This window comes from Thamnophis elegans, chromosome 4, assembly GCF_009769535.1.
Source record: "Thamnophis elegans isolate rThaEle1 chromosome 4, rThaEle1.pri, whole genome shotgun sequence".
In the NCBI taxonomy this organism is placed as follows: domain Eukaryota; kingdom Metazoa; phylum Chordata; class Lepidosauria; order Squamata; family Colubridae; genus Thamnophis; species Thamnophis elegans.
In genome coordinates, this window is record NC_045544.1 from 20,231,608 (window position 1) to 20,303,696 (window position 72,089).

A 72,089-nucleotide genomic window follows, 5' to 3' on the forward strand; every position below is an offset into this window, starting at 1 on the left:
AGTGAGAGGACTGTTAAGTGAACCAGGCTTTCCCATTGACTTTGCTTGTCAGAAGGTGATCAAATGCCCCCGGAATACTGCAACCATCATAAATATGAGTCAGTTGCCAAACGTCTGAATTTTTTTTATTGATTTTTTTTTTAAAAAAAGACTTTTACAAATATTTACCTCCCTCCCCACCCACCCCACCTGAGCCCGAGCCCCCCTAACCTTCCCCCCCCCCCGACTTCCCAGAACAGATACAGGGTATAAATCTTTAACAAAGATATTCTAAAATAAACTTAAAGAAAGTTAGTATCTTTCATTTGAGCTTTAACTCCTCTTTTGTTAGGCTAAATCTAAACAGATTATGTCATTCCTCGCTTTTTCAATCATAAACTATCTGGAATTTCTTAGTCCCGTATTTATTTTGAATATAGTCAATCCATCTTCTCCACTCCAGTTTATATTTCTCATTTGAGTGGTCCTTAAAATATGCTGATATTTTAGCCATCTCTGCTAAGTTTGTTACTTTTAATGTCCATTCTTGGATAGTCTTCCTTCTTTCAGTATTGCGCCACCAACAGTCTTGCTGCCGTTATTAAGTACAAAATCAAATTAGTCTCTATAACAATACAATCAGTAGTTATACCTAACAAGAATAACTGAGAGGTAAACTTTATCCTTTTTTAAGAACATTTTGCATAATCCACCATATTTTTATCCAAAATGCTTTAACCTTTTTACAAGTCCACCATATATGGTAATATGTAGCATCAACACAATCACATCTCCAGCATTTAGGTTGTAAATTCAGATACATACAGGCCAGGTTTTTAGGATCTAAATGCCAAACGTCTGAATTTTGATCACATGACCATGGGGATGCTGCAATGGTCATAAGTGTGAAAAACAGTCATAAGTCACTTTTTTCAGTGCCATTGTAACTTTGAACAGTCATTAAAGGAACTGTTGTAAATAAAGGACTACCTGTATAGTCTTTAATAATCAGATTTCACTGTGTATAATTTCTATATTTTGCATGCTCTAGTTCACTGATGTAAAATTGATGATGGGGCAAGTTTGCACCTGATGTTACATCATTAAAAATCTAACAATCTCTCTATCGACATACTTAATGTCTCATCTTGATTACTGCTTGCTTTACCCCAGGAGAGCCAGAAAATAAAACATAGGAAATACTACTACATACATACAGAAAAGAGTAAACCTCAGGTTACGCCTTTATCATTTAACCATGTTTTTTTCCCTTGTAACAGTGTCACCTTTTTCCTTGTAACAGTGTCACCTTTCACCATCAGCTTCAGTACAAAAACATCACCAATTTAAAATATGAATGAAAAACATTTGCCTCACTTGAACCTCAGGTTGGTATTCAAAGTAAGAATATTGTCTCCCTTTCAGCATAAAAGCAGAAGCATTATTCCTGTGGTCAGGGGAAAAAAATACAGAATTATGTAGAATGTATTAGACAAAGAACAGACTTCTACATCTCTCTCTCTCTCTCTCTCTCTCTCTCTCTCTTATCAGTTTAGGGCAAAATTTTAAAGTAACAGACTAACCAAAAAGGGGTGGGGGGAATGTTCCATTGAAGCCTTTTCCATTTAATCCCTTAATCTTCTAAACATCTTCAAAGACCAGGATTGTCCTTTTTAGCACAGCTGGAATGTAACATCTGCACAATTACAATAGGCATTCTAGAGAAAATTCCATTAAGTTCTGAGTTTCCTTCTTTTTTTTTTAAAGTCATTCACTTTCACTGACATTTGTTAAAGCCTACAACATAAGCAGGCCCCAAATGAAATGTCACGATTCTGCCTACCTTTTCTTCCCCTTAGACAGTAATTAGAAAATGACCTGGGGGAGGCTGTGATGCATAATTGCTTATTCTTTTGCCACCATATTCTGCCAGACCAGAGACATACAGAGACGTGCACATTGTACATGGCCAAAAACCTTGAGCCTCCAAGGCTCCATAAAAGTTGCACCCATTTGTTTTTTAATTATATTTCAATGAAATATATCTAAAAGCTTGTTCCCATTCTTTTGCCTTAGGTCCATGTACTTTTTGGAGGGACACTTCATCATAATACCAAAAGCCAGGCGCATCGCCATGATATATTTTCAAGAAGGCATATTGAAGTTCTTCTTTATCATTCCTTTCAGCCTCTATCATCTTTGATACCTTAATCTTTTTTTCTGGGCAAATGTCACCTACATACACACACACACAAACACACACCGAATTGCATTTATTGCATTGATCACATCTACTCACTCTTTTATTCTCTAAGCATGCTTCTGGGGCATCTATGTACATGCATCTTTAGATCAGTGGTGGGTTTCAAAAATTGTTCGAACCTACTCTGTGGGTGTGGCCTCCTTTGTGGGAGTGGCTTGCTGCCCATGTGGCCAGATGGGAGTGGCTTGCCACCCATGTGACCGGATATGAAGATGCCAACGACACTTGTTAGAACCACCTTAAATTACCTCACACACAGCACTGGCATGCATAAGAATATGATGTAAACTTGTTTTTTAAAAGGCATCTTTGGTTTGCGTTAAAACAACTTCAACACACGCAATGTTCTGATTGCACCACAAACGCAGTAGTCATCCTTACCTTTCACAGAGGCACTGAGTTTTATAAATATGAGCATGATAGTGCAAAATAATCATATCCAAGGACCAGTGGTGGGTTTCAAAAAAATTTGGAACCTCTTCTGTAGGTGTGGCCTGCTTTCCAGGTCCACTGGTAGAACCTCTTCTAACCGGTTCGGTAGATTTGACAAACTGGTTCTACCAAATAGGTGCGAACTGGTAGGAACCCATCTCTGCTTTAGATGTAATGGTATAGCTTGAGCCTAGTATTTCTTATTTGTATCTTTCTAGAAATTAATTATTTTAAATTAAATATAGAAACTAATAAATTTTGTAGGATGAATGCAAAGAAAAAAATGTTTTTTGCTAGATAACATGGACCCATGCACTTTCTTTTATTACGGCTTGTAAATGTCAGACTGTAAGAACATAAATGGCTCACAATAGCAGAGTTATTTCCAGGCTAACATGTAACTTCTTTATCCAAATGAAAGCTTAAGGTTTACGGAAATTTCAGTTTAAGCTTATGCAACCTTTTTGGTCACTATCTTGTAATGGTGAAGAGGCTTAAGCATATCAGTGACACAGTGCATTAAACCACTGAATGTCTAACCCCAAAAGACTCACTCATGATGGTCAGGTTATAGTGGAATAGTCAGACTAAATACAGATTTACTGGAGAAGGAAATGGCAGCTCACTCTAATATTCTGCCAAGAAAACCAGATGGGCATTCACAACCAAACAATAGTTGACAACAATACACTGGATGATGAGTCCCCAGGCTGAAAGGTATCAAATAAGGTATTGTGGAAGAGCAAAAACAACAACAACAACATGTGAAATAACGTGGCTGAATTAAACCTGAAACTAAGTCCAGTTACTGAGCTATCCAGCATTTCGGTGCTACAAAGATACAGACATACACCACTGGTATATTAAATCTCAGAACCAAAAACTAAGACAAATTTTATGTTCTCAGAGAAGTGTCCAGACTGAAGACTGATATTCTCAGAATCAAACTGAAATGGACTGGTATCAGTTATTCACAATCGGATGGGCATCAGGTCTTCCATTAAGGTTTAGACCTCATGAGAATCTAATAATTTGGCATGGAACTAATTTGAAAATAGGGGGAGGTCAAATAAATCATGGGCTGAAGAAGGAATAATTACCTTTAATAAGGTAATATGTAAAGACACATTCAAGATATTAAAATTACAAAATTACAATGCAGCATATTGATTTAAAACCAGAAATTTTGTTGGGGATTTTGTCCATAATTTACAGTAAAGGAAATGCATATTTAATTATACATGTATTAACTGCAGCTAGAATTGTATTTGCACAAAACTGGAAAAGTAATGAGTGTCCTACAGATGAGAATGTGATTAGGAAAATATTAGAATGTGCAGAAATGAATAGATTAAAGGTTGCTATAAAAAAGAAAGAACAAACGGAATATTATATGGCATGGGAATTATTTTATGGATGGTTGGAGAATAAAAATAGAAGTGAGAAATAAACAGAGACTAGTGAAATAAAGAATATATGTTAAGATAGAGATGTAAACAATATGATTATTATATATGATTGTTAATATGACCATACTCCATATAATATTATGTTTTCATCAGAAGATATGTTAAGAGGGAGAAATGAATAGAGTTATTATGCTGATTATTAATATTGTAAGATTAGAGAATTATCATCAACGTAATGAATATTATAAATCTTTTTTTTTTTTTCGTATAAAATATTTTATTCAATTTTCACATTCCATTTGCAATCATTTATATACAGGGTATTTACTATAAGAAAAGAAAAAAAAAGAAAAAGGGAATAAAACGAACAAATAAAAAGGAAACACAACTCATCATTCACAACCCCACCTAACCCTTGCATCCTCCATACACCCCATCTACCCCCTCCAACTTTCCTTTCTCCCTCTAACACTCCCCTCCTACTTCCCTTTCCCCTCAAACCTTCCTTCTCCCCTTACTCCCCAGACACCCTCCTTACATTCCCCTTACTCCTTACATTCCCCTTACTCCTTCCTTACTCCTCCCTCTTCCTTCCCTCTACCTCCCTCCTTGGTGTATGCCTTTATTCGAGTATTGTTTGATCTGATAAAAGTAAAGTGAACCAAGGAAAATAATAATAATAATAATAATAATAATAATAAAAAAAAGAACCACCGTATATAAATACATTCTTGTTCTTATTAAAACTATATTAACACCCCCCCACCCCACCCCCCACAATCCCCATCCCTAATCCTCCCGACTTCCCAGGGCCCACACCTGGCACTACCTTCTATCTAAAATATCTTGTATACATATGGATTAAAAAATAAAAGTAATATATCAAAAAAAAAAAAAGAAAAGCAGAGAAAGAAAAAAAAAAAGGAAAAAAAGAAAAGAGAAAAGAGAAAAAAGAAAAAAAGAAACCACTCTTTGTGTTGATCTCAGCCCCCCATCTTTATCTATGCTTAAATAGTATAAATCATTCTATCTATATTTTATTCTCATCTCTTACTTCTTTGCTATTTACCCCGACCTTCTGTAGGCTCTCCCGTTCCCTTCCTAAACCTCATGATCCCTTCCAATAAGATTTAAGCAACGTGGTTCATGCCATATATTCAAATATAACTTTACAGACAAGTAATCAAACTTTCCCTTCTAGTAAAATTTAAACAACGTAAGTGATCTTTCTTTACCCCTTTTTCAAACAGTAATTCAAAATAATCTAACCAGATTTCCCCTTCTTAGTAAAGTTAAGCAGCGTAGATCAGATATTACTTTACACAGGAATCAATTTCTATCTTAAGATAATTCCAACCGACTTCCCCTTCTAATAGGATTTAAATAACTTAGTTCATTCCACATGTATTTTACCCTCATCCCCCACTTGTCTGATATTTACCACTATCAAATTTATACTACCATTTGTTTAAAATATAACTCAGAGCGATTTGTAGCATAAATCATTCCACATATTCCAATAATACTTTCAGCAAGAGTCAGTTAACCTTCTATTTTAAGGTAGTCGCTTCTAACAAAGTTTAAACAACATAAATCATTCCGCATTCTTTTTACAGTTATCTTAAGATAATCCCAAGCGGCTTCCTATTCTAATAAGCTTTAAACAACATAAATTTTGCCCTCTTCCCTTGCTTGTCTGGTATTTACCTCAAATAACGTAGTTCATTCCACATGCATTTTACCCTCATCTCTTGCTTGTCTAATATTTACCACTATCAAATTTATACTAGCGTTTATTTGAAATGTAACTCAAAACTATTACAACCAACTTTCCCTTCAAATAAAAGTTAAATAGCATGGATCATATTCAAATAATACTTTCAGCAGGAGTCAGTTAACCTTCTATTTTAAAATAGTCCCATCTAACAAAGTTTAAACAACATAAATCATTCCGCATTCTTTTAACCACTATCAAATTTATGCTAACGTTACTTTAGAATCTAGCTCAAAGTAGTTTCACCCAGCTTTCCCTTCTGATAAAAATTAGTCCACTTTTTCTACCGGAGAGAGGTCTCAAACCCCCATTCAGTCCTCAACTTTAGGAAGTCTTTTGAAGTATCTAAATTCTCGATCTGCGTTCTTCTGCTTCTCCGAGGGAGGAGGGGCTACCCCCTCCATCTTGCAGCCGCATGGCCAGCCGTTTGCTTTCTCCTTCCGCTTGTCTCTCCTCTCTTCCAAGCGCATCAGGAAGTCCCGCCTTCAGAATCCTACAATAGAAATCTTGAGCCTCTGAAACAGAGTTAAGACGAAATCTTTGATTCTCAAATGTAACCGTGATGCCGGCAGGGGCCTCCCATCTGTATCGAATCTGTTGACTCCTAAGCTCTTTAGTTAAAAAGGTGTAGTCCCTTCTTGCTTTCAACATCTGGGAAGGTATATCTTTGAAGACAATCACGTCCTGGTCATCAACTCGGAGACTGTTATTATGAAACTTTTGCACAATCGCGTTTCTAGATTCTTTTGTAGAGAAATGTATAATTATATCCCTCGGGAGCTGTCGCTGTTCCGCTATCAATGAGTTCTGGCGATAGATTTTCCGAATCTGCCAATCAAAGTTAAGTCCCGGGCTTCCCAGCGCATGGCTGAAGGCTTCAGCAAAGGTCTGTTTCAAATTCTCTTGCTCCTTTTCACGGAATCCTCTGACTCTTATTGAAAATGCCTTCCTATCAAAATTTAGCATCATAAGCTGTTCTTCGTTATTTCTAATTTTTTCTTGTAAAATTTGAATATTGGTAGTCAAATCAAAATTAGCCTTCTCCAGACTTTCCAATTTGTTCTCTATTTCAGCAGAGTAATCCGACAGGGCAGACACGGCTGCAAACGTATTCGCCTTCATTTGATTAACTTTAGATTTTAGATCATCATAAAGTTGCAATACAAATTCCTTAAGTTCTTGCTTAAAGGCATCAAAGATTTTAAAGAGATATTCCTGTGTTAAAACTTCTCCAGTAGAGGGCGTAGGAGACAAAGGCTGTATTTCCAAAAAAGATTCTTTAAATTCTTTAGACACATTTGTAGCAAGACGCTTCTTTGATCTGGGTGCCATAATAAATAAACAAGTAAGCAGCGCTTCGCTCCCCTCTATTTCCAAAGAAAAAGAGTTTATTTTGTTAAGGAGCGGTCTGCAGGAAGATAAGCCCGGCTAAGTACATCCAGTAATCATCCACGGAGAGAAATCGCCATTTTGAAGTCTATTTAAACAAAGAAGTCTTTAAGACGAATGGTGCTGGTATTTAAGATAGTAATAAAAGCATAAATCTCACAGGGGTGGTACCCTCCCGTATCAAATCTAGCTTGAAAAAAACTTTGTTTTGTCCTGGGGGGGGCTAGCCTGTCTGGGGCTGCCAAAAAAAAAAAAGGCAGCTGAGAAGAACTGGCCGGAGATAAAAGCTTCGCTTCGGCTGGATCTAATCTCTTCCACAGCCAAAAAAAGAAAAAGGCTGTGGCTTACGAATAGACCCTAGTCTACGGAGCTACCCTCCCTGCCCCTTTCTTAGCCAAAAAGGGGTGCTATCTATGATCTTATTTAGATATACAGACCAGATCTCTGAGGAGCTCGGTGGAGCCCTCCTCGGCAACAGGCCACGCCCCCAGGAAGTCATGAATATTATAAATCTTGATTGTAATTGCACAGAGACATTTGTACCCAGATGACACCCTGTTTAATGGAAGATGATATGAAATTTTAAAAAATAATTTTAAAAAGATATTAAAATTACAAGGTGACTAGACACCGTCACTGATGACACAAGTATATACTTATACTAAAACAAAAAAATAGTTACTTATGGTCAACCCTGGGGAAATGATGTCAGAAACTAATAAACCACAACATGGCAACCTAAAAATGTTGGGGAGCCATTGAATGGAGGATAGTAGAAGAATTACATGGCATCGGACCTGGGTACCTGAGAGACCGCCTCCTGCCAATTACCTCTCTCAGACCAATTAGATCGCACAGGTTAGGTCTCCTCCAGATTCCATCTGCCAGCCAATGTCGGCTGGCGACTCCCCGGGGGAGAGCCTTCTCTGTTGCAGCTCCGGCCCTCTGGAACGAGCTCCCTGTTGAGATCCGGACCCTTACTACCCTCCCGGCCTTCCGCAAAGCCACCAAGTCCTGGCTGTTCCAGCAGGCTGGGGGGAGCTGAGAAGCATCTACCTCCACGGAAATTGTGAATGTTGGTTTTGTTTTTAATATGTTGTCTTTGTCTCATTCTCCCCTTCCCTTGTCTTTTGTGAGCCGCCCGGAGTCCTCCGGGAATGGGCGGCATACAAGACAAACAAACAAACAAACAAATAAATAAATAAATAAATAAATAAATAAATAAATAAATAATAAATAAATAAATAAATAAATAAATAAATAAATAAATAAATAAATAAATAAATAAAAATTAGGGTAAGGAGCTAGAAGTGTAAAGAAATCCAAGACTTTGTGTTGAATAAATTCAAAATTAAAGACAGAGTGGACAGAAATTGTAAGCTATGAACATCAAACAGCATATGACTAAAAAAAAAATACAGGGAAGAAAGAACAATGACAAGAGACAGATTTAGTGGTGTTTTAAGTCACATTTTCTAGCTAGAACCAAACAAAAGCTATAATGCCAAAATATTGAAATAGAGTTTAACAAGAGGCTTTTTGCGATCAAGGTTTTTGAGTTGCTTGTGTTGAAATCACACACATGTGCCACACAGTTATTGCCTGGGAAGGATGGTGACAGAGACAGATCCTGGCCCTCAGGCCTGAGTGGACATCACGCAATGCCAGTTTATGCCAAGTACATACCAGTCAATTCTTTCAAACTGCACGTCCACCAATACCCAGTAATTATGGGGCTGTCTAAACTATAAAGCCAAGCCTAACTTACCTAGCTCAGTGAATATTAGAATGATGCAAGTTGAAATGATCTGGACATTTTCTTACCTAGAACATTGTTACTTGGCTCAGGTTGTTTCCCCATGACATCACTTTTATCCATTAACTCCCTGCCCCTCCCCGGTGCATTTTAGTCTTATTTTCTTGGAAACACCATTGCCATTTCTACTAGAAGAAAAGACTAGTTTCACAACTAGGAGAACTCTGCAACAGATCGCAGAAATGAGAAAATGTATATTGATTAAAGTTCAAGGCAATAAAATGGCCATCTAGCTACAGATCATAATTCAAATTAATACTCTGTTTTCCCCAAAATAAGACCCTCCTGGATAATAAGCCCAATCGGGCTTTTGAGTGCATGTGCTAAAATAAACCCTCCCCTGAAAATAAGCCCTCCCGGAAGTATTGCAACACAACAGCAGCCATGAGGTGACCACGCTCACTGCCTCCTACACCTCAAAAAATAATAAGACCTCCCCCCAAAAAGATCAAGCACTTATTTCAGGGGTCAAAAGAAAATAAGACCTTGTCTTATTTTCGGGGAAACACGATAATAGCTCCGCTCCGAGGTTCATATACTATGTTAATATTGTTGACATGTCTAATACATTTAATTAGAATCAAAACAATTATTTAATCACTTATAAACAGTCCCTAGGCTTTTTATAATATGTATGTATCCCAAAAGCACAAAACACGCATACATCTATTTTTCCTTCCTTCATTTCTAAAGTTCATGTGATGAAGGTAACGGAAGCTGCTATCTTGATAACTGTGTGTATGTGGAAGGGTGTATATTCACATATACCATAATCACACAGATTAGACAACAGTTTTTCATCTCCCAAATGCTGGGAGGAGTATTTGTCATGTGTCTTCAAAAGCATCTGTTGAAGTTGCAGGTTAAACTGCTGATTCTACTTCAAGGTCCCTCTCTTAGTATTATTTAAACCATGGTTCAATGCAGCTCACAAAACTTATGAGAGTGGAAATTCGCTGAGATTCTAATGGGCAGATGTGAGCCATTTTCTCAATTTCTCGTGTCATTTATGGATATGCTAGTAGAAAAGGAAGAATGTTGAATTTATATACAGTAGGATCAGATATTACTAATGGTAATTCTTAAAAAAAAAAACCAGTATAACCCTTGTTTGGGGAAAAAAGTTTTGGATCAAGCCAAATAGGCATGTTTTGCAGAAAGAAAATAACCTCTGGTTTTAATTGACCTCTATTCAGAAAGTTCAGGCTGAACCACATCATGATTGGAAGACCAATTTCTGGCCAAGCACACATGCACATTATTTGTGCCACTGAGATGTCCAGCTTGACTAGGCTGATCAAAGGAGAAGGGTTTTGAACATAGTGTCCATTTCAGCATCAGCAATAATGGAATGGTCCAGAAGATCTCTGACTTGACAGTTCTCCTGTAAGAGAACCGGATCTAATCTGACACTGCCTAAATCCCCTGTGGCCAGATGGGCTGGTTGATGCATCCTCTTCTCAAAAGTCAAGGGAAATTGTGCAAACTTTTGTTTTCTCCAAGAAAGCCTATTAATTCTACCTGTCAAATATCATTTGGGGGCCTTGCTAAAACACATGTGATATATTTTAAAACCAAAAAAAATGTAGGGAGGACCTTATGTTAACCAGAAAAGATTGAAAATAGCATAAAAGTTCTGGACATTAGTTTAACTGTTTCTCCAAGGAGAAGTACATGCCCTTGCTTCAGTCAGCTTAGTCTAATTCATTCTGGATGCAGAAAGCACCAATTTGCTTCTTCTTCTTCTTCTTCTTCTTCTTAAGTACACATAAAAGGAACCCAACGTGAGCAAGGAAGCCTCCGCAATTTGTAGAAACCAAGGACTTGCTAAGGTCACCGTGAACTTTACCTGGTGCTTTCAGAAGCCAGCTCTTGGCTTAAGAGTTCTTTCACATCTCTTGAGAGAAACTGTAACCCATTTCAAAGGAGAAAAGGGAACGCTGCAGTATTCAATATACTCCCTACCCCTCCTCCTCCCTCTAATTATAGTATAGAATCAGCTTTAGAAAGGGAACACAGATTAACTTCTGTGAAAAAGAGAGAGGCAAACACAGTACTGTGTCTGCCATCCAGGTCTCTTCCAGGAAATCAAAGATAGCAGGGCAATGGCGGAAAAGAAAATGCAGAAAGTACTTTTTTTAAACCAACAATCAGCCATCACACAGTGAAAGCTTTAATCAGCTGCTTTTCAAACTCATGAAAAAAAAACCACCCCATAGCCACAAGGAGATGAATGTGTAGCCAGTGTGTGGCCTCAGCATTATCCTCTAAAAGGCCAAATCGGTACTTTATTGAGATGGTCAGAATGAAAACCAAAACTATTATCATAGATTCTAAAGGCAACCCTACAGCGTTGTTCACAGATTCCACAAAGGATGAAGCAAAATGAACTAAATACTTAGAAGGGACAGAAAAAAGAAGGGGGAAAGTTGCAGTCATATTTTAAAATGCAGAAGTTTAGCCAGGAGGAAATAAACAAGCAGTAGTAGATTACATATATTTAGGTGTTTCAGATGATTATATTTTAGCAAAGTATATACACTATATTGCCAAAAGTATTTGCTCACCTGCCTTTACTCGCATATGAACTTACTGTAAGTGACATCCCATTCCTAATCCATAGGGTTCAATATGACGTCGGTCCACCCTTTGCAGCTATAACAGCTTCACCTCTTCTGGGAAGGCTGTCCACAAGGTTCAGGAGTGTGTTTATGGGAATTTTTGACATTCTTCCAGAAGCACATTAGTGAGGTCACACACTCATGTTGGACAAGTTTACGTGGCCTACCACTTCCTGGCTGAGTTGCTATCATTCCCAAACACTTCCACATTCTCATAATACAGCTGACAGTTGACTGTGGAATATTTAGGAGCGAGGAAATTTCACAACTGGATTTGTTGCACAGGTGGCATCCTATCACAGTTCCACACTGGAATTCACTGAGCTCCTGAGAGCAACCCATTCTTTCACAAATGTTTGTAAAAACAGTCTGTATGCCTAGGTACTTGATTTTATACACCTGTGGCCATGGAAGTGATTGGAACACCTGATTCTGATTATTTGGATGGGTGAGCGAATACTTTTGGCAATATAGTGTATTTTGGAAAAAGACATTTGGGGGCATGGGGATAGATAGATAGATAGATAGATAGATAGATAGATAGATAGATAGATAGATGATAGATAGATAGATAGATAGATAGATAGATAGATAGATAGATAGATAGATAGATTACATACATACATACATACATACATACATACATACATACATACATACATACATACATACATACATACATTTGGGTGAGTTCAGTTCCAAGTGGGGAAAAAAGACACTGGAAACATGGAGGCTGCTTAGAAAGATTATTTTAATGGTGGACAGGATCACATGGCTTGAGCTCCTGAACAGAAAAGGGGGATCATATGCTTCCAGATGTTAGATGAAGAAGAGAGTAAGATGCTAAAGGTCTCTGGTTTTATGCCTTCTCTGGCCTTTGATCTTGATCTTGTATTCTGATTGGTTGTCAGACTCCCATGGGGCCATGCAGGGACAACTCTGTAAGTTGTCTTGAGTCCAGGTTTGGTTGAGCATTGCTTCTTCCAAAGTGCCTCATGATCAGATGGGTAAAGGGCTAATATTATCATGCCTTAATCCCATCACCCTGGAGCTAAGGGGGGGATATTTGTTATGTAGAATAGATTGGCCCAGGCTTTTGAATGGCCCATTGATAAAGGTTGGGGCTATTAAGAGTGACCCTGCTTCCTGCCTAAAAACATGCTTTTCCATTTCTGATCCAGGGAAATATAATATTCTGCCTTTTCAATATTTCCCAGGATATTTCATTTTTCTAAGAGAGAGGTGGGTTTTAACTTCCTACAGTACATATATACATGCCATACATAGATACCCACCAAAGGTCCCAAAGGTAATCTGAACATTCTGTTATCAATAAGCCATGATTAGCTGTGGGTCAGGCTCTCTGCTTGTAGGACTGTAATCTGATCAATTGTAGTGGGTTATATAACTGTCAAAAGTTGGACAGCTCTTGGAAACAAGCATAAATATGTCTTTCTCTGGTGGGCACAAATGCCAATACTATTTCATTTCTGGCAACACAGTGACCAATTCTAATACTGTCACAGATCAGAGGGATTAGATGTCGGCTTCCAGTGTGATGTATGGCATCATCAATCAATCAGCAATGCCCCATTACAATTTACTTTGGGCTTTTCCTTACACACACACAAAAGTGATAAATGAAGTCATCACTTATCTATACATGTGGTCCAACAAATAACTCTTTCCAAAACTAATGGGGGAACATTTTAACTCCACACGATATTTTGTCACTGATCTTACTGCAGCCCTCCATCAATAAAAAGGGTTTATCGAGACTGATTACACTGCAGAAAAACTGAGCCACCAGGAAATTTAGCACTATATCTCTAAGTTTTCTTATCATCCTATGAGTGCCAATCAGCTCTTTTGTAAATAAATGTTTGTGTCACATCGAACAAGTGTTGTGTTAATGGCCAGATGTGATATGTGATTTAAACTGGCTGCATCTCCTTATATATTCCACTTCTGTCTGAACTTTCCTTTTCCTATTGTCTCACTCCTCCAATAAAGGTTGAACCATTTTTAAGGGTTGAACCAGGACTTTCTGTTGTACTGTATAGCTTCATCTGAAAGTCACTGCCCTGCACCAAAATAGTCATTTATAGGGCAAACTATTCTGAAAAGCTACAGGACTGTTTTGTTCCCTCTTTTTCAATTTAAGATGAATGTTTTAATTTGGACAAGTCAATGAACTAGAATACAACCATACACACCCACATGATTAGCTAAAATTAACAAAAACATCGCCACGACGTTGGAAATGTAATGCTGCACTAGGAACCTTCTACCATATGTGGTGAGCTTGCATGGAAGCTAGGGCTTTTTGGCACCAGCTAAGAAAGTATTTGGAAGAGATGCTAAATCAAAGGATTGAATTGAGGCCAGAATTATTTTTATTAGGGATCACAAAAGAAAAATATGGCAAAGGTGGACTATATTTAATGCTACATTTTTTAATGGTGGCAAGACTGGTTTTGCACAAAAATGGAAAAATAAAGAGACTCCCTCGGAACAAGAAATAATAAATAACATAGTGACATGCGCAGAAATGGAGAGACTGACTCTAGAGCTCAAAGACAAGGGTGAGACAGAATATCCTGAAATCTGGGGGAAATGGTACCGATGGTTAGAAATGTGGGGAAAAGGCTGGAACAGAAAAACACAGACAAGTTAAGAATTGGAAAATATGGTATTAAGAATGTGTGGTAGGTAGGAATTGGATATGTATTTATATGGTTAGTAATTATATAAAAGAAAGGACCGATGGACAGGTAATCTGACTGACTACCTATGTAATGGATATAAAATGTAATTGTTGTAAGATCCAAACACTATATGGAAATGTTTATGCCAGAAATGTTACACTATATCCAATGTTATAAATGTTTATCTAATAAAAATCTTTAAAAAAAACATACACCATATGTGATAGTTGTTCCCGATTCTAGGGTGTGGTGCTGATCTCCGTTTCACAGCCGAAGGGCCAGTGCTGTGCGAGGACATGTCCATGGTTATGTGGCCGGCATGACTAAATGCTGAAGGCGCATGGAATGCTGTTACCTTCGTACCATAGGTGGTTCCTCTCTACTTGCATTTTTACATGGTTTTGAACTGCTAGGTTGGCAGAAGTTGGGATAAGTAACGCGAACTCGCTCCGTTACGTGGCACTAGGGATTTAAACCGCCGAACTTTCTGATCGACAAGCTCAGTGTCACTGAGCCATTGTGTCCCTATGACACTCAATACACATCCCTAAAGGAGAACAATTTGGAAAGAAGCTCATAGATTAATGAGGATAAGCCTGGGGAATTAGGAAATAGGATGATGGGTATAGGAGCAGGAAATTGTTATTGTATTTTTCGGAGTATAAGATGCACCGGAGTATAAGATGCATCAAGATTTGGAAGAGGAAATATTTTTTTAAAAGTTTTTGCATTCTGCAGACCTGGCCTGGTTTCTTTTAAAAAAGGTATGAATAGCCTTTAGGAGGCTTGTATGGTGCTCCTGGAGGGTGCCCCCCCCCCCAAAAATGAACAAAAAACAGCCAATTTTTCACAGAAACTGGCCCGTTTTCAAAAAAGGGCATGCATAGCCTTTAGGAGGCTTATAAAGTACTCCTGGGGCTGGGGGGCAAAATTGAGTAAAAAACGGCCCGTTTTATGCTCATTTCTGCCATCCCCAGCCCACAGGAGCACTCTGGAAGCCTCCTATTCAGTCATTTTGGTGAAGGGAGTGGGATTCAGGAGGTAAAAAATGCTGTATTCAGTGTAAAAGACACACCCAGATTTTCAGCCTCTTTTTTGAGAGGAAAAAGGTGTGTCTTATACTCTGAAAAATACGGTACATTTGGAACTTTATGTTAGTAAAATGAACATTCTCCTTTTGTTAAATATTGAGCAAGAAAAGAAAAGCCTGCAAGGCCGAAATACATTCCTGCAGTGGGGCCTGTTGTACAATCCAAAAATGAACCTCTGACCACTGACAGTCACGACTGCTTTCAAAATAGAGCTGTGAGAATGTAGGCAGGGAACTACATCACTCAGCATAGCACATTTCCCTGTTGTTTCCCCGTTTGTTTTGGACTAAATGAAGGCAGCAGCCTGATGGGAAGGTGGGGGGGGACTGTGTGGGAGGAAGCACAGATGCAGCTACTGTAAGATGGAATTGGCTGCAAAGCCTGGCCAGCGATCTCAACTTTGGCCAGGAAGCAAGAAGGCCAGCAACTGTGAACAATGGGAGATAAGTGGATGGTAATGGAAGACCAAGAGGCTGCACAAAGAAGCATTCAAGAGAAAGGGAGAAAGCATTCAGAGGAGCCAGAAATGCCTGGAGCCTTGCATCCAATTTGAGAAAACATTGCTCATTGCTCTGGGCTATGAGGATTTAATTATTCAGGCACCTAAGACTACAAAACTCCAGAACCATATCTGTGATCTCCTGCATTACATAAAAATAATTTATTCTCTCCTCTTGCATTCATACATTGAATTGTCTTTAATCCATCTCTTGAATATGCTTTGATATCAGCTTCTCCTTCTTTCTGGATGCAACTGTTTTCTCTCCTTTCATCCTGGTTATCTTGTACTAGTATTGTTTCTGTAGCAGGTTGTCCTAAAGGCACAAATGTTCCTTTCAGGTTTTGTTTTTTTTTTCCCTCCTAGCTTCGGGCTCTCGGGTTTGATCAAAGGCAACCGATAGAGCCAAACTTTATCCTCTTGCAGATAAAATAACTACCATTCACTACCATCAGGATCCATTTCATATTAAACATCCCTGACATTCTGCCAGCTTCATATCTACTTCCTGCAAAAGGAATCCATATTGAATAGATTTGTAGAATTGCCTTCTAAATTGTACTATCACAAGTACAATTTTTTCCTCCAGTACCTCTACAATGCATCTCAAAACATTTTATAAAATATAAAGTACCTCATAAAAAAACAATAACTGTATTTATACACATTAAAGACAAAGAAGAGAAAAAATTAAAAAGAGGAAGAAGAAAACAAATAAGAAGAAAACAAAGAAGTGGAGGAGGAGGAGGAAGAAGTGGAAGAGGAGGAAGAAGAGGAGGAGGAGAAGGAAGAAGAAGAGGAGGAAGAGGAGAAGGGAAGAGGGGGAGAAAGAAGTGGAGGAGGAGGAGGAAGAGGAAGAGGAGGAGGAAGAGGAGGAGGAGAAGAGGAGGAGGAAGAAGAAGAAGAGGGAGAGGAGGAGGAAGAAGGAGGAAGAAGAAGAGGAGGAGGAGGAAGAAGAGCAAGAGGAAGAGCAAGAAGAAGAGGAAGAAGAAGAAGAGGAGGAGAAGGGAGGAGAGGAGGAAGAAGAGGAGGAGGAGGAGGGAGAAGGAGAAGGAGAAGGAGGAGCAGAGAAGGGAGGTGAGAGATTAGGAAGAAAGCAAGGTGAGAATAGGCAACCCAGCCCAGATGGGTAACAGATGTAGATGCAAGCATTTCAAATGGAATCTGACCATATTAACTCCCTTTAAGCCTATTAAAGATCTAGTTTAGTGCAATAATTAAAGACACCAGGTGAGAAATTGGGAGATCAGAGGTTCTAGTCCCACCTTAAATACAAAGCCATCTGGGTGATCCTGTGCCAGGCATTCTCTCCCAGTCCTAGGAAGAAGAAAAAGGTAAACCAGTTTGGAAAATATTGCCAAGAAAACTCCAAAGCCTTGTCCAGGCAGCTGTCAGGAGTTTAAAATAATTTGAGGACCACACAGACACACACGAAAACCCCCACACAGTTAGAAATTTATTTTTACAGTTTTAAAGATTATGTTTATCCTAGAGTAGTGTTAAAGTAGCTTCTGCCAACCTAGCAGTTCAAAAGCATATAAAAATGCAAGTCAAAAAATAGGGCCCACCTTTGATGGGAAGGTAACAGCATTCTGTGTGCCTTTGGCATTTAGTCATGCTAGTCACATGACCAAGGAGACATCTTCGGACAGTGCTGGCTCTTTGGGTTTGAAATAAAGATGAGCACCACTTCCTGGAGTCAGGAACTACTAGCATATATGTGCGAGGGAACTTTTACCTTTACCTAGCATTAAAGATGCCTTTCTGAATTCTATATGGTTCATGCTTTTTTGGTTTGGCAAATAACAACTGTGCATTTGAAGCCATCTCTCTTTTTAACATGGGGTTTCATCACATTTTCCATTCATCGCCTTCACTTTTTTTTTGAGCCCCACTCCGCTCCACACACATCCTTGGGGAAAGAAAACAGAAACAAAATCAATTCTTCCCTCAAACTCACATAAAAGACCTGGATGAAAAGATAGGTTCTCATCAGACCCTCATCTGGTGCCTAAAAGACTTTCCAAATTTTAGGAGGGAGCATTCCAGAGGTTAGGTGATAATGCCTACCCTGGGGGAAAAAACCATGTGGGACCTATTCAGCCTGGCAATTTTAGTGATCAAACAGGTCTTTTTGTTGTAGGCGGACTATCCACTATCCTGGGTCCTAAATAATCCAGGGCTCAAAATGTCAAAAGCAAAATCTTGAATCTACCTTGATAGGTAAGTGGTGAATGCAATTGCTTCAACAAAAATGTAACAGGTATATGGCAGAGATAACAGAAAGATACATAGTCAATCCCAGGCACGAATTCATCCAATGATTTATTTTATTATATTTTATTGAATTAACTCATACTGCCCAGTCATGAAAGCAACTCTAGGTAGCTTTAGGCAGTTTTTAGTCTTAGTTGAAATATTTTTTAAAAAATTGTCAGCCACCCAAAGGCATTAACTAAGATGAGTAGCTATAGAAAATGAATGAGTGAATGAATGTGTGTGTGTGTTTCTTATTAGATCTGCAAAAGTTTTAAGAAAATGTGTATGATAGGATGAAAAAGAAATGAATAGAATTTATATCCTACAACACTTGATGATTAAGGCTGTTAAAAGTAAAAGAAAGGAATATGGAATTGGTTTATTTGATCAAAGTTAAAATAGGAGTTTCATTTTGTTTTGCAAAGCTTTGGCAACTTTTAATAGACTTCTTGCTGACACTAGGAATGAAAAGTTACTGTTTTATGGATTTGCTTACAGGTAAGAGATGGAATTTTTGATGAAGAGATATCTTTTTGTAATCGTGGAGAGCTAGTAAATTTGTTTATACTTGTGATGAAGGTTGGAAGTTATGTATTTATAGAGTTTTCTTTTTCTTTATTATGTTCTTTATTTCCTGTACTTTAAATTCTTTTTTCCATTCTCTTTCTCTAAGTTTAGTTAGTATTAATTTTTACTGTTTTAATTAAAATTCTTAATAAAAATTATATTGAAAGCGTTAAATAATCCAAATAATCTAGACAAGAAGCACATCAATGAATACTAGCTTTATTTTTATTGAAAAGTTACATTAACAAAATCTTGCAAGTTTAAATGGTGAAAGGGTAATAAACATACTCTTAAGTTGTATGCTATGGTGGCTTTGGCCTTTTTAGAATTCTCCAACTTTATCTAAAACTCTGTTAATAAATACACACATGTGTACAATGCAAAACAATCTAGGTTGGCTGAATCGTTTGGACCCCTGAAGTAAAACAATTTTATTCTTCTATTGAACATGTGCTTGGAGACTTGAAGTCCTTCTTTGCTCAAAATCCTTCTCTATTATAAAAATATGAGCGTATATCCTGGTTTCTCCTATCCTTAGAACTCTTTTATCTATGTCCTTGACCACAAAGGAGTGTGCAAAGTGCATCTGTTTTTAATTCATTTACCATCCTAAAACAGCACACTTCTGAACTGGAGGCGTTTGACAATGACATATATAGCAGTTGACCTCTTTTGTTCAGGGATGAGCAGCTGTGGACACAAAAGCACCAATCCACAGGTCACACTCACTAAAGGGACTCTGGAAGCTGAAATCTATACTTTTAGAAGGTATGCCGGCTGATGAAAACCAGCTTAAAGTTATACTTAAATCAGCCTTGAAGCATGATATTAGCAAGCATTGAGTCCAATTTTTAATTTTTGTATCCATTTAGCAATAGCAATAACACTTAGACTTATATACCACGTCACAGTGTTTTACAGCCCTTTCTAAGCAGTTTATAGAGTCAGCATATTGCCCTCAGCAATTTGGGTGTTCATCTTATTCACCTCAGAAGGATGGAAGGCTGAGTCAACCTTGAGCCTGGTAAGATCTGAACTGCCAAATTACAGGCAGCCAGCAGTCAGCAGAAATAGCCTGCAGTACTGCATTCTAACCACTGTGCCACCACAGCTCTTTTAGGCTACTTGAATTGGTATATATTTGTTTACTTTGCCCTTATTTCTTTGCCATTCTGTCTGGTGTGGAAACAAAACTTCAAGTATATTTCAGATTACAACCATGTTATAGAACACTTCAAGTGTTTATTCAAAATACAGGTAGTCCTCAACTTAGAACAATTAGTTTAATGACTGTTCAAAGTTACCGTGGCACTGAAAAAAGTGACTTACGACTACTTTTCACCTTTACAACCACTGTAGCATCCCTATGGTCATGTGATCAAAATTCAGACGCTCACATTTATGAGGGTTGTAGCATCCCAGAGTCATGTGATCCACTTTTGTGCATTTCTGACAAGCAAAGTCAATTGGGAAGACAGATTCATTTAACAAGTTTGACTATAGTGATATAATCAACTGTAGTGATTCACTTAACAACTGCTCCATTGTAAAATGGAGCAAACTCAACAAACATCTCACTTAGCCACAGGACTATCTCTAAAAGGCCATAAGTTCAACAGAGTTCACTGTCAACATCCAGCTCAAAAATCCAAATGATCCCCAAGGTTCATTCTGTTTCCGAAAATCTTACTGTTTATTGGATACACGGCATGATAATGTCACAGCAAAACCAAATCTGAGTTTCCCAGACACCAGTTCATAGAATTAAACAATACTTTCCCCAGTCAAACCCATAACCTCTCACGTAGTTCAGGTAAACAAGTTCACTTTGTTATGGGAACCTCTGCTTCAACTCCAGAGCTGCTACAAGGTCTCTGAAAAGGTTTCAGTTTCTTTGAAAGTGGGGGTGGGGTCTACAAAATTTAAAGTGAATGAACATTTTTATTACGGTCACTGATCCAAACTGCAAACAAGCCAGCATAAATTGGTGGTTAGTTCATCAGTGGATAATCAAAGTTTGTCTAATTTTACAGGGAGTATAACAAAATGTAACTATGTTAGCAATAGCAATAGCAGTTAGACTTATATACCGCTTCATAGGGCTTTCAGCCCTCTCTAAGCAGTTTACAGAGTCAGCATATTGCCCCCAACAATCCGAGTCCTCATTTTACCCACCTCGGAAGGATGGAAGGCTGAGTCAACCCTGAGCCGGTGAGATTTGAACAGCCGAACTGCTGAACTGCAGTCAGCTGAAGTAGCCTGCAGTGCTGCATTTAACCACTGCGCCACCTCGGCTACATGCACAAAAAAAAGGTTAAATCTTTTAGTTTTAATCCCAAAGGTGGCATTTTTAAAACACTAACATTAACTTTAATATATTTACCATTTATATCACATAACATTCACCCTCAAAGATTGCCCTCTGGAAGGTGTGGCTGTGTAAACTGCTTAGAGAGGTCTATAAAGTACTGTGAAGCGTTATATATGTCTAAGTGCTATTGCTATTTAGCCCCACATATTGAAGAGATGTACACTACTTAGAACGAATTGACTGGAGTTGTCTATAAACATTTGAGAAGGGTCGGGACAGATGGACACAGGCTTTGTATAAAGCAGACTATTGATTTTGCTGTTTCATAGAATCATACGGCTAGAAAGGACCTTGGAGGTTTTCCAGTTCAACTACCCGTCTAAGACAGGAGTCCTTATACCAATCTGGACAAATGCTTGTCCAATCTTTTCTTGAAAACCTTCAGTTATGGAACACTCACAACTCTGGGAGACAAGCTGTCCTATTGATTAATTATTCTTACAATCTTGACATTCTTCTTAGTTCCAAATTGAATCTCCCCTTGATGAGCTTCCACCCATTGCTCCTTGTCCTGCATTCAGGTGCCCTGGGAGAGTTTCATTTATTGCAATGCAGAAATTATATCTTACGATCTTATGATCTTACATTACTGGCATTTGACCCCATAACAATCTTACAACTATAAGGTGTTTGAGGGATGTAACCGTAGATGGATTTTATTCTACAATTAGTGGAAATGCAATAATTTTGGAGGAAGGTCCTTAACAAAATGAAATAACTAAACAAATTGTCATCAGATTTAGACCTATTACTTGTATTTGATGGAAGGACTGAAAGTTACCAAGTAAGAAACGTATTGCTTACTTGCTTTTAGTGTCAAAGTCAATCATGCGCAACATGGAAATATCACAATAAGCTTTCACCTGGAATAATAGCTGAATAAGATTTGATTGATTGCTGTGCTTGAGGTGGTCTCTAATGAAATTCAATACTTAAAAAAAAAGGGGGGGGGAAGCACCTCAGAAATTATTTCACCAAGATTGCCAGGCTTTTTTTTTCTATCCTACAAATGACAAAATGAAAACTTATTAGCATGTGTGGAAATTTTAATTGGCCCGATAAAGGATTATTTACTGCAACAGCTGCTATGTGCTTTGTTTTGCCCTGTAAAGAAATAATATTTCTTTTAACAAACACGTTTAACAAATAAGTTTCTTACATTCACAATGAGATTAAGTCCAAGAGGCTGATGTGAATGATTCACAACGGGAGAGGGAACCCTGCCACTCAGCACTCCAGGTGGTGCGATGACTAGATAACATCCCTGCCACTGGTGTTTACGCCAAGTCAGAGGAACAGCAGATCACCCCCATAAATTCTTATTTTGTAATTTTAGACTAAATCAACTAATTTGACAATCGCTTTGAAACAGTCTCCCAGCTTCAAGGAACAGGGAATTTGGATAGTTCAGGAAGTCCGTGTCTGTGCGCTGAACAGATGTGAGCTCCAAAGGGATTCCACAGGTTCCATACAAACTCCTAATTAAAGTTGCAAATGGATTTATTCCTGTATCTAAGTAGAAATCGAGCAGCTTATCCTAGAATTCCTGGATATTGCAATTTCCCCCCAAAAAATTACTGCTCTGCAAAAAATAGATAAATGTGTCAAAAAGTATGCAACAATAAAATTAGAAGGTCAGATCTTGAAGATGAAACTCAAATACTTTTACCACCTTATGAGAAAGAAGGACTCACTGGAGAAGAGCCTAATGTGGGAAAGATTGAGGGCAGAAGAAGAAGGGGACAACAGAGAATGAGGTGGGTGGATGGAGTCACTGAAGCGGTAGGCATGAGCTTAAATGGACTCCAGAGGATGGTAGAGGACAGGAAGGCCTGGAGGAACATTGTCCATGGAGTCGTGATGTGTCGGACATGACTTCGCAACTAACAACAAAAACAGCTTTAGGCCAACAACTTATTGGAGGAAGAGTGAAGATCCTATTTTACAGTAAGAACAAAAACGTTAACTAAATGTGAAGGATGCAACTGTTGAACAAATAAAAAACATAGGGCTAGGATGCTGTATGTTGTAACTTCGTGAAAATGCTGTTGATTATGATGATGACTCTGATAATTTTTGATGCTACAAAAACCCACAATGGTGTGATAATCCTTTTGCTCTGCTTAAAAAAAAATACTTTCTAGAAAACAGTGATAAACTATAAAAACCAACGATTATGTAGTTGCTGACTACATAAGAAGATATTAGATAGCCATTTGTCTGAAATGGTATAGGGTTTCCTGCCTAAGCATGGGGTTGGACTAGATACAGTGTTTTTCAACCTTTTTTGTGCAAAGGCACACTTTTTTCATGAAAAAAATCACGAGGCACACCACCATTAGAAAATGTTAAAAAAATTTAACTCTGTGCCTATATTGACTATATATAAAGTAATTTTCCCACGGCACACCTTACACTATGTCACGGCACACTAGTGTGCCGCGGCATAGTGGTTGAAAAACACTGGACTAGAAGACCTCCAAGGTCCCTTCCAACTGTGTTATTCTGCTGATGTAACAGATGTAGTTCCAGCTGTTTTACTTTCCTTCACTGCCATTACATCACACTTGTGTCTGAGGCACCGAGTTGCTTCTACATGGAAAGGATTAGCCGGTGACATCATCATTGCCCAGTGGACACCCAGTTGAGGGTGGTCCTTTCATATTCCCTTCAGGAATGAAGCAAAAGATGGAAGCTCATCCCACCCGATGGCAGCCTGCAGCCCTCAAACCAGAGGTGAAATTCAAATTTTTTTACTACCAATTCTGGGGCCGTGGCTTGGTGGGCATGGTGTGGCTGGGTGGGCATGACAGGGGAAGGATACTGCAAAATCTCCATTCCCACCCCACTCTGGGGCCAGCCAGAGGTGGCATTTGCCGGTTCCCCATACTACTCAAAATTTCGGCTACCAGTTCTCCAGAACCTGTCAGAACTTGCTGGATTTCACCCCTGCCTCAAACGCAATCCTGCTGCTTAATCACATGAGCCACCATACTCCCAGTTCATTGCCATTGAGAATAAGGAGAAAGCATGGAAGCCTGTCCTTTCTCAAATCATTTGGGAAGGAAGTTTGTTGCAGCCATCTAAGTTTTCTTATATTAGTTAAGTTATTAGTTAAGTCTGCTTTCCATGATACCTCCAAAGTTGGTAGAAGTAATATAGCTACTTATATTGGCATAGGTATTAATCACTTACTGAATCACTAGACAACATTTTTCACTAAATGTAAGAGAGAAGGGGTGAAATATAAAAAAAGCAGGAATCTTCCTGCTATTAAAATGAGTCCCAAGATCATAATTTCTTAGGAAATGGACCAAAACCATCCCATAAAGCCTTTATTAAAGAATGACTAGATAGAAAAGTAAAACAGCCAAACACTATCCTTTTTATTGGCGCAGAACTCGTAAAAGATGCCAGCAATTGTTTTATGTTTATGGCCAAAACAACATCAAATGTGAAATTTACTTTAGCCTCAACATACAACCCAAATATAATTCAGCTAATTGTTAACAAAAATATTAGCCATTGTTTCGCATTAAACACAGGAAATTCAGTGGAAACTCAGAATAATAGAATAGAAAAACAAATTTGGAAGGGACCTTGGAGGTTTTCTAGTCCAATCCCCTGCTCAAGCCGAAAACCCTATACCAGTGATTGCGAAACTTTTTCATCTTGGGTGCCAAAAGCACGCCTACCCCCATAATTTAATGCCCCCGCCGCACTGTGCCCCTGTGCATGTGCGCATGACACACACACACTGCTGCCCTACGCATGTGCACACGGCTTTCTTGGACCCTGGGGAAATCAAAAATAGCCTCAGGGAAAATGACCTCAGGGAAGCCTCTGGAGGGAAAAAATCAAGGCAGAAAATCAGCTGGCCAGCGTGCACATAAATGCTGGAGCTGACAGGGCAATGCCTCACGTGGCTTCAGAAATGGCTCCATGTGCCTCCTGTGGCACGCATGCCATAGGTTCGCCATCACTTCAAACAAATGGTTCTCCAACCTCTTCTTAAAAACGTCCAGTGTTGGAGCATTCACAACTTCTGGAGGCAAGTTGTTCCACTGGTTAATTGTTCTAACTGTCAGGATTTTTCTTCTTAGTTCTAGGTTGCTTCTCTCCTTGATTAGTTTCTACCCATTGCTTCTTATCCTACCCTCAGGTGCTTTGGAGAATAGGTTGACTCCTTCTTCCTTGTGGCAACACCTGAGATATTAGAACACTGCTATTGGGAATAACAGTTGGGAATTGAAATAAGATTGCAGGTTGCAGGCATTACCCAAGTGTCCATCCCAAAACAAAACTTCAGAGATGGAGAAATTGAAGGGCTTTTTCCAAGACCTGGGGATCAAAAAAATGGGAGGCAGTAACAATATCTATTGCAGGAGGATCTCTGGTGATGATGGATCAATAGCATCAAAATGGAACTGGCCAATAGACGCCTGCTCCTTTTTAATGCGTATTTCATGTACTGCATAACAGGCAAAGTAGGCAAAGAGGATGAGTCTTCAATAGACCTGGTCATGCCTTCCAAGGAATCTTGGAATCCTAATGGACAATCACTTAAGTATGAACCAACCGTGTGCTGCAGCTGCTAAAAAAGCCAACACAATTCTAGGCTGCATCAACAGAGGCACAGAATCAAGATCACGTGAAGCGTTACCACTACTTTATAATGTCTTGGTAAGGCCACACTTGGAATATTACATCCACAATGCAAAAAAGATTTTGAGATTCAGAAAACGACAAAGGTGATTAGGGGACTGGAGGCTAAAACATAGAAAAAATAGTTGCAGTAATTGGGTATAGGTAATTTAATAAAAAGAAGAATTAGGGGTGAAGCGATAGCAGTGTTTCAATATTTAAATGGCTGCCATAAAGAAGAGGGGGTCAACTTATTCTCCAAAGCACCTCAAGACAGGACAAGTTGCACTGGATAGAAACTAATCAAGAGAGATCCAACCCAGAATTAAGGAGAAATTTCCTCACAGTTAGAACAATTAATCAATGGAACGGCTTGCCTTCAGACCTTGTGCTCCAACAACTGGAAATTTTTAAGACCACATTGAACAACCATTTGTCTGAAGTGGTTTGGGGTTTCCTGCCTGAGTAGGGGGTTGGACTAGAAGACCTCCAAGGTCTCTTCCAACTCCTTTATTCTGTTATTCTGTTACCATTTTGATGCTGTTTACCTCATAGTAGACATGCATAGATGTTCAGTCCAAAATAAAGGCATGAGACATTTCACTCTAAGGACACAAGATGTACTCTTAAACTGATTTTTCATTTCAGAGTTCAAGTGACAATGGACAAAAAATAGCCTAGAGAATCATGGACAATTTTTAGTCATTTCATATAAATATGCCAGGCCCAGTGCTGAGGATATAATACAGAATTAAATTATAGAGCTAGCATAAAAGGCAAATTTAATAAAGAATTAATCAAGATTTTAATACAAATTATATACCAGAAATACCTATTAGCACAGTTTGTATTATGAAAGCATATGAGGGGGCTTATTCAGCAGCAAAACAAATCATATAGCTAAGCAAAAAACAAACAAACCCCAAATTTAAAAAAAGGATGATTACAAACTAAAGCATTATTAGAATAGCCTCAGGAAAAGAAGATCAGGAAGAGGAAGAGTTTCGGGACACATTTTTTTTTTTAGAAAAAAGCAAACTTGAAGCAATAGAGATTCATTCATTGTATGGCCTATACCCATGATGGTGAACCTATAGCAGGCGTGCCACAGGTGGCACGCAGAGCCATTTGTTAGGGCACGTGAAGTGCTGTCTTGTCAGCTAGCCAGAGCACATGCAAGCACTGGCCAGCTGACTTCGGCCTTCCTTTGAGGCCACTTTTCGCCCTCCCGAAGGCTCCAGAGGTCGAAAATCAGCCCTATGGATAAGGTGACCAGATGACCCGATTTCAGCATGACAAGCACGCTTTATAACAATTTTTCACGTGTCCCTCCGCGTTTTAAAAAAGTCCCGATTTTCTGGCTTCATGTTGAAAGCCCAGTGGATTTGCTTAAGAAATCCTAACCAGGGCAAGACAAAAGACACCCTGTCTAACTAACCTCTGTCTGTGTCTCAGTACTTTCATTGAAGATATTAAAACATTAAAGCAAAAAAACGGACCTCTCCCGCCCCTTTTCACTCACTTTTATAAGAAAAAATGACCCATTACCATAGAGCTGTGGGAAGTAGCTGGCTAGAGAGGGAAGTGACTGTAACTTCCTGGATTTTCCGGAAGGGAGGGACACGGAGTTTGGAGGCCTGCTCGTGTGGGGAAAAATGATGGCTGTTCTTTTTTCTTTGAAAAATATTTCCCTGGGACTATTTAACCATTTTAATTTGCTCAGTTCTTTGTATTAACATCTACATCATTCTGGATTGACTTGGAGTGTCTGCCTACCTATGGACAAACCGGAAGTCACCATTCCCCAACTTCCGGGTTCCCCATAGGTCCATTTTTTGCCCTCCGGAACTTTCAGAGAAACTCCTGAGGCCTCTGGAGGGCATTCAGGGGGGGGAGGCTGCTTTTGCCCTCCCCAGACTCCTAAAAAGCCTCTGGAGCCTGGGAAGAGTGAAAAAAAACATGCCAAAAGTGGGAGGGGTGGGTCACTGGTCACACGCACATGCACACATAGCATTGTGGGTTTGGCACGCCCGCGCATGACACCCCCCTCCTGCGCTCCCCCCGCTTTTGGCACAGGAGCCAAAAAAAGTTCACCATCACTGGCCTATACCCTTGAAGGCAAACTTATGGCACGTGGAACCATGTTTGCTGGCACGGCAGCCCTTGGCAGCCCTCAGCTCAGGCGCACATGTACACACTGGACAACTGATTTCTGGCCTTCCGGAGGGTCAGAGGATGTTTTCATCCTCCCTGTGCTTCAGGAAAGTTTCCAGAGCCTAGGGAGGGGAAAAAAACAACCCAACAGCCCAACCATAAGTTCATTCCTGAACTTCCGGTTGGCCTGTGGGGCCTGTTTTTCTCACTCCACAGGCTCCTGAAGCTTTCCTGAAGCCTAGGGAGGGTGCAAATGTCCTCCTCTGGCCCCCAGAGAGTCAGGAGAGGCCATTTTCATCCTCCCCAGGCTTCAGGAAAGCCTCAGGAGCCTGGGGAGGGTGAAAATCCACCCCCCAAGCACAGGGGTCACGCACGCATGCGCAGGTGGGAGGGCCACTTACACAGGTGCAGGTAGGGGTGGATGAACAGCATGCATGTTCGTTAGCATGTGCACACAGTTTTAGCACACCTATAGAAAAAGGTTAGCCATCACTAGCCAATACAAATCAGAAATATAAATTTGCTGATAAGAATTCAAAACATGGAAGTGTTAAGCCCTAAAACCAAGAAACAATTTGTATAGCAAGCATCTGCAATAAACACAAAATATTACGTTACAAACTTGAAGATATTGATGAAAAATATTCCAGAAATTTTGTAGAAAATCATAGACTTTGGAAAATCCAAAAGAAATCAGAATCAACAGTTATAATAGCTGAGATGAGGGAAGGGGAAATTTAAAATTTCCTTCGCTGCAGCATCATAAAGATTGTAAACAAATCCAAGCGGTGGGAAAAAAAGTAAACTATTTGGCATTTGAAGAATGATAATGGACCTGGTGGTCAGGACAGGAGATGTTTTATAAATAGGGTTATAAAAAAAATTGATCTTGAAGCTTTCAACCTTTAGATCCACATACAGTAGTAGTGGAAGTGGTGGTCCACAAATAGAAAAACAGGCCAAAATCACTGTTTATTTATTTAACCAGTCAATTAGACTGTTTGAATGGCCGTTCATCTCACTTCCACAAATCTGAGCAGCTAACGGTTAAAACAATAAGAATAAGTCTCTCTTACATACATACTATGGACCATATGTTATCCCACAATACATAGTCCCATATCACCTATTAGCTAAGATGCTAAACCAGTATGTTACAATCCATTGTAGAAGACTTGAGACATTTAACAGAATCTATTTAATTAGCTCAAACTAACTGCAAAGTTTATAGCAACATGTACTACTCTTCTTAGCCTTATTCTTCACTGTATTTTTTTCCAAAATCAAGACCTTAGGGATATTATATAGTATACAAACCTTTTCATTCTAAATTAAATTTTAGCAAAGCCTTTTTATATTCACTTTCTCAAGTATATTCTCAGCTTAATGATTCAGTTAACTGACAATAGAGGGACCAGACAACAATCATCAACTTTGTTTCTCATAGGATGGAAGGCAAGGTACCTTGGAGATCACCTAGTTCAACTTCCCCCACCCTACCCAATGCTGAAACCCACTACTACAGCTTCTCAAAGAGATGGTGAACAACTCTTACCATTAGGAGATGTTCCTTGTCCTATCAAAATCTACTTCCTTGCCATTTAAACAATTGTTTCTTGTTCTGTCTTCTACAACAACTCTGAACAAAATTTCCCCATCTTCTACATGACAGCCTTTATGACACGTGAACACAAATATTGTATCCACAATACTTGAACATGATTATCTCCTGCAGGCTTCTCCTCTTCAAGCTAAACCTACTCAACACCAAGCAAGTAAATTACAATGATACAGTGCTAAATTACAACATGTACCTAAATGCATGTCATAAATGCTATGATCATATTTTTAGTCCTGATATCTGACAAAAGTATACAAAGTTTAACATTTGTATGATACAGTTTCATATTTGTCCCTTGACACATATGATGATGATCATGTTCATGATCTTCTTTGCTCACTTCTGGACATGGCCCTTCAAAAGGGGTGTGCAGAATCCAGTACAAAATTCCAAGTGCAATTTGACAGATGAAGAATTGATAGGAACAATGATGCATCTTGAAAATCTTGGTACTACCCTGGGTCTGTATTCCCATTTTCTGTAGCTGCATCAAATATTGACTCATGTTCATCTTATGATTTACCAAGATTCCCAATTCTTTTCACATTCACATATTGCTATCCATCCCTATCCTCTCCCCCTCCTTCCCCGCCCCCCTAACTTTCCTTACTTCATATTTTTTTCCTGTTGAATTCATCTTCCCAGTTTCTGGATTTTTATCGAAATCCTTCTAAACTTTGAAATTGTCTTCAAAGGTTTTTGCTATACTCCCTATCTTTCTGTAATCTGCAAATTTGATAATTTTATTTTAAGCCTTTATACATAGCACAGCGTCTAGAAATCCTTCTAAACCCTGAAATTGTCTTCAAAGGTTTTTGCTATCTTTCTGTAATCTGCAAATTTGATAATTTTATTTTAAGCCTAGTCATTTATAAATACCAGAATCTAGAAAAAAGCCCTGCAGTAGACATTTCAAGAGCTGCCTTCAGCTAGACACCCAGTCCTTGGTGTACACTAAATCAGTTGTCAATCAGCTCATTATCCATCTAGTGTCAGGCCTTTAATTGTTTTTTTCCTGTTTTGCCAAGTGCTCTGATGAACTCCAGGTAGACAAATTCCTCATTCCAATGGTGGACTAATTTGGTCCATCCAATTAGCAACTTTAAGATGTACAGATTTCATTTCCCAGCATGTCTGGCTGGGAAATTCTGAGCTGAAGTCCACACATCTTAAATTGAGAAACATCAGGTTAATTGATCAAACAAGGAAATTATCAGTTGATAATATATACCCTTTTCCCATCCCGTTACTACTTCTTTCTTTTATTAATGACCTAGCAAAATAAGCTCTCTTTGTTTCCTCTAACTTACTTTATATAAATTACCATCTAAGAGATTATATTCTTGGTTATCACCTAAGAATGAAAGAACATATAGTGAGAAATCAATTGGACTTCTTGTTAACCAAAGATTTAGAAACAATGTCTTGTACATAAAAACATACCCAGGAGCTGATATAGATTTTAATCATAACTGTCGATTGACAAAATGAGGATAAAGCTGAAAACCATCAAAAGGAAAAGGAAAATATAAGAAACGATAGGAACTATATCATCCAAAGGTTATCACATCATAGAAGCAAAGCAAGATACAGACATTATCTTAAAACACATGGAGGAAAATGTTAACAGGAATGATATTTATGAAAATAGGACACATTTAGTATAATTGATACAAGTACTAATGAAAAATTCCAATTGTCATTGATAAGAAGGAATGGATGGCAAACTTTTAGAACTAATGGAAGAACTTTATAAATGAAAAACATACTGTAAATATGAACAAATATAAAGAAGTATCCGGAGATCAGAGAACTATTCACTCCGCAAATGAAAATTAGTAATAAACACAGGAAACGGTAGTATTATAAGCTAAATACCACACTTGCAAATAAGCATAAAAATAAATGAAATTATAAGTGTACAGAGAATTCAACCTACCAATATATTGATTCATAAGGAAGGAAAATAATGGACAATGAAGAAAAACTACATGTGGGAAAGTAAATGTGGGAGAATATTTTTTGTTCCACCTCTACCTAACGACAGTTAATGACAGAATTTTGTCCTGAAAATATATGCAGACGAGGCAGCCACTCTTGTTTTCACTTTTAGGACTAAAAGCCCTCTGGACTTCTGCTTCCCACTCTTCTGAGGAAAAACTCAACCTAAATTATCTGAAATCAAACAAACGATATTTTTTAAGCATCTAATGAAATATGGCTGGCTGATCAGTGGATGTAAATTAGAACAAATTAAATGTTGAGATATCTGAGTGATCTCCAAGCTTCAAGATCTTGACTATTACACGTGCTAGAGTGTCTGTTTAGAGGTCTGTGGCTGTGGTTTTTGCATTCTTTTACCAAAATGAGATTTTTGTATGTTTCCTGTGCAATTTGTTTTTCATGGCAAGACCAAAATGTTCTTGGTACAGGCCTACATCTTCAAGAACTACTTTCTTCTACAGATAATTTATTCCAGGTTCTTGAGTTTTGCCTTTGGGGTCCCTCAAGGGGGTCTCAGTGTCATTTTTCAATTGCAGGTAAATCTTACTTATACACAAAAGCAAAATTTTGGATAATTAAGATCACTCACTGCCTTCAGCTGACATTCTTGATTATTTAACTCCACTAATATTGTTAGACGGTGTCTATTTTACATGGAAGAAGGCCTTGAAAGCAAGAATATAAAATACCAGTCTGTCTGTGTAAGAGTCCCACATTTTTCTTTTAGTTTTAGTTTTACCAAACCCAAAGAAGTTTTCAAAGAGTGAATGATGGAAATCCATTTGTAGAGAGAGAGAGAGAGAAAGGAAAAACCTAATTAAATATTTTCTTCCAGTTAAATGTCTGCATAATCTTGCAAAGTACTATAGGGTCTTATCTTGGCACACTTTAATATATTACCCACAGCCTTACTAAAAAGAATCATATCAACTTTATAGAGATATTTGTCCCAAACATTCAAGAATAGCTGAAACAATGTGCTGGGTGTGGCTATATGATGAAATTTGCCTCCTTCATTAAACTCCACCTCCATGGAAGTGAGTGACCATGGACGCTTCCTGGCAGACTAGATAAGTACATTCTATGTCTCACGTCTTACAGATCATCATAATTGTGTCACTTTAAAGTTATCAAATTCTGTTTCTGAGTTTAATTCCTTTGGAAACAGGACACAAAACAAGATAATTATTATTCAGCCTGCTTAGAAACAAAGATTGCAATGTTGCAACCCAATATGAATATTACATCATTTTATACTGTTCTATTTTATAATGAAATACTTTTTTTACCCTTTTGTAAAGTAGTTTTATAATGTAATCATTGTGCTTAAGGATCTTAATCTTTTAGTATTCTTCTACCTGAATATTTTTGTCTCAATGTCTTTTTTTCCTAATTTTGTTAATCATTTTATGTATCTCCATTGAATTCTGTAAATTTTGTTACTTAACCTATATTTTTCCACTGACTATAGGAAAAAGTGTTCTGAGTGAGCACATCACCCATTTTTTCAAGACAACAGAACATCATAACATAATTATGCAAACTATAGAGAGAGAGAACAAAAGCAATTAAAACATTTTTAAAATGGCAAGATGGTGGAATCTGATGACATTTCTGCAGAAATATTACAACTAAGGGAAAAATTGTCATAAATCTGTTTACAACATTGCTGAATATAATCTCTTGATACACAGATTATTCCAAATGAATGAATAATATGCTTAATAACTACATCTATTACTCTACCTAAAATAAATAATGGGGGGGGGAATGCAATTAAATACCATATGATAAACTTGATGTTTTGAAAGTATTTCAAAAAATGCTACACAACAGGTTTTGTGGGAAATGTGAAGCATTTCAAGTGGGATGCCATTTGGATTCTTATAGGGATTAGCTATCAGAGATTTAGTATAGGCACTTAAAAGAATAGGGTAGAGAAGTGAACGTGGATATTAATGCCTGTTCTATTTTAAAAAAAGCATATGATTGAATGTATTATGGCAGGTTGCTAGATATAGTAAAAATTATAGGGCTGTTTGACAGGCTATGTATTATTATGAATTCATTTTGAAAACAAACTGTAGTTGCTGCAATAAAAGGAAAAAAATATGACAAAACAATTGCAAATACCACATGGAATGTGACAAAGGGTTGTATTATCATCCTTTTAATTTAATACATACTTTAGAAGAATGTCAGAAAGATTAACATCAGTGGCATAATAATAAATCATGATATACAGATGAAGCAATTCTCTAATTAGAGACCCATGCTGATGTGCATCAGCTGAGCAAATTTTATGGTCCAAGGAAAGATTCATAGAATACACAACACTGGAACAAAGGAAATAAGCACATTTGGGGCAGGAATAGCAGATGTCTTAAACTCTTCCTCTCTGAGGTTATGCAATTTAAAAATTACATCTTCTTCCTCCCGATTTTTTTTCTCTCCATGTATTTTTGTGTCAAAAATCGGGGGGGGGGGGGAATCCTGCGATATGAATCTGCTTTTTTTAGAAATTGAATATTGAGGTATGCACATTTCACTTTTTTTTTCAACTAAGACTAAAAGTTCTGAGCAGTGGTGGGATCTTGCTGGTTTAACAACCAGTTTGGTGATCGCATGCTTTCCGCTGGCGCTCCACACATGTGCAGTTTTAAGAAAACTTACCTTCTGCATTACTGCTGGGGAGTAACTCAGCTGAGGCGCGGCAATCTGCTCTGCCACACGAATCAGCTGAGAAGATATAGGACAGTAAAGCGCAGAGGCGGGTGGGTCGGCCCACCTGATCGTCGGAGTGAACTAGTTCACTCACAGCTGATCGTCTGAGCTACCAGTTCACCTGAACTGGTTCAAACCTGTAGAATCCCACCACCGGTTCTGAGTAATCTGAGTGTCTCTGGAAGAATTGCTCCCCCACAACATTCTGATGGAGCAAAGATTTGGATACATGGAGTATCTCCATGGTTAAAATAAATGTATTGATTTTTTTCCATTTCTATTCCCAATTACTTTGTGAGTGCAGTGACTCTTATGGTTTTTGATCTGGTCTCCTTACTGCCATATTTATCTGCCATCAGCTTTGAGCTATAGCTTGGTTTTCTGGCAAGCTTCTCCTTTTCACACATCTCCTTGGATAGAGGTGTTAAAATTTCTGATTAGAATCATGTTCTTTTTCCTTTAGTCTGGTTTGATTCTTTTTCCTCCAAAGGACTTATTCCTGTTCTTTTCTGTCCTTATTATTATACAGTTATTAGTGGTTGGTATTTTATTAATTTGTTATTGTTGTGGCATAATCAAGGCTTCCTAGATTCCCACATTTATTAACTGGATGGCACTTTCATAATGAAGAGAACAGAAAATAAAACAGCTGTATCTTTTCTGAAAAAAATAATAATTGTATTAGTGAGATATGAGCTAATGAACATCAAGAAGCTCCTTATTTCTGTGTGAAAGCTCTATTGTATTTGTAAGATACTGGCCTTCAAAATAGAAATGCCAGCTCACTGATCATCCTCAGCAGACTTCAGGTTTGTGGGATCCATTCTGGTTTTTTAGCAGAACCTAGCAACTGGAATAAGTTACAAAAGACATAGAATGAAATGATTGGAATTTGTGACACTCAAAATATATTGTTCATTGGTGGATGAAATTTGGAATATTTTTTTAAACCAAAGATAATAAGAAACTTTAACTCAGTGAGGCATCACTTTTTGTGGAGCCAAAACATGCACTAGTCTGTTTCACAAAAGAGAACACAATTTCCTCACGCAAAAATTAACAAGCAGCTGAGGTCAAAATTAAATCAAATGTATTACATATGAACAGTAGCTGTATGCAATCAATTTAGGTTTTATATGAACACTCTTAGTAATTCCCCATCTCAACTGATTCTCTTAAATAAATTAAGAAGCAAATAAGAAAGAGCTCCATTGTCTCATTCATTTATTTACACATATAGACATAAACTTCTCATGCAAAAAATGTGCCCTAGCAAGGCAAGATCTCTTGGTAGTTTGAAATTTCATAGAATCATAGGGCTGGAAAGGATTTTGGAAGTCTTCTAGTCCCAAGGCAAGAGTCATTATACCACTCTGGACAAATGGTTGTCCAATCTTCTCTTCAAAATCTCCAGTGATGGAGCACTCACAACTCCAGGAGGCAAACTGTTTCATTGATTAATAGTTCTCACTGTCTGGAAATTCCACTTTAGTTCCCAGTTTGACACACACACACACACACACACACACACACACACACACACACACCAAACTTCCATCTACTGCTTCTTGTCCTGCCCTCAGGGGCTGGAGAATAAATCGATGCTGTCTACCTTGTGACAGCCCTTCAAGTATTGGAAGACAGCAATCATGCCCCACCCACCCCCTAAGCTTTCTATTCCTTAAGCTAACATACCTAGTTCCATTACTCATTCATTTATTTATTTACATTTATTTATTAAACTTGTTTAGCCTCCAGACCCTTTATCATCTTTTTTGCTCTTCTCTGTACTTTTCCTAGGGCCTCGAGATTTTGTTTCTGCTGTCCCACAGAGGGTATGCTAACAGACATACTGGAAATTATGGCATATCTCAGTGAAAAGTTACAAATTCTGAATCTGCAACCAGTGGGTTTTCAGAGCACACAACAAAATTATGAATATGTCTATTCATCTTAAATATAAAACAAATTGTTCAGAGTACTGGCAATAAAGTTGACCATGGTGTCATCTTTGTTGCAAGTGATTTTAATATTGTGATGATAATTTTTCACTGGGTTTTCCAGTTTTCAATGCCATTTCCCAGAAATCACTAGCCATGGTTTTAGGGTTGTTAGCCAGCTTAATTATCCTAAGACAATTATCCTTCTCTTTGAGTAAGATTTCTTCTCTAATGCAGATACCTCTGATATGCTACACCAAACTATTTGCAGGAATTATGGATTGGGAAAGCAATGTTAGGAATAACATAGTACATTTCAGTAAACTAAACATTTTAATTTTCAACACACTGCCTTTGGAATATATATGAAACATGCATGGTCAGGCTTTGAAGAACATTGCAAAGTCATCAATCTTGTTTTGCAAATTACAGTTAATTTAAAATGAAGTCCTTGCCTGAAAATATTCCATATTATATGCGTCATTATTTTGCAATTTTGGAAGGTTTAAATTATGCTTCTCTTGTGTTTTCTATCATTATTTGTTTTCTAATTACAATTAATCAATTTCAGTTAAGATACTTTCATTATACCCTGATTACTCTCACCAGAGTTTGAAACATTCATGTTTGCTCAGAAGACACAATGAGTACAACCTTCTTTGGGTATTATATTTATTTAAGACAATTTCAGCTGCAAGGGTTTTTTCCTACACATTAACCCCTGGTTTCAGAAGTTGTTTTCCATCAGTCAATGGCACAAAGTCAGTGGCATAGAGTTAAAATAAGACAACAGGCCATTATTCTTTGCCGATGCTTCACTTGGCATTTGTGAGCTGGACCTTACTTGTTACACAGTGTTAGTTATAATAAAGGCTTATTTGAAGATTGATTGACAACCCACTCTAATTATGCAAATTGTACTGTCTACTTCCAAATCCTTAGGCCTTTATTTATAGGAAACAAGAGGAATTAGTTATGTTCACTTGAGTTTTCCCCAGTCTTCAAATGAATTCAAGCATTTAAATAATTTGATTGCCTTTGGACAAAATGATGGCAAATTACCCATGAAGTATTGTACATTTGGCCTAATTTTATTCAACAGTAGCTTTTGCTAAATTGATACAGTCCAGATACATTGGAACTAGCTATCTCCACAATTTGTACATCTCCTTTAAGGCAGGTGACCAAGAGCTATAAGGAACAAGTTTCTCAATTGGCAGGTGAGTCAAGAAATATATCACATTCTTTTTTCAGCTGGCAACAAGCTGTTGCTTGTAGTTTTACAACTCATGCCATAGCTAGGCCCCAGGTCTTTCATACAGTGAGCCCCATACTGTGAGACTAGAAACCAAGTGCAATGAGGAAGAATTAAAAGAACTGGAAGTATGTTTAGTCTGCAGAAGAAAAGACTGAGGAAAGATAATGTTTTCAAATATCTGAAAGAGACAAAACCAGATCCAATCAATTGAAATAATAGGGAAGTAGATTCATGTTAGATATTAGGGAGAATATTCTGACAGAGCCATTAAGCATTGGAAGATGTGATCTCATGAAGTTTTATGTTATCAAAGGTCTTCGGAAGGTAAATAATCACGTCAGAAATGCTGTGGCAAATCTTGTACCAAGCAGGATGTTGGATTTGATGACTTCTAAGGTATCTTCCAGCTCTATCATTCTGTAAATCCCAACCTACATGGCCCCTCTTGCATCTTGTAATAACAGAGAACTTCCATCCTAATTTGCAGCTCTAAACAAATTAGGAATCGTGATAGGATTATTTCAAGCAGCACTAATTGGTTGAGCAATGTCTACTCATGCAAGAGTTTTATTCATTCCCCACCCTGTTTTTTGCATTGAGCTCAGTTTTTGGTTTCTTCCTTCCATTTGAAGTCCAATTGAAATGCTCACTTTCCCTAATTGTAATTGTTTTCTGGAAATTGGCAGAGAAATTACGTGATTTTATGTAATAAACAGAAATTGGTTATCAAAGTTAAGTAAATTTAATCAGATATTTACTTTTCTTTGGTCCCTTCTACTGCCCCACTCCTTCCCCAGTTGTAATACTATAATCAGTGGTAGGATTCAGCCAGTTTCATTTCATTCATTTCATTTCATTTATTGAATTTATAGGCCGCCCAATCCCGGAGGACTCCGGGCGGCTTACAGAAATGAAAAATATTAAAAAAGGATTAAAACAATAAGTACAAGAAGATTAAGAAAAAAAAACACAACATGCACCCAATCAAAGGGGGGCTGGACCCCAATCAAGAGGTCAACAGCCCCAGGCCTGCCGGAAAAGCCAGGTTTTAATAGCTTTACGGAAGTTTGGGATGGTTCAGGCAAACCAGTTGTTAAATTGGTGGCTGACTACACCCCATTTCTGCCCCACCCCTTCCAGGAGTCCCCACGTGCCCCATTTTGGCTCCCAAGTAAGTGCAGGAAAGCCTACTAGGCCCAAAACGGGGCATCAAAGTGTGATGTCTCCCCCGCAGCCTGTTTTTGTTCCCAGATGGTGCAGAAGGCTGAGTGCTACCTGTCACACACTCCTGGCCACACCCATAATGGCCCTTCCCACCCAGCCAGTCATTAGGCAGAGAACTGGTTGTTAAATTATTTGAATCCCAACACTGATATAATGATAGTTGGAGCTAACTGGAAAAGTCCCTTTCCTGATTGTTCTTAGAGCAGACAGAAACCTGTCAAAATTTAGAGTGCCACCAATCCGGCTCACTGTCTTCAACTCTCCAGATGTTCTTGATCTGCCAGCCCTTTTAAACAATAGTAAACAATGCCACCATTTTCACCATCTTCCTATGACTTTTTGCCTCCATTCTATTTCTCCTTGGCTTTTCCTTTCTTCAATTGGGGCACTCTGTCACTCCCACGCTTATCATCTTCTGCTTGGACTATTGCAACACACTCTACATGGGGCTACCCTTGAAGACTATGTGGAAGCTACAATGGTCCAGAATGCAGCAGCGTGGACAAAGGAGAAGTTGTTGGCTGCACTAACAGAAAAAGCACCCCACCTCTCCCCTCCAAAGCCTTTATGTTTTTAGGGGTTTTTTTTTGTATTTTAATGTTTTCATATTTATAATTGTTGGATATTTGTTTGTTTTATTTTATTGTAAGCTGCTCAGAATCACCTTGAACCACAACATTAGCAAATAAATATAACAACAACCAGAACAACAACAACAACAACAACAACAACAACAACAACAATGTACTAGAAGAACGGATGACTGAATCAACCTAAGAAGAATCAATCTTGAATTCCCTCCTATATGTTGATTCTAGTGCAGGATGTGAATATCATTTAACCTGCTGAGAATCATGTCTTGGGTCTATCAAAAGTCATTTTCATTCAACTGAAAAATGACCAGTTATATTCAGCTCAGTCACACTTGATTTCAAAATGAAACAAGTGCTATATATTATTAAAAATTTAGAAGGGTAAGTTATCTCCAAAATACTTGACAGTTATGTATGGCCATAATCATGGAAGCTTGGCAAGAATAAAGGACAAAAATATTATTACCAGTTCCAGATCCATGAGTAGAATAAATAAACTATGGAAAGAAGTACTGAAAGTCTTCTTTCAGAAAATCAGCTGAATGAGAAGATGCAATGCAAACTTACACAAAATAAATGCAATCAACAAGAGATGCCAAAAAAAAAAATCCAGCCAATTTCACTAGTGTATTGTTTACACTATGCTCATATGCATAGGAATCAGAAAACCACCTATGCATTTGGTTGTACTATTGAATAATAAGTAGATCAAGTCAAAGAAAAAGGTTGCAGGGCAGATTCATTGCCTGTTTTTGCCTGTCTTCACAAGATGTAAGGTCTGCACTGATTCTTTCAGGAAATAAGCCTGAATGATACAAAAATATTAAATTTCTATATTATTATCTGCTTGTTGATCAGAAAGGTCAGCATTTTGGAGGTTCGAAACCCTAGCGCCACGGAACGGAATAAGCTCCCATTATTTGTCCCAGCTTCTGCCAACCTAGCAGTTTCAAAGCATATAAAAATGCATATAGAAAAATAGGGACCACCTTTGGTGGGAAGGTAACAGCGTTCCGTGCACCTTTGGCGTTTAGTCATGCCGGCTACATGACCATGGAGATGTCTTTGGAAAGCGCTGGCTCTTCAGTTTTGAAAGATGAGCACCGCCCCCTAGAATCAGGAGATGAGCACCGCCCCCTAGAGTCGGGAACATCTAGCACATATGTGCGAGGGGAACCTTTACATTTATATTATATTAATATTATATAATATTAAACTGAGAAAATGAAAAGTTATCACTTGGATAACGTACCTGTCAAAGAGTTCACAAACTCTCTATTGTGAAACTTTTGGCCTGTCGGTCTGTCTGATGCCCTTGAGCAGCCTCTAATGTAAAGCAGCCAGTATAACAGAAATGTTTTTCAAAGATTCTGTAGAGCACCCATTCAGCAGAACATCCTTCTAAATGAATGATTGGAAAGCTTATTTTTATTTCAGCAATTTAGAGGCTGCCCTGCAGACAGCTCCAGATGGCTTACACTTTAAAAAGGAAGAAACAATAAAATAGAAAAACAGTTCATGTATAAACGCGACAGGAATGTATGGCTATTCTTCTCCAAAGCCTCAGAGATTTTAGAAGATTTTAGCACCAAGGATTTTAGAGACTTGGGGAATATTAACATGGTGGGAGCCACTATTTCAGAGGGCAGAGGCCATGAAAGAATGGTATTAAATTTGTACTAAAGAAAAGAGATATGATTTTATGCTTTCAGGTTGATGTTGACTCTTAGCTACCATATAGATTTTGGGGAGGAAAAGAATTTAAACAACAAGTTAATCAACATGGGGTTTTTTATTAGCAAATAATGTTTTACTAATAGCCTTCCAAACAAATGGATAGGAGTGATTTTATAGACATTGTTTAACCAAACTCTCATTTTTTTAAAATTAAATCTCTCTCTAAAGATTCATGAAGGAACCGTGATGGTGTAGTGGTTAGAATGCAGTATTGCAGGCTCACTCCACTCCCTGTCAGGAGTTCGATCCTCACCAGCTCAAGGTTGACTAAGCCTTCATCTTTCCAAGTTTGGTAAAATCTGGACCCAAATTGTTGGGGGCAACATGCTGACTCTGTAAACCACTCAGCAAGTCTGTAAAGCATTGTGAAATGGTATATAAGTCCAAGTGCTATTGCTACAGGATCTGGAACTGGGGATAAGCAATGCCATCATCTGAATTGCTGAAGATACGAAATTATATAAATTTCAGAACAAAATAGGCAAGGAACCCTTTGTAATGTATTAGGATATTGTTTTTACTATCATACCCAATGATTGGGCATTATTAACTGATGACTCTGATTGACCCAAATGTTACAAGTCTTGCCAACTCATAGAGATTAGTTCTTGTAGGCTTTTTAAAACTGAAATCTAGTTTCAGGAAAAGATACTTCTGATTATCATGGTTTGGTCAGATTAATAGGATAGATTCAACATTCTCCAAAGACAATGGGCAAAAAAATAAAAATAAAGTGATACATACTGGAATGCTCATTCAGATTATATATAAACCATAAGCCATTTCAAAGTTTCAAAGTTTAATAGCATTTGTATGCCACCCAATCCCGTAGGACTCCGGGCAGCTAACAATACAAATAAAAAAGAATAGAAGGAAAGAAATGATAGATTTAAAAACACACCATGCACTCCATTCCAAGTGGGGCTGGACCATATTTTGGGGTCAACAGCCCCAGGCCTGCCGGAACAGCCAGGTTTTAGTGATCTTACGGAAGGCCGAGAGAGTGGGAAGGGTCCGGATCTCTGCGTGGAGATCATTCCACAGGGCCGGAGCAGCTACAGAGAAAGACCTCCCCCAAGTAGTCGCCAACCGGCATTGCCCGGTCGACGGTACCCGGAGGTATTTGATTTGATTTGATTTGATTTCTAACCAGAATCCTACAAAAACTGCCCACTTCCACTCCAGCCTCCGCTACTTATTTCAGCTGCCATATAATTTGAAGCAGTCCATTGCTCCTTGAAGTTTCTTCTTCAGGTACTTCTTGAAACTACACTTTAATGGTTGATTCACAAGTTCAAATGAACTCTGCTGGGTGCACCTTCCTGGCAAACTTTTATTAAGTCAGGAAGCTATTTGTATAAACTCTTTAAATAAAAGGCAAATCAGACAGCAGTTGCATTGAATGCTGTTACCATTTTGACTGTGGATTGCATAAAAAAGGCACTGAATATTTAAATACAGTACATTGTTTTTATGTTAAAATCAGATTTTCGAAAGTCAACTAGATGTATTATACAAAATCTGGTGTCTTCCCGAATAGATGTTTGTTTGTTGCAAACTCCATCAAGCATAAAGATTTGACCCAAGGCTGTTTACAATGCCAATCATACCTCATTACATGCTCAACATGAGGATGAATAGGATGAGAAAACACTCCTTTGGGGGTCCTGTTTACCATTTATGTGGCATATCTACTGTAAGCTGCAGTATCAGCCTCCTAAATGTCATTCATGATTAGCAGTTTTTCATCTACCTTTCACAGGCTCCATTTTTAAGCCCTCGAAAAGAATTACTAAACTAGTAAGCACAGCTGTCCATCAAACTGAAATCACCTTATATGTCTGAATGTCAAAATGTTGCAGGGGAATTCCACACAGTTCTCCAATTAAGAAAGTGCAGAACATACAATAGGGAAATGTGTGCAGCATAAAAATCATATAATATGAAAATAGTGCCCATAATCTATTACTTCAGGTGAAATTGCATTCAATAAATCCCAGAGATGCTTTTTCAAAAGGCAACTGGACTTTCTTTGTTTTTCCTCAAAAACTTCCACTTCCCATCTAAGAAACTTCTTCAGTTCTGACTGGATAAGATTCTTGGATAAGAAGCGAAATGTCTTCAAGGAAAAAGAAAGAAAGAAAGAAAGAAAGAAAGAAAGAAAGAAAGAAAGAAAGAAAGAAAGAAAGAAAGAAAGAAAGAAAGTCCAGTTACCTTTTGAAAAAACACCTTTGGGACAACCATGACCTGGATGACTGAGAATCTCCATAGGCTTTCTGTTCTGACCCCCCCTTCTCTGTCCAGGAACGAAAGCCAAAACAGACGTACAAAAGAATGTTTTAATCAGTCTTGTTGGCTGCAAGCCCAAAATAAACAAATAGATAAGCTCTCTGGCAGCAATTACTACAAACCTAAACAATGCAAAGAAGCTTCTCACAGCAAACCACTTATACAAGTTGGTTTCTCTGAATCATGAACGTGAACAAGAACGTGAACAAGAACGTGAACAAGAACATGAACGTTGACTCCTGCAACCAGGACATGGCACAAACAGTTCCCTTTATACTCAGGAGAGGACCCAATGAGCAACAGCTGCTCGCAATCATCTCCTGTAAGTACTCAGTTGTTCCTTCCGTCAAGTAACCTTTCAATGGGGTGCATCCTGCAACAACTCACGAGTGTTTCCCTGAACACTCCCTCTGATCCAAGGCGCCACCACCACCTGGTGACCAACCAGTCTCTCCTCGCCCTGCTCGGAGTCGACACCCTGTCCAGGGTCCTCCACCTCCTCCGAGGGCGACTCATAAGCCCCCTCACTGTCAGAGTCTGGCGGCAGCTCTAACGGCTCCTGCCGGGCCACAACAGCTTTCAATAAATGTGTCTCAGGCATACAACATGAGCATTACACATGTTCCTATTAGGGGATGCCTTGATACAACCTGTCATATGTTAATGTAAAGAATTCAGAAATTCTTAAACACGTGAGGAAATTTTTTTTTTTTTTTTTAGAGATTTTATTAATATTTGTAGGCCGCCCTTTTCCCTGAGGGGACTCAGGGCGGCTCACATAAAATCAGGGAGGGGGAATACAAACATTGACATAGAGACATATAATAAAATAGCAAGCAACATACATTCATCATTCGGGAGGGGCGCCTATCCTTGTCCCCAGGCCTGACGGGCTAGCCAGTTCTTAAGGGCTGTGCGGAAGGCCTGGACGGTGGAGAGGGTACGAATCTCCACGGGGAGCTCGTTCCAAAGGAAATGGCATGAACCATACTAAAAAAATTGGAACTAAATCCAAATGACCATCTTTGTCCCTAATCTGAAAAATAATTTTTCTCAATATTGACTGTTTTCAGAGCTTTTCAAGTGGACCTCTTCAGTCTCCATCAACAGAAGGCACCATCTTAATAGCTGCACCCTAATGGCCCTTTTTGTTCCCCATCATTCTTAATTCTCTCAAATGGCTTTCTCCCACCCTCACTCTCAGGCCAGGAAAGCAACAGTCTTCTCACAAGAAAGAGGGTGATCTTACTTGCAGATAAATGGAGAGAAAGGGGGGGGGTGGTGTGTGGAAGGATGACCAGCTTGGTTTGACCTGGAAAAATGAATACCAACAGCTCTTTCAAATGGTCCCTCTGGCTTACGCTACAGCCAGGCAAGATACAATGGAGAATTATAGTCCATTAGAAAGAGAGGTGGAAGAAAAACAGTGTCAAGGGCAGGAAGAAGCCCAGGGATGGGGAAGCCATCTGATTCAATAGCTTCTTCTTTCTAAAATATTTTCCTGATGGGTTTTGTGAGGCAACCTGGAAGTGACATAATGGAAGGTGAGGGCACTGAAGAAGTCATACAGGGGGCCAAGACTCACTAAAAGGCTAGAAGCAGATGGTGGGAGTAGGAGGCATCTGAAGAGGCCTGTAGAGGATTTTTGGAACATTTCTGAAAAGTTGTAGGCTGCACCAAATCCTTGTGTTTCAAAACCTTCAAACTGTTGGTTTATTTTCAAACTGAAAATAACTGTCAGTTATTTTCTCTAGTATTTTCTAGCTCACTAGCTGCTTAGTGGATTTCAATATGTTTTTTTAAGAAAAAAAAAGGCCTTTACTTGGCCACAATCCATCTCAAGGTTAAGCCTGCCAAGCTTACCAATATGTTTGGGCTTTAGCTCTTATCAGCAGAAGCCAGCATGGCCACCAGTTAATATGAGGATGTTTGCACAAAATATCTGGGAATAATCAGGTTGCCTACCCCTAGGGGTAAAATATGCCTAACTTTCTGGAGTACTTTAGCTATTGTCCTTGAAATCTATCCTGCAAAATGGTAAACAAAATGTTCCTGAAGTCTACTGAAGTCCCATCCCTAAAGTGGTACAGCTGAAGGAGCATCTCTCCCAGATGCTCCAGCCATTGTCTTAAGAGGTATCAGAAAGAAGCAACTTTTCGCACCATCCACACCAGTCCGAGAATTTTCATTGGCACTCAGCCTTACTGAATCTGTTTGCTCAGTCCCTGTATTTAGAAAGACGCTTAAGTTCTTCTCTGAGATCGCTTTGGTGACCCTGTTTTGTGGAGCTAACCAATTTTCTACCTTTGCTTTATTGCATTATTTCTTTCTGGTATTATTAACTTGCTTGGTTATGTTGTAGGTTTTTTGTCTTCTTTATTGCAAGTCCCTTTGGGAACAGCGTCCTTGCTTGGGAAGCAGGGTAGATGCATCTACATAATAAATAAATAAATACTGAAGCAAGCTGAAAACTCTTCATAAAAAAATCTGCAGTTCTTTCTCACCGGATGACCTTTTCACCCACTCAGCTTCTTGCAGGCGCTAGCACAGAGACAAGCCCTTCAGAACGGAGTAGAGAAGAGAAGACTGCAGTAAAAGAAGCGACTGACATCTGTTGCCCAAGCCCAAACTTGCTTTAAAGAGGTTTGATTTGTTTGCTTGTGATAGCAGACATTTTTTCCAAAGTCTTGGAAAGAGGAGGAAACACGAAAGGAATAAATAATATCCTCCTGTGAGGTCATCTTATTTACAGTTCTAGCAAAAGTTAACATTTTATATGATGATGATGATGATGATGCTTAGAACCTATGCAGACTATATGTTTACTCTTTAATGTTGCTTTAAGATTTAATTTAATTTAATTTATTAGATTTATAGGCCGCCCAATCCTGGAGGACTCTGGGCGGCTTACACAGAACAAGAAAGAAAACAAACGAATAAAAATAAAAATAAAAAATTTAAAAATTCTCCAACACGCATACGTTCTGATTGGAGCTGGAGCCTACATAGTAAGGTCAACAGCCCCAGGCCTGCTGGAACAGCCAGGTCTTAACAGCTTTTCTGAAGGCCATGAGGGTGGGTGAGGTCCGGACCTCTGGGGGTAGCTGATTCCACAGGGTCGGAGCAGCCACAGAGAAGGCTCTCCTCCGAGGCCCCGCCAGCCAACACTGTCCGGCTGACGGCGTCCTAAGGAGGCCCACCCTGTGGGATCTTATCAGCCGTTGGGAGGTATGTGGCAGTAGGCAGTCTCGCAAAGATATGCTGACATTTCTCACGAAGTTGGATTTTCATGCACCATTAACGGTGACTTGAACAATACTGTGTGAGGGTAAAGGTTCGTTCTCTGAGCTTGTGGATTGGTTTCCAAACATTTCATTAGCAGAGGTGGTATTCAGCAGGTTCTGACCAGTTCTGAAGAACTGGTAGTGGAAATTTTGAGTAGTTCGGAGAACCGGCAAACACCATCTCTGACTGGCCCTGCCCCCATCTATTTGCTACATCCCGAGTCCCAGCTGATTGGCTGGGTCTTCTTTTGTTGTCCTGCACAGGAGAATGGAGCTGGAAAGCAGGTTAGTGGGGTGGGGAGGGAATGGGGATTTTGCAATAACCTTCCCCTGCCATGCCCACAAAGCCACACCCACCAAGCCACACCCACAGAACCAATTGTAAAACATTTTGAATCCCGCCACTGATTACTAGGCTAGGTAACATCTTCAGTGGAGTTTAGGGGGCGTCAATGTTCTGTTTATGAGGGCTTAGGTGTGGGTGTGTGAAGTGAGAGTCTTGTGACAGGTCTTGTGATGAGCTGTGAGTCATCTGTGAGTTTTGTGATGGGTCTTGTGATAAGGAGATTACCTCAGGTTGTCAGGTGAACTGATGTGTGAGAGTGTGGGGGTGATTGCATAAGTTGATTGAAGATTGATGATGTCTCTGGTTGGTTGTGTGGTTGATTTGGATTCTGAGGGGTTCGTAGGCTGGTTTTAGGTCAATGTATCTGTTGATGGAATTTCTTCTGGAGCGCTTCACTTCACAAGCAATTCCATCACAATTCTCAAAGACCTTCCCTTGACACACCCACACCTAAGTCCTTATAAACACAACACTGACATCCTCTAAACTCCATTGAAGATATTATCTAGCCTGGTAATGAAATGTTTGGAAACCAACCCAGAAGCTTGGAGAATGAACCTTTACCTAAATTCTACACCTGAGCTACAGATATTTGCCACCATAGCAAATATTGTACACCCAAAAGAATAATGTTTCTGATCCTTGCTTTTCATTTTGGCATCTAAAAACCTCCCCCTCTCTCTCTCTCTCTCTCTCTCCCTCCCTCCCTCCCTCCCTCCCTCCCCCCCTCTTGTTTCACGGAGCTCTTGTTATCTTGTTAAATTCCCCATCAGTTTTCCCATAGGCGCTATTTGGAGCATTAAAAACATTAACCTGGCCAATTATTTTTCTTCCTTGCCTTGAACGCCATCATGACTGAATTTTCCTTTATTGTTATAGGCAGAAGATGTGGAGACATTTCCTTCATTCCCAATAATTTCGTCATTCTTTATGACTGCACAATACCACAGTATAATTCTGCCATAGCATCTAATGGCTTATCGTCACATTAAAATATTCCCCTCTTTCTCTCACAAAGGAGAGGCGTATGGCTCCATCTCCACACATTCTCATAGCAGCTTGATTTTCAGTACTTATTGAAATGAACAAAAACCTTCCCATCTCAAATTTTCTTTTTTTTCTAATGAAATGCCATGGGGTGGGGGTGGGGGAGATTTCCTGGATCTGGTTGCTGCCTGCTGGCAATCTTTGTTCCAAGCTGGTACACAGTAGAGGGAAGAAGGAGGAAACTTGCTTTGATTCCTGACAGCAGCTTCTTCACCTGGATGTTCCCTGTTGTCTTCTGTTTGCTGCCTTTTTCTTTGCTACATAAATCTGATATCCCCTGGGGCTAATCATCTGCCTCTCAGACTGGCTTCAGCTGTCATTGGCAAAGTGCTTTCAAATCCCAATATGACTTTGAAATCCAACATTTGGTGAGCAAGGTCTGACCTCTTTGTTCCTAAGATAGGTGAAAGATAATCTGTCAGGAGTGGCAATAAAGGGCTAGCGGAGGAAATACTATAATTCAAGTATATTGGATATCCAAGGGGGAGGTAAGAGTGTGGGAGGAGGAGGAGGAGGAGGAGGAGGAGGAGGAGGAGGAGGAGGAGGAGGAGAAGAAGAAGAAGAAGAAGAAGAAGAAGAAGAAGAAGAAGAAGAAGAAGAAGAAGAAGAAGAAGAAGAAGAAGAAGAAGAAGACAACAGCATCCTAGGTATCAACCAAGAATCTTCATCATATATTTTAAGAAGATACTTGGTTGATACCTAGGATGCTGGCAGCAACCCGTACAAACCATTAGCACCACTCAATGGTATTTTTGAATGTTCATTTGACTGAGTTTCATGTTTAATGAATAAAAGAGATAATAACAATAATGGCAGCTGCAACTCTAAGTGCTACCCATTTTTGTGTTATTTCAATATGTGATGCTGATAAACAGGGATTTGGCTTCAATAGTGCAGTTATAGCTGCCGGCTTGGATTTTCTGAGTCTCTATGCAGACACCCCAACTGAAGATAAATATTAATCTAGGAATGGTCACTAGTAGCCAGGAAGCACATTTTTTTACATTCTCCCTCAACTTTATTATGTTACATCCCTGCTTGTGATCGTGACCCGTCAAAACCGCGCTCAACTAAACCGCGCCCGATTAAACCGTGTCGCTGATGTCATCAACAGGGCGACAACAGCCAGCGTGGAGAAAGAAGGGCACTTTAAATAGCGCTTTGAAAGCAAGCCGATTCAACTTAAGGTAAGGGTTAGGTTTAGGGTTAGCTTTAGGGTTAGCTTTAGGCTTAGGTTAAAGGTTAGGGTTAGGGTTAGGGTTAGGTTAAGGGTTAGGATTAGGTTTAGGGTTAGGGTTAGGTTAAGGGTTAGGTTAAGGGTTAGGTTTAGGTTTAGGTTTAGGTTTAGGTTTAGGATTAATTTTAGGTTTAGGGTTTACAGCGTGCTTCTGTCTCCGCGCTGTTGTCGCCCTGTTGATGACGTCAGCGACACGGTTTAATCGGGCGTGGTTTAGTCAAGCGCGGTTTTGTGGGTGAACCGCCTGTGATACAGTGTCTCAGTTAAAGGATTGCATAGTTAATAGCTATAACTAATGGATGTGGGGAAGGTTGGCAAACCAACTTAGGTTAGGGTTAGGTTTCCATGAATTTTGGTGACCAAAATGAATGGATGTTGAGAATGGATTTGTAGCACATCTGTATGCTAAGGCTATCATTGACTTTTCGAGGGGGAACCCCATCTATTTTTCTTGTAAAATTCATGGGAGATTCCCATTTGGGGACAAACCTGGTTAGGGTTAGGGTTAATTCTTCATGAACAGATAGTAAAATAGATGCTGCTAACAAATTCATAGCACATTGGTATGGTTATGAAGGTGCTGATCCCACCCTATCTACAATTCCTGGTAAAATACATGGGAAAGTCCCATTGAGGGGGCAAATCCATTTAGGGTTAGATCTCCATGAATGTGGAGAGCAAAATGGATGTTGGCAATTGATTCATAGTGCATTTGGTATGCTTAGGAGTTTTTGATCCCATCTTATCTACTTTTCCTGGTAAAATATATGGGAAAATTCCATTTTGTGGGAAACCTACTTAGGAATAGGGTTAGGTCTCCATGAATTCACAGTGTAAAATTAACGTCATCTATGTATTCATAGCAATTGGTATGCTTAGGAGGGTGTTGGCATTTTGAGCATGCCCTATCTACTTTTCCTGGTAAAATCATTGAAGTATCCCAGGGGAGGGGGGCACACCCACTGAAGGTTAGGGTTAGGTCAAGTCACAAAGCATAATGGACATCGCCAATGGATTCATCATGCATTGGTATACTTAAGAGGATGCTAACTTTTGAAGCCTGCTCTATATATGTTTTTGGGGGGGGAAACATGGGAGAGTCCCATTGGGGAGGGGGAGAATACTGTTTAGGGTTAATTTTAGGTTTCCATGAATTTGGACAGCAAAACAGACATTGCCAATGGATTTGTAGTGCTTTGGTGTGCTTATAAGAGGCTCACTTTTTGAGCCTGCTCTATCTAGACTTCCTGGTAAAATGCATGGGAAAATCCCAAAGAAGTTAAAACCCACTTTAACTGTTCCACATTAAGTTTCTCCCATTTATTCTTTTCCATCCTTAAGTCTTCTCTCTTCAGTGTGTTAATTAAATGTGCATTTCTTCTAATGTGTTTATTTTATACATGTCGTTGTTTTCTATGTGCTATAAAGTAGACAAAACCACCTCGTCAACGATTCCTGAACTTAGAGATTAAACAAATTGAACCCTGTTATTCCTTAAATGGAACAAGTCCATAGAACAAGTTATAAGTTTGATTCAAATGAGACATTATCCTTTGTATGGGTATTTTTGAAATTGGTGAACTGCCTCCCAAGCTGTCAAAACATACCCTGGGCTGTAGCCACATTCTGCCATGTGGTGTAAGGTGCAAAGGTGCAAGACAGGTGCAAAACATACAGATTGAATTTTAAATCTTTAGTCTATTTTTTGGAATCAATTGAGAAACAAGAGAAAATTGTTCTTAAGGCAACCATTAGATGTGTGCACTTCAACTCCCAGAATTCCCAGCTGGCGATGAATAGTGGCTCCGGCCCTTTGGAATGAGCTCCCTGCAGAGATTTGGACCCTCACCTCTCTCCAGGCCTTCTGAAAAGCCGTTAAAACCTGGGGTCAATGAGTTCCCTTCCCCTCTCGAATCGTGTGGCTGTTGGTTGTTTTAAATTCCCTTGTACTTTTTGTTGTAGTTCTTTGTGTTTCCCTTCCCCTCCCTTGGGTTTGTGCGCCGCCCTGAGTCCCGCCGGGAATAGGGCGGCATATAAATAAAATGAACCTTGAACCTTGAATTCTGGGAGTTGAAGTCTATATATTTTAAAGTAGCCAAAGATTGAGAAACATTGCAATAAGGCCACAGCTGGTTCTTTGATTAATGACTTTGTATAAACTTTGCACTAGCACAGTTGTTGGCCTCATCTGCATGCCACAGGCTTAATTGTACTAAGAGCCAGTATTTCTATGTGGCATAGTTTTATTAGTTTTATGATTTCATCATAAAAATATGGAGTAAAGATCTTTGATGTAAAAAATAATGCATCTAATATAAGAGGTACGTGATAATATTTACTACGTATTGCATGTCTTTCTTTGGAATTATTTTTTACAACTCGGTGAATAGAAAAAAAAATGCCTTCAGTATCTGTGGCATTCCCACTACAATGCACATCCTTACATAAATTGATACTTACCTACTGCTCTTATATTTTCCACAGTCCAGATTCTCTTCTTCCTGTCCCCTTAGTGGCTCTCGTGTCAATAGTCCAAATCAGTCTTCCCACACAACTGAAGCAGCCGATATATGCAAGAAACAAGATACCAGATGATTTGTTTTAAAACCCTCACAGCTGTTCTTTCTTTGCAAATCCTTGCAAAAAAAAACAAAAACCCCACAAATAAATAAGAACACTTCTGCAAAAGGACTTTGCGGTTCAACCATAATAGAAATAAGATGCACAGAGGTTAATCAAGTCCATGAAACTCCTTTATAACTTAACCTTATGTGCAGAAGCTCATAAAGGCATCATATGGCTGAGCCACCAGAGCAGCATAACCGAAGAAAATATATCAAGCCATGAGTGACAGACAAAGCAAGAAATACTAATCAGGAAGATTTAGAGGAAAATTCCTTCCAGCAACATTAGCCTATCAGCACTCTCAATACGGAGAACTTCAAACACAAACTTCAGACTCAAAGCAGAATAACAGATGAAATCAATAATATTTCCTAAAATAATACTTCTAGTATACATTGAATCAGCAGATTCTTGGTGAAGGAAGGCTTAATTTCTCCGCGGAACATTTAGCATGTTATTGTAGTAAGAGTTGCTTGGAGTGGAAACCTAGGTTAGTGATTGTATTAACGTGCTGGATAACAATAGGGCAAAACTAAGTTTGTGTAGAGCTTTGTCTTTGTATAAGGTACCCTTTCCATTTTGCAGCCAGTTCATCCTGCTTTTTTCTGATGTTCTGAAATTTTTCTAAAATTGATGCTTGTGCTTGGAATGATGACGGTGGTGGCGACGTATTTTTTGTAGATGTTCTGAGCCACAAAGAGTTATATGTTTAAGATAAACAGACATGCACATTTTCTTAGCCACAAATTACATGAAGGCAAAAAATTCAGCATGTTACCACCAACAGCAAATGTCGCCTCTGTAATGAGAAAGATGAGACAGTCAACCATTTGATCAGTGGGTGCAGCAAAATTTCACAAGCTGATTACCTACAATGCCATGACCGAGTTGCTAAGATTATTCACTGGAAATTGTGCCAGAAGTTTGGATTCGAGTACAGCAAAAGCCACTGGGAACATCAGGTTGAGAAGGTTTTAGAGAATGAGAAAGTCAAGATCTTGTGAGATTTCAGAATTCAGACTGACAGGCACTTGGCCCACAATACATCTGACATAAAATAAAATAGTTGAAAAGAAAAAAGTATGGTTCATTGATATCGCAATACCTGGAGATGCACAAATTGAAGATAAACAGCAAGAAAAAATCACAAAGTACCGGGACTTGCAAATTGAAGTTGAGTGACTGTGGAAAAAGAAATCGTGTGTTGTCCCGATTGTAATTGGAGCCCTTGGAGCAATACCCAAAGGCTACCTCACTATTTTGAAATTCTAAATTTATCAGACTTGAACATTCTGATTCTACAAAAAACCACCCTACTTGAAAGAACTTATATCCTCTGACGTTACCTTAACAATTCCTAGGTCCTTGGTTAGGACTTGAGCTGTTGAGCTACCAACCAGCCCCAAAGGCTGTGAATCTCACCAAAGATTAACATAACAACAACAACAACAACAACAATAACAACAGCAGCAACTAAAATCTGACACTTATCTTCAACCTGGAAAGCGAAGAACCAAAAAGCAGCTGTTACATACCTGTTTTAATTCCCTCAGTTCCAGCCCATAGTTTGGCAATGTCATTTCACCTGATTGCTGAAAGAAAAACTTCTGAATGCTTCAAGGGCAGCTTTTCAAGGGCTATGCAAGTGATTCTCAACTTACAACAGTTCATTTAGTAACCGTTCAAAGCACTGAAAAAAAGTGACTTATGATCATTTTTCACAGTTCCAATCTTTGTGGCATCCCCGTCATCATGTGATCAAAATTCAGGTGCCTGACAACTGACTCGTACCCATGCTGTGTTCTAAGGTCATGTGATCATCTTTTACGACCTTCTGGCAAAGCAAACTCAATGGGGAAGCCAGATTCACTTAACAACTGGGATGCTAACTGATCAGCTGCAGCGATTCACTTATCAACTGTGGCAAGAAAGGTTATAAAATGGGGCAAAACTCACTCAACAAATGCCTCATTTAACAACAAATTTTCCATGCTCAATTGTGGTTGTAAGTCAAGGACTACCTGTATCAGTGAAGCAATTGTACTGTTATTTCATCTAATGTTACTATCAATGTTCCAAGTAATGCACCCATCAAAAGCAGAACTCCGAGGCAGGTATATTCCTCAAAAAATTCCTCACCTATTGGAATGACCTTGGTTCCCACAAGAAAACTTTTAATTTTGACCCCCAAGCCAAGCCAGCTAAAATCCCCCCCCCTCCTTTTCTCCCCTTTCGCTTTGTGGCAACCATGAAACCTCAAAGATGGCCTCAGCCAGGCTCGCTTCAGGAGCCGAGGTGGCGCAGTGGTTAGGGTGCAGTACTGCAGGTCACTTCAGCTGACTGTTATCTGCAGTTCAGTGGTTCTAATCTCACCGGCTCAAGGTTGACTCAGCCTTCCATCCTTCCGAGGTGGGTGAAATGAGGACTCAGACTGTGGGGGCGATATGCTGACTCTGTAAACCGCTTAGAGAGGGCTGAAAGCCCTATGAAGCAGTATATAAGTCTAACTGCTATTGCTATTGCTATTCAGGGTTCATAGTTGCCTTCTTTTAGACTGAAAAATGCGTTCATGGGATTTGAAGCTTTTTCACCACAAAATGGCTGTCGGAACCATATATTAATCATATTAAGCACTGGACCAAGGAAAAGAGAACATGTTAAAAAGTGTTTTTTTTTTCTTTCTGAAACCTCCCCTCTACTTATATCGCACAGGGCAGGGTTGTGCATTTCAGAAGAAAATTCCCATTGCATCTTAATGAATCATTATACAGCAGCCGTCCCATACAAGGCTGGGATAAAATCAATAGGCTGGACAAGAACAACGGGAAAATTTGGCTTCATTTCTATCACCCACTCTAATTGATGGTGTGCAGATAATGTGCAAGTAGGAAATTGCATTTTTAAATATCAGAAGTGTTTGGACAGGAAATCAAGTTGTTCTGCGAGAAGTGTAGCAAACTGCGTGACCAATAACAAAGACTAATTACTGGCATGTGCAAATGTATTGTCCAAATTTAGATGCCTAATTACTAGCATTGCTAAATTTCATGATGTATCGGATGGGCCATGGGTGTTTTGACCATATGGCTGAACAAAGTTCTTGTCTCAACATGTTTTGTTTAATTTTTTTTAACCTGTCCAAAAGCATTATAAAGAGAGTCCAATCAAGTGCCCAATTATCATGATTATATAAAGTTCTCACTTGTAGCTCAGTGGCAAGACACATGTTTTGCATACAAAAGGTTCCAAGTGCCGTTGCTAGCATCTAGAAGAAGAGTTTGGAAAAATCTTTGCACAAAACATTGGAAGTTTGTTGCCAGTCAAGGTCAAGTTGTCCTGAGCTTAAACGAACCAATGATCTGACTCAGAATGAGGCAGCTTTCTGCAGTTCCTACACTCAAAGAGCAGACTGGTGAGGCGTGCTCTGTTGACATCGTTGATGATATTCTTGGTGGCCTGAAGTTCATGTTTGTGGGAAAAGTTGGTATATAAGTGCCTCAAAATCCAACCTCTAAAACTGCATCGTTACAGAAATTGCTGGAGTTAAATTTTCTTAGGAAGCCTGTGGCATTCTCCACTGCAGTATTTCAGCATAGGCCTGTGCTTTGTTTTGTTTTTAGATTTTTATTTCACCTTCTTTTTTCCATAAAGCAGTGAGCATATCAATACTCCTTTCTCCTCTTATTTTCCCCAGAACCTGATAGGTGAATTAGGCTGAAAGAGAGGAACTGGCCCAAACTCACCTAACTGGTTTTTCACGTCTACGTTAAGACTAGAACTTACCATCTCCTGGTTTACTAGACTGGTGTCTTAACCACTACACCAAATTGGTTAGGGTTGTTTCTTAACTTGGAGATAATGATGAACATTTGGGGCATTCCCCAATTATTGCAGTTTCCTGATCATGTCCCAATGTATAGAAAACCAACATAGAAAGGTTCTACTCCTTCTCTTTCAAAAAGTTCTCCTTGGACTTGGGTTCCCCAGACATTATGGAACTTGAACTATTCTCTTCTACACATTCAACCAACATTATAGGAGCAAATTAAATATCTAGTTCTTAGAAAGAACTTTTTCTTAGGGTCTAGGCTAATGAACAAATTCAAATCATGATTCTGTCATCTAAATTTAAGTTACCTACATAAACATCTCTGCTTTCCTCAGAATATCCGAAGCAATGTAGATAAATTGAAAAGCAGGGTATACATTTAATAATAAATCAGTATCATTGATGGGACACGAGGACCTCAATCTAGCTCTGGCTGTATCCTAATATGAATGGCCTTATTTTGTTCATAATTTCAGCCTAAAAGAAAATGTGTTTCTTCCTTAGAGGATGTGAAGGACAATACTGGCAACATATTTTCTGCTCCTATCCACTTGCAAAAAGAGATCATCCACACCAGAACTCTTATTTTTAAAACAGAGATACAAAAAACACTGATTAACCTATTCATTTATGTCATTAACAAACCATGGTTATCTTCCACATATGTAATAGACCCGTGATAGCGAACCTATGGCACACATGCCTGAAGTGGCACACGGAGCCATGTCATCTGGCACGAGCAGCATCGTCAGTTCCCCTTCTGGGTTTCTGGCCCACATGCGTGTGCAATGCTCAGCTGGCCTTCATGTGTGTGGCAGTGGTGGAAAGTGGAATAACTGGCCTTCCATTTTCCACCATGCGCATGTGCACCAGCCAGCTGATGGTTGTGCACATGAGCACCAGCTAGTCTTCAAGTTACTGGTGCACATGTGCACACGATCAGTTGGCTGGCGCACATGTGCACCAGTAACCAGAAGACTAGCTGGTCAGCATGCACATATGCGCTGGAAAGCGGAAGTTCATTTTCTTGCATGTGCATGCCCCTTGGGCAGTTCTTCTTACTTTTTGTGGCCCTGACGTGCGCATGTGCGCTCCCTTTTTAGCACTTGGTGCCGAAACGGTTCGCCATCATTGTAATAGACCATGCTTGTATATATTCCTTCAGAAGAAAAACAACTCCTTCGTTTTCCACTGACTGAACTATTCAGAATCCACTGAGGCTTCTGTGGATGGAAGAAATAAGTTCTTGGTCTGGATGACAGGAGAAGGCCATGTTCTCTTTGTCCTTTCTATTGGAGGGCCTCCCTGCTTCACAGGGCTTCATATCATAGGAGATGTTCAGTACAGAGACACAGAAGAAACAGGAAATCCAGGGTAATTGCCTCCCTATTTCTCCAATTCCTGCTGAGAGGAGTATCTGTGCAAAATACAGAGATATTCCCAGGAGTAGAAGCAACCTGAAGACTTTAGCCCTGTCTTCGTCACTGATTAGAGAACTTGAGGATTGCACTATTTTCAAGGCAGCAGCAAATGGGAAAGAAATCCACAAGGAAGAAAGCCATTTTGGGCAGTCTAATCTGAAAGCATTCAGGCTCCATGATGTCTTAAAGAAATGGAGCAAGAGGATTTCTGATGAGCATGTTAGGATGCCCTTAGAGGAAAATCCTCTGTATGTCCTTTCTCGATGCGGGCATCAGATGTATAATTCTAGGGGAAATTATTTCTGGTATCTGCTCCTCTGCACTTCAATGCATCCCCACAAGCTCTTTGGGCTTGTTTGTTCTCCTAAAAGACCCGTGAAATTTATTGAAGCAAGGAGTATATCCTTGTTGCCAGGGCAACTGGGCCATCGCTTCCCTCTCTGGATAGATTAAGCAAAATGCCAGCATTCTACCCTCTTGCTTTGCTGGCCTCCAGATGGGTGCTTCCCTCCAGGATCCTGTCCATCACTAGGGCTCCTGGTCCCCTGCCTTCTTGATGGGAAAACGCCTTGGCCAAGTAACACCTACTGCAAAGATCTGATGGGATTTCATGTGCTCTTCACATACTGCAATTCGGCTCCCTTGTCAAAGCATCATTTCTTCTTGTCAGCTAACTGGATCTCTCTCTCTTCCTCCTTGTAAGCATATAGACGGATATGTATATTCCAATACAGGGTGATGCACACTGACGCAACAATAGGGATGAAATTGGTATCTTGAAACAAAGATGGGTAAGAAAATACTGTATTCACAGATCATCTCCCTAGAAGACATATGCCTACAATATAAAGAGGAAATGGGTATCTGTTTGTGTGTGTGTGTGTGTGTGTGTGTGTGTGTGTGTGTGTGTGTGTGAGAGAGAGAGAGAGAGAGAGAGAGAGAGAGAGAGAGAGAGAGAGATTCAGCATTTATTCATGCAAAGGTGTACTCACATTGCTATTAAATACATATGCAAGATGGTAGCTGTCCTGTAGCTACCCTAGAAGACAAAAGAGGACAGGATACAGCAGATGGAAGGGCAGCAGGTTCTCCTGTAACTGCTGTGTTATGTCAGCACAAATCATTGTAGTTGCAGAGTCTATACCTCAAAGCACCTGTTCAGGCTAATGACCCATTATTATCTCAGAATTGTCCTTGGCAGCAGAGTCCCCTTTGGTTTGTCCTTCCTTCTACTGAGAGCTTGACTCACAAAGAACGGTCCACTTGTCCAGCCAGTGTCAATCAAAATTTGTATAGGAGGAGCAGGATGGGGATTAAGCCCTTGGCTGAGTTCATCTGTCAAGATTAGCCGTAATGGGGGATAAGAGATGATGGTCAGATCTTAGAGGGGTTCCTGATTTCACCAGTAAGATGCATTTCTGTATGTCTGTGCACAAAACCAGTGGGTCAAGAACACACAGAGATAAATTGCTGACAATTGGGTGAAGGAAATCTCAGGTTGTCTTCATTCTGGAAAGCTGATACTAAAAGAGAATTTGACAACTAGGGAGATTATTTGGGTATTAAAAGTTTCTTTACCATGTGGAATGGGAAAAAGGAATGATTACCCTTAAGATTAGTTGTTCTGTTTGCTTCATCTAACTAAAACAAATGAAAGAGGATATTGGTATCAATACCCCCTGTGGGGAGGTAATTGAGTAATGAATATCTGGTCTCTGTTTTGGGAGATTGTGTACGAGGCCTACATGACACAGGAAAGGGGTCTACATGACACAGGAAGGCCAGGTATTTGGGGATGATTGATAAGTTGGCTAAAAGTATAAAAGACTGTAAACAACTGCCCTTCGGGGTTCAGATTTTGCTTGACCAATCGCTCCTGAATCTTAAGCCTCTTCCAGATGTATTTTAGTTACTGGAATCACAGCTGTAATTCCATGCAACTTCTGAGAGAATTCCCTCACTTTCCACCCAAGATTTTTTGACTGGTTCCACCACAAAACCGTGTTCGACTAAAGCGCGCTCGACGAAACCGCGTAGCTGACGTCATCACAGGGCGACAACAGCGCGGAGACAGAAGCACGCTGTAAACGCTAAACCTAAAATTAACCCCTAAACCTAAACCTAACCCTCCTAAACCTAAACCTAACCCTTAACCTAACCCTAAACCTAACCCTTAACCTAACCCTAAACCTAACCCTTAACCTAACCCTAAACCTAATCCTAACCCTTAACCTAACCCTAAACCTAACCCTAACCCTTAACCTAACCCTAAACCTAACCCTAACCCTAACCCTAACTCTTAACCTAACCCTAAACCTAACCCTAAACCTAACCCTTACCTTAAGTTGAATCGGCTTGCTTTCAAAGCGCTATTTAAAGCGCCCTTCTTTCTCCACGCTCGCTGTTGTCGCCCTGTTGATGACGTCAGCAACGCGGTTTAATCGGGCGCGGCTTAGTCGAGCGCGGTTTTGTCGTGCCACGTTTTTGACTATGGCATGTGGAACCAGATGTGCTTTCTTAAATCTGAGCATGATGTCCTCTCATAACATTTTTTTAAATTTGCTTGTCATCTTGGAAGAGAGGCACGGCATCATTCAATATTTTTAAGCTCAGCCTCAATGGTCTTTGTGGTAGAGGTACAGCATGCATGTGATTGATGGATCTCCAGTCCATTGGCAGGTCTTCAGCCTATCATTTGTTTTCCCAACATGTAAATTCAACTAACCTTGTTAATGTTGGATAACTATTTGTCTGAAGTGGTGTAGGGTTTCCTGCCTAAACCGTGGGTTTGGACTAGAAGACCTCCAAGGTCCCTTCTAACTATGTTATTCTATTCTATTCTATGCTAACCTTGGTTTTACAATATCACTCCAAAAGAAATGATCTTTTTTCCAATAAAATTTTAACCACAATTCTGATTGTTTAATTTAGCATCTCTAATTGCTCCTCCTGTTTGCACCGATCCATAACAAATACAGTAGAAGCAGTATCCAATTGCAATGGCACAGTTTCTCTATTTACTTTTAGTATGAGCCACTTGACTGATCTTGTTTCACTTGCTAGATTTCCAGGTTAGTTCACCTTGTTTAATGTTCATTACCAAATTCGTCAGGGGGTCTCCCACCTTGGCAACTTTAAGACTTGTGAACTTCAACTTCCAGAATTCCCCAGCCAGCATTGCTCAGAGTTGAAGTCCACAAGCCTTAAAGTTGCCGATCCCTGAACTATAGGATGGATCACTGTTCTCCTTTGAAAAGAATGGCTTGGTTATGATCTTTAGGAAACAGTTTGCTTGTTCATGAACAAGAGGCTTTCTGAATATGTCCCACTGCAACAGGGGTGGGTTTCTCATCCCGTTCCAACCGGTTCGGTTGGAACGGGGCCGGCGGCATCCTCATGCACGTGCGCAGTGCACGTATGCGTACTAGCGTCTGTGCGATGCTCCAGCTGCTCCTGGAGGATCACGCAGGCGCTGTATGCATCCTGCGCATGCGTGGAAGCGCAGAACTCGTCAAAACTGGGTAAGGACCGTGGGCGGCCAGGAGGGCCCTTCGTCGTTCCCGGAAGTTACTTACTTCCGGGTTCGCCGACCAACCAGTTCGCAGGGACCGCCGTGAACCGGTTGAAACCCACCCCTGCACTGCAAGTTCCCTCTTTGAATTTGCCCAGAGTTGGTTTGTGTAAATCTCTGTCACAATGACAACACAGTTCATTTTGTCCAGTTACTATCTGTTTATATAGTACTGAAAATTTATTTATATCTCATTTTATCCCTAACTGCAACTCTAACAACAGTTTCTATTGAGATATTTTCAAATAATCTCTTAAATGTTAAATCTGCTCTATTGTATTTTATTTGTTTTAATGTTTATTTCGGAATTGCACAAAATGTCTGGTCTCTTGCTATATATCATTTAACCCTTTAGCAAATTTGCAATGCTCAGACATCTTTTTAAAGTTCAGATGAGTATGCTATTCCTCTTCCTCTTTCTGCTTTTTCTTATGAAATCTGAAATGTTCAGTAATCTATAACGGTTTAAGCACCAAGGTTTCCTCATTATTTTTATTAATTTTGCAAGGATGAACTGTGAGAGGTTTTGTGGAGCAGTTACAATATGTTTCTTAATAACCTGTATGCTTTCCCTCCCTATCCTCAGTAAAATTGCCACTTTATTTTTCAGCAACTATGTTATTTGCTTCATTTTCTTCCAATTCTCTCTGTATATAACATCTTGTGATCTGTGAAGTATATAAATTTCTAATAAATCTAGTCACCCTTCTATACTTATTTTCCACTTATTATTGTGACTAGTTCACCATTATTCTGCTTGTTTGGTTATTTCTTTTGCTACCCTCTCTCTGTCTCCTGATATAATATGAGGCTGCATTCTGATTCTCCCACCCACCTTCACTACTGTTTTATCTTTTCTAATGATCAAACAAAAACTTGCTAGAGAATCGGGAATATAGTGCAGATAGAATTCACTCTGGGGAGTCTGCAGAAGTCATAGTATATAGAGGCAGGCCATGTTATTTGAATTTCCATGCAAGATCACAGGCATATTTAATCAACCAGCAACCATTAGAATTGTCAAATCAACTATGCTGAGAAGTTTTAGGAGCAGGAAGGAGAGCAGCAAAGCATGAAGGGCAAAGTAGGGCAGGATCTCAAGGCTTCATCAAGTGATGGGAAACAGACCCACCCATTCCATCTCTTCATAGCCAAACAGAAAAAAATCTATTTTTAAATTTTAAGACATATTATTAATAATAGGTCAACATATATGTTTGTGTGTGTGTGTGTGTGTGTGTGTGTGTGTGTGTGTATGTATGTATTTAGTGTCACAACCCCTGGTATGCCCAAATAGGGGAGGAAGCCTACTGCTTCCTTTCTCTGTCTATCAGCTCATCACAAGAGACCATCCAGACAGAAACCCAATATTTTTACTGTTGCCTTTGTTACATTTGTGTTGTATTTATGCTGTATTACATATTAGGCAGATGTGTTAACCACTAAGCCACAAGGTTCTCCTCCTTTATCATCTGAGCCAGGGAAATAGGTATGTATTTAGTGTCACAACCCCAAATAAATAAGCCCAGGTTCGAATCCCAGTAAAGGTATAGCTAGCTGATGAGAGTTAAATAGCTTGAAATAGATCTATACTAGTCTCCCTTTATTTATTTATCAGCACAAATACAACACAAATGTAACAAAGGCAACAGTAAAAATATTGGGTTTCTGTCTGGATGGTCTCTTGTGACGAGCTGATAGACAGAGAAAGGAAGCAGTAGGCTTCCTCCCATATTTGGGCATACCAGGGGTTGTGACAATAAATACATATCTATTTCCCTGGCTCAGCTGATAAAGGAGGAGAACCTTGCGGCTTAGTGGTTAACACATCTGCCTAATATGTAATACAGCCCAGGTTCAAATCCCAGTAAGGGTATGGCTAGCTGATGAGAGCTAACTAGCTTGAAATAGATCTATACTAGTCTCCCTTTATTTATTTATCAGCACAAATACAACACACACACACACACACACACACACACACACACACACACACACACACACACACACACACACATATATATATATATATATATATATATATATATATATATATATATATATATATATATATAATATTCATAAAATGAATATAAGCAATACTTTCAACCAACAATAATCAATTTGCATTGAAATCAGTTATAGTTAATCTGCTAAAAACAGCAGCAACAAAGGTTAAGCAGGCATAAGAAGTCAATGGTAAAAAAAATATATTGCTTAGGTAAAACTATTTTAAAACACCATGTTTAGTCAATGCATCTGTGAACCCGAATTTTCTGTATTTTGTCTTTCCCACTGACCATAATAAATACACTTTACTGTACACAGCTGTATCTGTCCACCCCGTGCCAACTCAGTGAAGCGGTTGATGTGATGTGCCAGGGCCTCGAGGCTGTTAGGGACTGGATGGGGGTTAACAAGCTTGTACTCAACCCAGATAAGACCGAGTGACTGGTGTGTTTCCCTCCTACTAATTGGCCAAGTGTTCCATCTCTCAGGCTGGGGGGTCAAACAGTACGCCCCTCAGACAGGGTTCGCAATTTGGGAGTCCTCCTGGACCCACAGCTGACTTTTGAACACCACCTGTCAGCTGTGACCAGGGGGGCATTTGCCCAGGTTCGCCTGGTGCACCAGTTGCGTCCCTACCTGAACCGGGAGGCCCTCACAACAGTCACTCGCGCCCTTGTGTGACCTCTAGACTGGACTACTGCAACGTGCTCTACATGGGGCAGCCCTTGAAGAGCATTCGGCGACTTCAGCTTGTCCAGAATGCAGCCGCGCGAGCGATCGTGGGTGCACCTCGGTTCACCCACATAACACCTATCCTCCGCGAGCTGCACTGGCTGCCTATTGGTCTCCGGATGCGCTTCAAGGCGCTAGTCGTCACTTATAAAGCCCTTCATGGTATTGGACCTGGGTACTTGAGAGACCGCCTGCTGCCAATTACCTCCACTAGACTGATTAGATCCCACAGATTAGGCCTCCTCCGAATTCCATCCGCCGGCCAGTGTCGACTGGCGACTACCCGGAGGAGAGCCTTCTCTGTGGCTGCTCCGACCCTCTGGAACGAACTCCCCGTGGAGATTTGAACCCTCACCACCCTCCAGGCCTTCCGCAAAGCCCTTAAAACCTGGCTGTTCCGACAGGCCTGGGGCTAAAGAACTGTTGCCCCCGGCTCGAATTGGTATGACTGTTGTGTTTTAATTATGCATTGGTTTTTTTTGTGTTGTTTTCAAAAATTTTGTTTGTACCCTCCTTCCCTGGTTGAGTTGTGAGCCGCCCTGAGTCCCCTTTGGGGGGAAAGGGCGGCATATAAATAAAATCAACATTCAACATACATTCAACTTTTGATTCGTACGTGGCAAAGCAGCATACATAAAAGGACAAATTAAGTTGACAGAAGTTAAACTGTCTGGAAAAATACTGCTATACTTTTAATTAATGCTGTTCCCTTTCCACTATATGATGTATGCGGCATTTCTTTCAAAAAATATGGTCCGAGTCACATATCATGCTAAGGTACCACACCGATAGCATCATAAACCAGAATGACTGGGCTCTCAAGTTGCAGTAAATCAAAACCAAACAAACCACATTTGTGGTTTAGCACAGGATGTAGACTTGGCTCTAGCACACCCAGCTTTGAAGAAGAAATGTTGCCTGATTCAATATGTCACATAAAGTCTGAGATCGAAACATCCTTATCTATGTTCTCCTTTGATCAATTTTGTAGAAAAACTAGGTTAAATTCCTGTATTGCAGGCAAACTCTGCCCACAGCCTGGAGTTCCATCCGGATGGGGCTCAAGGTTGACTCAGACTTTCATCCTTCCAAGGTTGGTAAATTGAGGACCCAGATTGTTGGGGACACTATGCAAATAATGCTTTTAATTTGTAAACCTCCCAGAGAGTGTTGTAGAGTGTTATGAGACGGTATATAAGCCTAAATACTATTGCCATTGCTAGGCTGAAACATAGGGACTGCAGAAGACTACCCAGGGAGATTCATGGCTGAGTGGAGAGATATATGGGGGTAGCTCCCTGGGAGTAGCTTAACTTTGAAATCACTGAATCCTTTTGTTACTAATGCTCTAACCGCTCTAATCATTGTCTTGCAATGATCAAAAGAGAGATTTGTAGACAGTGAGATGGCATGCCTTGAGTTTCAGCCCACTGTGCAAATAGCTCTGATTTGTTGTGCACAGTTGACCCTTGCCCAGATGTTTGCATCAGCAACAGTTCACCATCAGGTCGCACCAAATGGAGCTGAAAATTGTTTGAAAGCCAAAGTTCTTCATTAATTGTCGGCGAAGGCAAAGATGTGTGTTCCGGTTGTGTCTTTCAAAGAAAAGGAAAACCCCTACAGAGGATGCCGAGGGCTTCCCCACTCTTTCCTGCAAGGTGATTCCATGAGGTGAAATAGTCTCACCTCTTGACATGAAGATGCTAAGGAACTGAACCCCACCCCCACCCCATCCCAGTGCTGGCTTACCACTGGAGATGACAGTGAGTGAAGTGACTGGGAAACAATTTTAGAATTCCACATAACGTTTTCCAACCTTTACTTACTATTTTGCTTTTAATTTGTAAACCTTTTAAAAATATTTCTGGCTTTCAAGTCTCTGATATTTTGTATTTCCCTTTGAAGATATTTAGGCTCTGTTCCCTGGGCAGCCAAGATCAATGGCCCAGGGGGCTATGATGAGAAACTCAAATAACTTGCACGCCAACTGGGTCGCTTGGGGAAAAAACAGATACACATCAAAATGAGGCTGATCGAAAGAACAGTATTATTTCATGCGGAAGCAGCAGTGTTCTTAAACCCAGAAAAACCTGCACAGGACTTCACACTCTTACCTTCAAGGGTGATTTTTTTTCCCCCACTTTACATTGTGCATTGATGATTCTAATCAGCTACCATTCAATGGTGTTTTTTTTAAAGAAAAAATGCAGTAAACATGTTTGTATTCATTCATGCTCGTTGATGAAGCTCAGCACTAACAAAATGGAAAGTGTGCTTGATGAGGGCCTGGATTTTCCATATGGGTGGGAAAGTATCCGGGTACTTAGAGAGAGCCAATATGCCTAGCTTTATGACAAGGATATGCTTGTAAATAGCACCCTGTGGACATTGCTGTTTTAATAAGCTGCGACAGGTAATTACGCTATAACATTACACTGGGGGGTGACTGTACCAGCTGGAGTCATAGCTGCATTTTTTGCCTTGCAACAAGCAAACAGCTATTTGTAAATATTATAGGATCAGCAAGTCAGCCTCGTAGCTTACTAACACTCAAAGCTGACTTCCTGGCCTGATGATTTGCACACTTTTTGCAAGAGAATTAGAAGACATATGTTGTTGGTATTTATAACTGGCAAAGAGGGAGGGTGGGATGAAAGGCTCAAAGGGGTGTTGGAAGAAATGGTCCATCTGGGTTCAGTTCCAAGTGGGGGGAAAGACACTGGAAACATGGAGGCTGCTTGGAAATATGATTTTTATGGTGGACAGGACCATATGGTTTGTGGTCCTGGGGAAAAAGGTGATCACATGCTTCAAGATGTTGGGTGAAAAAGAAAAAGAAGGAGAAGAGCTTGCTGGGAGTTCCTGGGTTTTTTTATACTCTGTTTGGCCCATCTCTCAGTTTCCTGTTCCTATGTAAGAAATGTATTCTGATTGGTTGTCAGACTCCTCCCGTGCAGGGGCAACTCTCTAGGCTGTGTTTTGAGTCCAGGTTTGAGCATTTCTTCTTCCCAGGTGCCCGGTGGTGAGATGGGTAAAGGGCTAATACTATCATGCCTTAATCCCATCACCCTGGAGCTGAAGGGGGGAGATCTTTGTTATGTAGACTAAACTGGCTCATTAATGGCCCATTGAGAAAGGTGGGGGCTATTAAGAGTGAGTCTGTTTCCTGCCTAAAAACATGTTTCTCCATTTCTGATCCAGGGAAATTTAATATTCTGCCTTTTCAATATTTCCTAGGATATTTCTTTCTTCTAGGAGAGGGGTGGGTGCTAACTTCCTACAGGAGCTCAAAGGATGTCTAGTTATTTTGCATATCCAGGGTTGTTTTACAAAAACTTCCAAAATGGCCATTAAATATCACTGAGCATGTGCAGACTTCCATGTCACTCACTCAGCATCTAAAAAAAAATAAGGAACATTCTTCTAGTTACAGTCACAAAAGCAATATATGTAACCCCCGTAGAATATATTGTAGAATGCATTTTCTCCCTTTTTCAAAACTGCCTTCCTAACAATCTTCCTCACAATTAAAGGGGCTCCGGAAAATCACTCCATTAATTTGTTGCAGCCATATTTCAAGGCATGTGGTTCTTGTTGCAAAGGGAACGGAAATCAGGAGGAATGAGGGGAAGTAAGAGGTGGAAAGACTGTTAAGAAATTTGGAGATAGACAAGGAATAAAATTGTGTGTCATTTAAAAAATCATTAAAATGTAAACCAAAGGAGTGGAGTGTTTTCTTTCTTCTTCTCTTTCTTTCCTTTCTCTCTTTTATTTTTTTTCTCTCTCTCTTTTCTTTTTCTCTTCCTTTATTTCCTTTCCTTCCTCCCCTTTCCTTTCTATTTCTCTCTCCCTCCCTCCCTCCCTCTCCTTCTTTCTTTTTCTTTTTTCTTTTTGATAGCTGTAGGCATCTCCCCAGGTACTCTTAGGCTGAATTATTGGAGTATAGCCGGCCAGCAGGACATACTGGAAAGAGCTATTAGAGAGACAGCAAGGCCTTCTAATTGCAGCATATTCCTTGGCTGAAAGGGGATTCCAGACACCACCTGAAGTGCCCATTAAACAGCAGATCGGTTTCACAGATCTGCTCTCGAGGGGGGATTGATGCCTGGGGGAAGATCAAGGCCTGGGGGGGCGGGAAGCAACAGTAATAATCAATATTCAGAGTAAAGGAAAAAACCACAGGAGCAGATGATAGATGTGTTTAAGTAAAAAGTTTCGCTCCCATGGGGGAGAGAACTAATGCCTTTGCACTTGAATCATCCAAGCGCACCTTTGCCCATCAAACATTTGACAGACAGCGGTTTATAAATATCCCAGCATGCTATCAGGAATGCTATCTGCAGACTCTGTCAAAGTTCAGGTTCTCTTCCATTAAACAGTGGGAGCCCATATCCAGTTCTGAAAGCCAATCTGGAATGTTTGGAACAGGGGCACAAATTGTTATTTATTATGGTTGATTTTTTTTTTTTTATTGGAGGACCAAACTAGAGGAAATGGCCTTGAAAATGTTATCCAATGCCTCAGGCAGCAAAAGCTTATATATGTATTCAGATATACATTTAGGATCCACCCTATACATCTGCAGCTACTTTTACCTATATTTAACAAGTGTTAAAATCCTGTGGGAACAATTTCACAAACCAGCTTAGTAATATGCTACAGGTGCTGGTGAATGGCTTCATTTGCCAAATCCAATGTTGATTTACCTGTGAGGGAAAAAAGATAAAATAATGACAGTTCTTTCAGACTTTAAGTCCAAATTGTTCTAATCACAAATGATTTTTTTTTTCATGTACGGAATGCTGCAGGAAATAGATCACTGATACTTCTTGTTCCCAATTGGTGTGAGAAGAATGGAAAAGGCAGGGATGATTTTTTTAAAAAAAGCTCTTACCAGGTTTTTCTTTTGTAAGTGGGTAAAAGGCTGGTTCTTACATTTCATTTCAGGGTAGAGCCCCCTTTGCTTCTGTATGCTGCCATTCTGATAAAATAATATGGCTATCAAATTATAGCTGTAAAAAATAATCCAGATGCCTGCTATACAGCAGCAAAATAGTTCTGTGTTTCTTTTTCTTCCAGAAAATGAATTTATTACCTCTTGAGGGGAAAAAAAGTGCTTAGGGATTTGCAACCCCAACAGCACCATCCAATGCATGGAAAAAGAATGCCAGCTGAATATGCCAGATTCAGAAGAAGCAGCAGCACTCCTCATCCCAATGCTAAGATTTGAAGAACATGAAAAAGACCAGATATCTAATATGCCAGGTAACACTGGTGTGTTTTTTCCCCAAAATATTGTAGAGTATACTCCCGTTCCCCAAAGAAGTAATTCTCAAAGACTCTCTGAGATAGCAATAGCAATAGCACTTAGACTTATATACTGCTTCACAGTGCTTTACAGCTCTCTCTAAGAGGTTTACAGAGTCAGCCTATTGCCCCCAACAATTTGGGTCCTCATTTTACCCATCTCGGAAGGATGGAAGGCTGAGTCAACCTTGAGCCTGGTGAGATTTGAACTGCTGAACTTCAGCTAACAGTCAGCTGAAGTAGCCTGCAGTACTGCACGCAAACCATTGCGCTGCCTTGGCTCAATAGTGGCAGAACGAAGAATGTGCCTTGCTGGACACATGGTCTGCATGAGTGAGCTATGTCCAGCAAAGACCACAATTGATTAGAAACCAGCAGGTGGCTGGAGAAAGAGAGGAAGAGCAAAGAAAACCCTGCACCAAACATTTCAGGAAGATCTGAAAAACACCAATATGGAAGGATGGGGAAACTGTAGCTGTGGACTAAGAACTGTGGGCTATGCTTGCAGCCGAATGTACTTGGCACGGGATATAAGAAATTCCCATTCAATTCTGATCTATCAAAGGAGCAACTGATGAATCCGTTAAGGACACGTATCTTCTATGCACTTGTCCACCTTTAATTCATCTCTCTTACTGTATTGAGTGGGAAAGTCAAAATAACTGTGTGTTCCCATATATGCTGTTACAGTCTTTTATGCCTAGTTCTACAGAACTTCTAGCCATAATACCAAAACCATGGGAGGGGCGAAGTTGAAAACTGAGCAGGTGGTACCAGTATAGCCCTCAATATTTGGAATTTAATGAATATTTGAAGATGATCCAATAAGTTGGGTGAGGTGACAGGTGGACTAACTGCTTTGGCTTGGGAGGATGTGCCCTGCCTCAAATTCACAGGAGTGTGGCTGGTGATGTGTTGTGACTCAGCAGCAGTCTTCTGTGAGTCTTTTCGGGATGCAAGATTAACAATGCAGCTGGGGCTCGTTAGTGGAGTTTTGGAGATAAAAGGACGGATGGTGCCACGCCCTGGTTGCAGGAGTCAACGTTCCTTCGTTCGTTCAACATTCATTGATCATCGGTCGTGGTTTATTTGAGAGCACTTGGAGAAGTGATTTGCTTTCTGTAACCCTGATTCAAGAAGGCACTTGGAGAAGTGCATTGCGTTGTAAGAGTTTTTGTTTTGTATTCTGTTATCTTGTCAGAGACTGTATTTATGTTATTTTTGGGCTTGCAGCCAGTCTGAGCCGAGAACTGATAGAGTTCCTTTTAAGTTTGTCTGCCTGCCGTTTGTTAACGAGCGGAGAAGGGGGGACAGAACAGTGATGTCACAGCATTATCAAAGTAGGTGGGGAAAAACTACAGTTACTGCTATTATCTTTGGGTTGAAATTTGGTTTGGTTTGAGGTCGCTAAGAGGTAAATGGTGGGCTTTAAACAATGCAGAAGTTTATGCGAGCTGTTCTGCCATTAAACCCTACCCTTGAAAAACCAGCAATATAGTGAAATTGTTGTCTTGAGAGTTTGCCTTTTCTTTATATTGCACTCTCTCTCTCTCTCTCTCTCTCTCTCTCTCTCCCTCCCTCCCTCCCTCCCTCCCCCCTCTCTCTGTGTCTACCTTTTCCCCAGTTTTCAACTTATTCTGTTCTCTTAACCCCTCTCCATCTTCTTCTCTAAGCTTTCTGCCCAAGTAAATCTTTATTTTCTTTAGTACACTGTCATCCCATTTCATCACAGAGTTCAAGGTCTGTAAAGAATGAAATTGGTTGAAATCCCTGAAGATTTCAAGCATCCCATTCAACATTTACCTTCCAACTAGTAAAATATCAGCAATAGCAGTCCAAAGCATTCAGAGCTACGTTTCGGAGTCCTGCAGGCAAAATGCTGGGTGGACACGTATAGGCTGTGGTGTACCTATCCCTGGGATAAATGATCAGGTATATTCCATCATCTTTTTTCCTCTCCTGATAGCCAGTTGATCAGCAAAATGGATTGTATGCAAGGAGCTACTCTATGGCTACATTCAGAAACAATTCCCCATTTTTAAAAAATAATCATAAAAAAATTGGGAGGGATTATTCTTTCTCCACTCACTTGTCCTGCACAATACAAAATTATAGTATTTCAGAATTGTAATTATTACATTCAAACAATTTCACCCTGCATAGGCACTTAGAGGATTATTGTTCCCCCTGTTTCTTTTGTTCCCATACATATGGTTTTTCTCTGCCTTCACTGGCATTATTACACTAAATAGTTCAGCACAGTAATTGTACGGTAGCTAAAACAATTGGTGTAGTTAACTGCTTAATCCCCATTGGGGGGGGACATTAATGAATACATAGAGGACATGCAGTGGTGGGTTTCAAAAATTTTGGGAACTTCTTCTGTAGGTGTGGCCTGCTTTCTAGGTCCACTGGTGGAACCTCTTCTAACCGGTTTGGTAGATTTGACGAACCAGTTTTACCGAATAGGTGCGAACTGGTAGGAACCCACCTCTGAGGACATGGCATTTTCAGGCATAGAAACGTCCCATATCAGTAGATCTCCATTTTTAAGAAAAGACAATTCTACTGACTCCTGTTATTTTTATGATTTAACTGAATGAAGGTCTAAAATTATACATTATGGTAAGATTGATTTGATGGAATGCAGAACCACACAACCCCTGTTGTGTTACAATGGCATAAAAATACTGTTAGAACCAAATTAAAGGCCTATCTGGTCCAGCATTTTCCCCCATAGAAGTCGATGAGATGTTAGACAGAACATGAGTATATTATGTGTATAATACAATTGATCCTGAGAATTACAGGGCTAAATGGAATTAAGAGGACTATTATGCATGTGGTGGATATGGCCACCCATCTCACTGTGGCGAACACAAGTCTACAACAAAAGCAACAATAAAATAAACTACATAACTGACATCCAAGGTGAAAAATAAATGAAACAACAATTAAAACAATCACCTTATAGGCAAGTTCTGACAAATAGACCCCTCCTATGGACCAATCTGATTTCCAGATGTGTCAAAGAGGAGGGGTAACAATAGAAGAGCCTCACTTCCTGAGTCCTGCAAGATGGCAGGCCACTGATAAGACCCATAACACGCTTCTTCTGCCTGATCTGATCACAAATGACTCAGCCTCACCCCCGTGCTATGAAGAGTTTTATAGATGAGCACCTTACAATTCACCTGGAGGCTTATTGGCATCCAGTGCAACAGGTGTAATGCCAAGTCTCAATCAGAACAACCCTCAACACTGCATTTTGAGCCAGGTAAAGCTGGTTCAAATCAGCAGGTAACATATAGGTT